The sequence below is a fragment of the Humulus lupulus genome, chromosome X (genome assembly GCF_963169125.1).
Source record: "Humulus lupulus chromosome X, drHumLupu1.1, whole genome shotgun sequence".
Taxonomy (NCBI): Eukaryota; Viridiplantae; Streptophyta; class Magnoliopsida; order Rosales; family Cannabaceae; genus Humulus; species Humulus lupulus.
The window spans coordinates 172,779,417-172,851,505 of record NC_084802.1 but is presented as its reverse complement, the minus strand read 5'-3'; positions in this window follow the sequence as shown (position 1 = coordinate 172,851,505).

The following is a 72,089-nucleotide window of genomic DNA, read 5'->3' as shown; positions in this document are numbered from 1 at the left end:
GCTTGCCATCACCAAAGAAGCTGAGACCTTGAGCGTAGTGCCAGTGGAGTTCTTGGAGAGTTCAAGCGTGACAGAAGAAATGGTAGAGATAGAGATGATCGACACAAGACCGACCTGGATGACTCCCATAATGGAATACCTCACAACAAGGAAGCTACATGAGGATAGAATGCAAGAAAAATACTATATCAAGCTCTGAGGTATGTGATAGTGGATGGGACATTATACCGATGTGATCATTCATTGCCTCTCCTATGGTGTGTTCTGCCCGAGGAAGCTAAAATCATATTGCAAGAAGTGCACGAAGTGCACGAAGGCTTTTGTGGAGATCATGCTGGGGGCAGAACCTAGCACTAAAAATAATGAGGATGGGCTATTTTTGGCCCACTTTAAGAAAAGACTCGATCTCCTATGTTCATAAATGCGACAAATGCCAGCATTTTTCCATAGTTTCCAGAGCTGCTCCAGTTAAGCTAACGAAGATCTTGTCCCCGTGGCCATTTGCGGTATGGGGAATCGACCTAATAGGGTTCCTACCTATGGGAAAGGTAGGAGTTCGTTACGCGGTGGTGTCGATCGACTATTTCACGAAGTGGGTAGAAGCCGAACCTCTGGCAACCATCACTTCAAAGAGAGTCCTAGACTTTGTGGTGAAAAGTATTATATGTCAGTTTGGGCTTCCTAAAAAGACTGTGTCAGACAATGGGACACAGTTCAACAGTGATCTTTTCACTAACTTCTATGAAAAATACAGCATTATTAAGAGTTTCTCCTCAGTAGCGTATCCACAAGCCAATGGATAGGCTGAGGCTGTGAAAAAAACCCTAAAGGCGAGCCTTAAGAAGAGGTTAGACGAGGCAAAAGGATTATGGCCCAAACAACTCTCGCAAGTACTTTGGGCATACCGGACTTCTCACAGAACCTCCACGGGACATACCCCTTTTTCCCTAAATTTTGGAAGCGAGGTCGTCCTTCCAATCGAAGCCATGGTAGCCACTCATAGGCAAAGGACATTCAGCCAGGAATGAAATGATGAACTACTTAACGCATCTCTCGACCTGATTGAAGAGAAATGAGAGGAATCGCAGTTACAGCTCGCCCATTATCAAAAAAAATCATTCGTTACTTTAATTCTAAAGTTAAGACGTGAAGATTTGGATTGGGCGACCTAGTTCTCCGAAGGGTGTTTCTTGCAAATAAAGATCCCAAGGATGGTGTGTTAGGCCTGAATTGGGAGGGACCATATTAGGTCATTGAGGTTTTTTCAGAATGAACTTTCAAGATAGCTCGGTTGAATGGGGAAGTGGTCCCACTGACCTGGAATGCCTTACATTTGAAAAAGTATTATTAGTAGTACCATCATCCATGTAAGGCTTATTTATAAAAGCCATTTTATTAAATAATCGATGGATTATTAAATAATTTCTTGTTAAGGTTGTATTAGCTCATGTATTAATGTTTGTAAAAGCAACCAAGAAAGTTTCTACATTCTGGTTACTTTGGGGGCATATAACCCGAGGTTGGCCAGATTAAGATCGCTTGATAAGTTTAATCATCTAAAATCCTGGATACAATTAGGTCCAAAAGATCGCTTGATAAGTTTAATCATTTAAAATTCTGGATACAACCAGATCCGAAATTTAGAAGCTTGGAAAATTGATTATTTGATGACTTTTTTAAGAGCTCGAGTTGTCAATAAACCTAGCACAAACTAAGTTTAATCATTTAAAACCCTGGATACAACCAGGTCTGAAACTTAGAAGCTTGGAAAATTGATTATTCGATGACTTTTTTAAGAGCTCGAGTTGTCAATAAACCTAGCACGAACTAAGTTTAATCATTTAAAATCGTGGATACAACCAGGTCCAAAACTTAGAAGCTTGGAAAATTGATTATTTGATGACTTTTTTAAGAGCTCAGGTTGTCAATAAACCTAGCACGAACTAAGTTTAATCATTGAAAACCCTGGATATGACTAGGTCAAAAACTAGGAAAGTTGGGAAAATTGTTTAATATCAAGGGCTTTTTTAAAAGCTCGAGTTATTAATAAACCTAACACAAACTAAATTTAAATTACTTGGAAAGTTGGGAAAATTGTTTATTATTAATGGCTTTTTTAAAGCTCGAAGTTATCAATAAACCTAACAAGAGCTAAGTTAAATTATTAAAAACCCCAGATAAAACTGGTTCAAGACCTGATTCTTAACAGGTATGATACAAATTAACACGCAAAACTTGGATATAACTGAGCTCAAACTATCTATCCCGACCTAAAAATCGATTCCTAAAATCTCGAATGTACAAGTCTAAGGAGTCATAAACATGAGAGATAGTAAGGGAATGATAAACAGATAAAAAGTTATATATATATCGAAAAAAATATTCCCGAGGAGAAAAACCTCAAACTGAGCCCGAAGGCAATTGTTCAATAAAAAAATTGTTAAATAATTACAAATAGATAAAAAAAAAAAAAAGGGTGTCACTGAGCTCCACCAGGTCGCTCCAAAGATGTAACCTCCTCGCCATCCCCCTCGGCTGCTACGAAAGCATCCCCAACCTCTGATGGTTCTTGCAAAAGCCGAGCCTTAAATTTTGCAAGGAGCGGATCCCATAGCCCAGTTTCCATGAAAGAGAAGTTCCCATCCTAGTTAAAGGCCCAGCACTAGTATAGCATCTCTTCCATGGATGACAGTGAGGCTGCCTTTTCTTCTTTGACTACAGCCTCAGCCTCAAGCAATTTTTCTTTGGCTTCATCAACCTCAGTCTGGAGTTGTGCAAGTTGAGCCCGGAGGGCAGTCAGTGCAGTCTTCACAGCTTGCTCGCTTTCCTGGGACGAGGTGAGAATTGCCTTGGCATCATGCTCACTCTTTTGAGCAGCCACCAAGGCAGCTTTGGCAGCCTGCTCGCCTTCTTGAGCAGTTGTCAGGGCAGTGTTGGCAGCATTTAATTCGGCCCGGAGCTCATCATTTCTAGCCCTAGCCCGGGCTATGCTGCGATACTGGGCCAGGACAGACTGCAAAATAACAAAACAAGTCAGAGATATACGCTTGATCATAATAATAAGGATTTTTTCACCAAGGAAAGATAACTTACAGTGAGGTTCATCCCCATAGCTGACTCCAAGACATTCTCTGGGCTGCGCTCCTCGATGGTCCTTAGATCCCTCGAGCTGGCCTTATAGGCGTGCCCCACCATATGGCTTGTTGTATCATAAATGATGCCCCAAAAAGCTTCAGGGATCTTTTCCAGATCATGGGGATCTACTGGTATTCGAATGGTGGGGGCTGGAGGATCAGCTTGTATTACTTGGGCCTGAGGAGGCACGAATTGAGGTAGAGGAGGAGGAGGAGGAACCCTAGTGGTAACAGTACTCACTGGAAATGATTCCCGAGTTAAGCTCGTGCTTTCCCCTTGGAAGGGGATCTGGAGGTGTGCCCGCAGCAGGGGGTTTTCTTTGAGATCCCGAGCCTCTTTACGGCGGGGCCCAAGCCAGTTTTCTTTGTCTGAAAGGCAGTTTGGAGGTCAGGAGCTCCGGGTTGTTCCATCTCTTTGCCTGAAAAGAAAAAAAAGGAATTAGTTCGCAAATAAGGTTGTTAGAAATATACATAAAGAAAGAAAATAAACCAAGATCCTTCCCTCCAAGCTGGGGGAGGAGTCTATTATCACGACCTCCGGCCTTGGAGTTAATGGAGGAGAGGGGGAGTCTAATATTTTTGGGATCTTAAGGGGTTCAGGCTCAGGTCCTTCCTCAGGGCTGGATTCATCTACATATTGTCTAAATCCAGGGGCAAATGCGCCCTGGAGGAGAGAAGACCAGGTCCTACGGTTGGTTCCATACTCCTAAAAAATGGCAGATCTAAAGTTTAAAGTGTTGTCAACAACTACTGTGCCCTTAGGGTACATACGGTCATGGCGTACCACTAGGTGGTCTACGCATTGGAGCAGGGTTATATTACGATCTGGGTTATGAGGATGACGATGGACGAGCTGATTTGGGTTAAATCGAACTAACCTAAAATCAGCAACAACCCTATCTAATTCCCTATAGGGGTATGGGTTACCTTGGCCGGAGGGGCCGGCTACTGCCCCTGACGCAACTCATTCTAAGTCAGGTTCCCGGGCAGCCTCTGGAGCTTGCCTTTTCCTCACAAGAGGCACCTCTTCCTCCTCGCCTTCGACGGCTGGTAAGGCCTCCTGGCCAACGTTTGACCTTCGGCAATCAACTTACACGCCAGCATTGTGATGTTATTCATGACTTGGCGGTAGTCCTTCGCGCTGGGTGGAAGCCCAAAAAATTTCTAGCCTCATCCCCATCGCGTGATACCATGCGATTCCCTAAGTTACACGCCTCAGTTTCCTAACAGACCCTTGATATTTAGGGATCTGTGTGTCAGACTGCCAGACCACTACTTTCCTTGGGAGGCGGTTTAGTACAAAACCACCCAAGAAACGTAACCTCTAAGCTATCTAGTTTGAAACCTAAAAACCCTTCATCTCCTTTATCTCGAATGGATATTATTTAAATTAATTCACATTGAAATTACCCAGATTTACCCAAAAATTTCCCAGTTTTATGAATGTCTTATTTCTAGAGCTTTTTTGGACTCACCCATTGTACCTAAGTCGAAACCTATTCCCTAAAAACATTCTGTTGACGCGGTTCTTCGCCAACAGGAAATTAAGAGAAGAAGATAAAGGGATTAGTGCTGAAAATAGAACCGTAATAGATATAAGATCTTAGAGAATGAAATAGGTGACTCAAGACACTTTTTTAAGTGGTTCGAAGGTTAAAATCCTTCTACTCCACTAGTCAATATTATTGATATGTTCTGGGTATTTGGTTACAAAGTATATATCTCTCCAGAGACTAGTTTTTCCAACCCCTATCAACTCCCAGGGTCTCCATATTTATAGGAGAAGGCACCTGGAAGTTGGTAAGGAGGCCATCCCGTGACCTTCTTATTTGTCATTTCAACTCTATGACATTAATGATTAATTCCTAAACCTGACACATAAGTATGGTCAAATCGATAGGTAAGGAGATAATGGGCCGCACGGCCCAACCCAGCCATGGGTGTCTGAACACGCACGTTCCTGCAGCGTGTCTGAGAAGCCAGGGAGATATCGGACACGTGATGTCAGATATATGCACGTTTATCTTGCGTGTGTTGACTTTACAAGGGGTCATAGCCTCCATATCTAGCTCGTACCACGAGCTGTGCATCTGACCCGACCTTCGGCCTTCCGATTCCTTACTCCAGTCTTGGGAGTCTTAGCGAGTCCTTGAGGATTCCTCGAGCTAAGGGGGGTACGACCTCAAGACAGGAGCTCCGACCTGGGGGATGTTTATGGACTAACCATGATTAGTCCGAAGCTCGGCCTGCTAATCAGCCAGTGGGAAAATCAGGGCGTACATCTGCCCCCCAAGCTCCTGCTCGTGGTATATGACGTCGTATATAAGACCATAGTAGGGGCTTTTAGACTTCCCCACAAACTCTTCGCATTCCACTCTTTATGCAGGCGCCTGATACGTGGCACATCGTGGGTGGTGACGGTACGTCTTACGAGAACTGCATTTAATGGCCTAGCCTATGCCCAGCCGTCGTTTCGTATTTCGAGTGGAAGGCCTCGGATCCCTCATCAGGGCCATCCAAGAGCCTTCTACACGTGATCCTTCACGCATATAAAAAGGGGGTGGCCACCCTACGCACGGGCCACCCCTTCATTCGAAATTTTCCAAATCTCTTTTCCTCTTTCCTCTCCATATTCCAGAAGAACGAAACCCTTTTCCTCATTCGAAACTGTTGCTGCCATTTTCATCGTTCAAGAAGCTTAGGCGCACAGATTTCTCCGAAGCTTTGGAAGCTACTACACCGACGAAGCTCCTACCATCGCAACACTCTCGTCTACCTCCCAGTCATACACAGTAAGTTTCCTGACCCTGTGTACTTTGAAAACATGCTACTGTAGCTTAGGTAAAAAAATTCACTGTAGCCGCATGCAAGGGTTTTCTGGGTTTTGTGGATATGGAGGGTGACAGCCCTTTTTAGGTTGGGGTATATTTGTTGTGGGAAATCGCTTTAGAGTATGGGTTTCAGGATACTTTTTCTGGGGAAAATTTCTGGGTAGGAGTTTTGGGAATTTTGGGTGCAAAACCGGGTAGCTTAGGGAACACGCCTCATAAGCGGTTTTGTAATTTTCTGCCTATTGAAACTTTCCCCCCAAGGAAAATTCTATTCTGAACCCCCTGACACACGAATTCCGAGTAATCTGGGATCTGTTGGGAGTATACGCGCGTGTTCACTGAACCGCGTGGTTCCACTCTCCACGAGCTGGGCTTACCTCAGCTCGTGCAAATAATAATTGCTTCTTCCTCCTGCTTGGGTTGCCTTTTCTAAAGTGTTTTCTTTTGTTCGTTAGGCGACCAGATGGCTCCAAAAAGGAATCTCCCTCAGAAGAACGTTGGAAGCTCGGCCTCCCAGCAGGAGAAAGGGAAAGCGGCGATGCCCAGCTCCCCGATCCCCCGTTTCGGGCCGGCAGTGGAGAAGGAGGTCGAGGTGGCCCCTGACGCATTCTTTGAGGCGGAGAGAATCGTCTCAAAGATAACCGATCAGACGAAGATTAAAAAACTCTTCCTCACTCACAACATCGCGCTGGGGAAAGCCTCCGTCATTGCCCGACCTGCTGCGGAGGGCGAGCGGAGCTGCTCGCCGCTCGACGAGTCGTTCGCGGCCTGGAGCGGTGAACACTTTAAGGCAGGGGCCTTCCTTCCCCTGGATCAGTACTTTGCTGATTTCTTGAACTTCGTGGGGTTGGCCCCATTTCAGCTCCCCCCCAACTCCTACCGTCTTCTGGCAGGGTTGAGGTACTTATTCCAGAAGCATGAGTGGGAGGTCCCCACTCCTGCGGATATTTTATATTTCTTTTGCATCAAAGCCAGCCCGGACCAGCGGGGGTGAGGCGACGGGTTTTACTATTTAACCTGTAACGCCCTACTGCCTTAGAGCCGTTACTGAGTGAGTTTTATAAGACAAAGCAGTGTGCAAAGAACTCGCTAACCGAGGTTTTGAAACAAAAGTGTGACTAATTAAAAGTTAAGGCTGTAATCTTAGAAAATGCGTCGTTTCATTAAAACTTCTATTATTAAACATTTGGGATCCCAAAATAAGGTTTGAAAACTAATCACGTCTTGAAATAAGGTTACATTTTGAGAAATCATAAAATCATAGATTATTACAGCCATTTATGAATAAACCCCCAACCAAAGCAGTCGGGCAGGCCAAACATGTACGCGTCGCTTCACGCTCTCCGTACTCATGGTTGGTTGACTCAGTCATTGCCCTTACCTGCAACACAGAGCACCCGTGAGCCGAAGCCCAGCAAGAAAACTCATGCAGAACATAAGATATGCAATTATACAATTTATCATAACAGATAATCCACATATAAACGAGTCAACCATTAGACTAAGCAAACACGGCCATGCCGCCCCAGAGGCCTTACCAAAGCCCTGGGGTATCGGTTCTCACCGCGAGGATAACTCATGTATCCCTTGGGTCCCACCCTGAATATAGCATAATACATGTATCCACCGGGCCCCGCCCTGACTATAGCATCCCATGTGCTAGGTGTTACTTTCGGCCCACGGCCGCCCCGGCTTACGCCGTACTCGGCCCTTGCCGCTCATTACATCATAATCACACATATAGTACATTCGAAATAATCATTCACACACATCATGATTCATTTAAGGTTTAAACATTTGCACATAATACAATCTGTGGCCATGCCCCAACCTCGGGTGTTATAGTTTTCTTACCTTTCCAATCAATAGCTTAGATCACCTGACTCCTTGAGCACGATCCCACCCGAGCCTTAGCGCACACCTAGGCACAAACATAGGTCAAAGTCAACACCGAACCCCAAGTCCGAATACCTAGCCTCGGGACCAATCTCGAGCCCCCGGGAAGTCCCAAATCCCCAAAACAAAGTGGCGGAAACAAGCCCTGAACCCTAGGTCAAAATCCATCATCAAAACTCAAAAATTCCCCTCTGTGAACAGTGCAGCGCTACAGCGCTCTAAAGAGGGCGCTGTAGCGCTACAAGCAAAACACCCCTCCAAAAACAGGGACTAGCGCTACAGCGCCCACTGACTAGCGCTGTAGCGCTAGTTGCAGCCCAGAAATCCCAATATCGCATTTCTGCGATTTCTTTCACCCAATCTCAAACCAAACTTCCCCAAATCTTTACCAAACTCAAAATCAAGCTTATGAACACTCTCCATTCTTCCCAAGCATCCCAAATCCTCAAATCCCAAGATTATTTATCCCAAATCTCAAAATCTACCATGAACAACCCTAAACCAGAAATTCAAGCAAACCACAAAGTTAAAGTCTTAGAAATCATACCATTGCTGCAAATTTCGACCATGATTCAACCCTAGGCCTCCTTAGCTTGCTCTCCCTCAAAGCTTGCCCAGAAATCCCCCGAGATTCCCATCAATCCAGCTCAAAACACAGCTCAAACCATCCAAACCCTTAAAACCGAAAATCTCTAAAACTTACCTCAACCATTGATGTGTTCTTGCCAAATCTTCAAGTCTAACCCAAGATCCTTGATGCTCAGCCTATCCTTGATCTCCCTCAAAGCTTTTCCCCAAGAAAAACGGAGAGGAACGGTGCAAGAACGCACAAACCGTTCCTTGAGAAAACCCCCCCTGTTTTCTCTCTTTTCTTTCTTTCCTTCTTCTTTCTTTTCTTTTTCTTTCAGCATTCCCTCTCTCTATAAAGCCTTATAAAATCCTATCTCCAAAAACCAAATGACCAAAACTCCCTCCCTATAAATTCTAAATCCTTTTGTTCAAGTAGGGCCATTTTAGTCATTCACCCAATTCCCGCTAATCGTTAAGTGTCTCTAATATTTTCCCGTTGCTTCCCAATACCTGATAAATCACCAAATAATTATCCCCCATCATCAAAATAAATCTCAATCTATTTCTCTGAATTCCTGTTCGTACCCCCAGGCTCGCCCCGAGCCGGGTGTAAATTCCTGTCATCACTTTCCGCTAGCCTGCCCACTGGGATCGCCTCGAGTCACAAAGCACAGATACATCCACATACCACTGTGGCCTCAACAATCAACACATATCAATGCAGTTATGCCCACATGGCCAAAATTACAATTATGCCCTTCTAACACGATCCGGGCCTACATGCACACTAACTTACATAGTCATGCATCTCAGATAAACAAATAGTCATATAACATGCTTTAAATCATAACCATGCATTTAAATAATTAGAATCACACATAAATCCCATCATGCCCTCCTGGCACGCTAATCAAGGCCCTTAAGCCTTATTAGCGAATTTGGGTCGTTACAACTATCCCCTTCTTATAAAAATTTCGTCCTCGAAATTTACCCAAACACATCAGTCGGCAACCCGCATCCTGACCATAATCTCCAAGGTCCATCGCCATACTTTAGTTCCTACCAATGCTCTTTCAGGAGAACAATCTTGCCCCGCAAGGTCTCGTCTAATAGCCATGTCTTGATAGCTCCTTGTTAACCTTGCACCCTGCCGAAGCCCAGGGTCTGCCTAGATTACAATGACCCATTCATTGTCTTATTCCTGATTCCATAGATACTCAAACGTCGTCACCTCTACTAGGTGGGATCAGCTTGTAGGCCCCGCTGGCCCAACACTTAGTACAACTTCGAAATTTTATGTTGAATCAAGAGTCCGAACTCTCCCTCCTTTCTCTGAACACCTTACAGATCCTCGTCTGTTATTACGCAGAGATGCAACTCTTTCCTTCCCGGAACTTTATTTCCTCATAACTTAGCACTTTACCAGCTCTTTATTCTTTCAAATAGGCAAACACTCCTGCCTTAAGAAGTTTCAACGACCTTCTTGGCTTCCCCTCTGAACTAAAGCCAAACTGTAGTATTCATTATCTTTCACCTCTACCATGTCCTATGTCGCGTTTCTTTAACCAGACACCAGCAACTGCTACCACGACTAACTCATCAGGGATTACGCTTCCCTTAATACCTCAAGTATTCGCCTACTCAGCGTTCAATCCCTTAAGATATCTGATAAACTTTCAGACTGGCATTTCACTTGCACTCAATTGATAATTCCAGGTTCCCACTCTGTTCCTTTCGTTCTCTAAATCCATTCCAAAATTTAAAACACTATAGGGTCTCAATTCTGTATCACCAACGTTTTACCCTGCTACTAGTTCACCTGAACCAACTACATTAACTCAAACCACCGAGTTAAAACTTTTCATGTCCCAACACCTTACTTAAGGTCTATAGTGGTCTATTCCTATGATACAATACCACATTACTTAACCCCTCAGGGTCCAAAGGAAAACACTAGATTCTGTCACCCGCTCGACCCTCCTGGTACGACGTACCCAAGGAGGTGGAATGATGTCCATTCAGAACCCTCATTCAAAACCAAATCCTAACTGGATCCCTCACTCGATCCTGGTATCCTACTTGTACCACCATGACAGGGTCCTTCCCTGTTGCAACTCAAGCCAACACCTTGAATTCCATAGCTCAGTGACACCCACCAGCTAACCATTACCTACTAACATCATGCCGATCTCAGTCGTTGCCTTGTCCACTCCATTACAGCCTATAACGTTATTCCTTGACTGATACATGCCTCCCAGCTAGGAGCTCCGCCTCCAATTATATCTCCCTTCTTTCAATCAAGGATTCAAACACTGATCATCTGTCTGTTACTTTTCACCTCACTGGGCCTCAACGATAACCTTTCTTACTAATACCCAAGACTTAAGTGCCTTATGCCATACACCACAGTCGACTTAACGTTCTAAGAGTATCAACCATGATCCATTCAGTCGCCTCCCGCAAGGTTCAATCCAACCTCGCGCCAGATGCGCCTGGGCGTGCATAATCCGTAATGCACCCCCACAAATCCATGTCCTCAACATAGATAAAGTCCTTTGTGCCATCCCTCTTTACTTAATCAAAACACACGCAAATCCCATCATCGTCCGTAACCAATCAAACCTTACCTTGCCTTCTGAATTTCTTTCCGATTTGACACCACTCAGTCTGTCAAACTTCGAGTTTTACTGTTCTCCTCGTCTCTGATGTAGTTGTCCCTGAAGATGCTTGTGCACTAGATGACGCGCTTACCAGTCTTGTTATGCCTTCAGTTCTTCAGATACTCAATAGCTTCTTTGCGGCTTCAGATCAATTCTTCTCTTACCTGTCCTTTCACTTCGTAGCTCTAATCTGAGTATTCCTAACGACGCTCAAACTAACAATCCGTAGAACCTTACCTGAGACTCCGCCTTTTGGGTACAAACTTCTTTCGCATAGTCACTTGCTCACCATTTCCGTCTGGGAGTAATCCACATGTACTGCTCGTGAGCTTGAAGGGGACTTGTCCATACCGTTCTTGTATTCTCTGTCTAAAGAACTTACCTGTGCTACTGTGGCTTGAACCATTCCAGAACCTTTGTTACCAACTCCTCACACTCTAGCCGGCGCAAACTAGACAATCCGCGAAATGTCTCTATCCTTGGTTTCCAACTGGCAATAACCAGGTCGTAGATCAACTCTTGGGGACATCGTCCCATCTTGTATCCATCATTGTACTTTTCGTCCTAACCCGACGATACTAGCAATCCTTGCAGTATAACACACTAGCTACACCAGGCTCAGATTCCTTCGATTGCTCCAATAGACTTTCTGTCGGCCAAAACCGTCTTCTACAACATCCCTTATACCAATCCTATCTGTAGTCTGACCTTGAAGTATTCCCTAAATCTTTCTTTGCATACCCACATAACTTTCCCACTGGTCAGCTCTGTCTCCTTTACGTACTCCAGATGATATCCTCAACAATCCATCTGCCAGAGTTTCTAATTCCTTCTCAATAAGTATTACTGTCCTCGGCCTCTCAAATGGCACCTTTGAGGTAACCTTTCTATGTCCATCTCCCTCTCGGGACATTCTCAACACCGAGCCCTTCCAGTTCGTTACTTGCCCAAAGCATAAGCTCGTCAGTCAAATACTCCTCCTTGAGGACTCAGCCTCGAACTTTGAATGTAGCAATGCATTCCAGTTCTCCGTTTCCCCACCATGGGAAATCCATTCTAACATCTCGAGTCATTCTATGTAGAAGCCCTCACCTGACCTCCTCTCAGGTGGCATCCTCTCACTCATGTGCATACCAACTAATCTCCCTGGTTCCTGTCGCCAACTCGACAACCACCTTAGCAATCAAGCTTCTTTCAAATCTCAAATTAGGTGCCTAAGCACTGTCTGGGGTCCTTCGACCTCAACAATTGAGAGTCCAACCTTACTGCGTTCTATCAAATAAAAGTACCATCTTATCACTCAGACTTTTTCCCCCCAATCTCGGCAATTCCAGAAGCCACAACACTATCCGGGGCTCTTATAACTTGACTATCACGAATCTATCTTTACCATTTCCATCCAAGGAAGCACTGCCCTTGCGGCTCTAGCACTCGTGCTCTAAACATCAACCGTCAGTTCCTCGAACCACATGGCCCTCTCCGCCATCCACATGTGGACGATAATTCCTTATATCAGAGCAGCCCAAATGCCTTAGACTATTCCAGATCTCATATCCTTAAATGGGTCACCATCAATTCCAGATACATCCGTCAGTATAACTTCCTGAAATGGATTACCCGCTTTACCAAACCCATTGATTTACACTGTTGTTACTCCCAACAGCCCAAACCAAACTTATAAGCCCACCAGTCTCCACGGTTCTAATCATGTCTTTAAATCTCTTCTAACCATTCATCATCTAGGTTCTTTCCAACTCATCAAGCCAGTACCTCAGCCCGAGTTCCAAACCCGGGCATCTCTCTGCCTCAACATTTAACACAACCCTCAAATCAAGATCTCTCATCCTCTTAACAAAGGGTGGAATTAACTCTGCTCGTCTATTGATAAGTCCCTTGCCAACTCGAGCTTTCCTCAAAACCCGAGGGTAACACCCCTTAAACCTGTCATATAATACCTTTATCTGTCCATACCTCACAGTAAACCAACACTGGTCACCTTACTGTTAAAACATCGAAATTATCTATTTCCCCAGAGAAATCTGCTGTTCTTCTATCCCATCTCAACTAACAAACTCCACAGCCTACTCACACACTAGTGACTCACTGCTGCTGCTTCCAGGGATAACTAGAGATCTCAACTCCAACTTATATCTAGGATCCCTCCTTTCAACACAATATCAGGTCCACAAATCCTTCTAGGAACCAACAACTCGAGTTCATCTGTCAAAACTGACCAACTCCTGAACTCTGAGGTTCATACCCTGAACCAACCCACAACTAGGTCCAAATATCCACAGGTATAATGCACACACAAGCATATACTAGGTCAAATCCACAATGATATACATTTAGCTACCAGATTCAATCATCACTAAGTATATCCATACTCATCATGCTTCATACAATCCAATATACAGACATAACATATGAATTTAACTCATAAAATTAACCACATACGCTTAATATGTGAACCATTATGCCAATATTCATCCACATGCATAATAATGTTGTTCAGCACGCATTAATCTCAACATGCAACAGTCAAGGGCCAGGCCCTATCAGTATCTCATGCATATGTCATCTCATCTATCATGCTCCATATAAGTAAACAGGCAAATAGGGCATTCAAACATATGTTCAGCATATCGATCAATCATACCAACCAACCCTGAGTCGAGCTTGTCACTGACAGCGAGCGTACATGTTCGGTCGATCTCCAGAACCAATAAACCTTGGCTCGCTCTGATACCAAGTTGTAACGCCCTACTGCCTTAGAGCCGTTACTGAGTGAGTTTTATAAGACAAAGCAGTGTGCAAAGAACTCGCTAACCGAGGTTTTGAAACAAAAGTGTGACTAATTAAAAGTTAAGGCTGTAATCTTAGAAAATGCGTCGTTTCATTAAAACTTCTATTATTAAACATTTGGGATCCCAAAATAAGGTTTGAAAACTAATCACGTCTTGAAATAAGGTTACATTTTGAGAAATCATAAAATCATAGATTATTACAGCCATTTATGAATAAACCCCCAACCAAAGCAGTCGGGCAGGCCAAACATGTACGCGTTGCTTCACGCTCTCCGTACTCATGGTTGGTTGACTCAGTCATTGCCCTTACCTGCAACACAGAGCACCCGTGAGCCGAAGCCCAGCAAGAAAACTCATGCAGAACATAAGATATGCAATTATACAATTTATCATAACAGATAATCCACATATAAACGAGTCAACCATTAGACTAAGCAAACACGGCCATGCCGCCCCAGAGGCCTTATCAAAGCCCTGGGGTATCGGTTCTCACCGCGAGGATAACTCATGTATCCCTTGGGTCCCACCCTAAATATAGCATAATACATGTATCCACCGGGCCCCGCCCTGACTATAGCATCCCATGTGCTAGGTGTTACTTTCGGCCCACGACCGCCCCGGCTTACGCCGTACTCGGCCCACGGCCGCCCCGGCTTACGCCGTACTCGGCCCTTGCCGCTCATTACATCATAATCACACATATAGTACATTCGAAATAATCATTCACACACATCATGATTCATTTAAGGTTTAAACATTTGCACATAATACAATCTGTGGCCATGCCCTAACCTCGGGTGTTATAGTTTTCTTACCTTTCCAATCAATAGCTTAGATCACCTGACTCCTTGAGCACGATCCCACCCGAGCCTTAGCGCACACCTAGGCACAAACATAGGTCAAAGTCAACACCGAACCCCAAGTCCGAATACCTAGCCTCGGGACCAATCCCGAGCCCCCGGGAAGTCCCAAATCCCCAAAACAAAGTGGCGGAAACAAGCCCTGAACCCTAGGTCAAAATCCATCATCAAAACTCAAAAATTCCCCTCTGTGAACAGTGCAGCGCTACAGCGCTCTAAAGAGGGCGCTGTAGCGCTACAAGCAGAACACCCCTCCAAAAACAGGGTCTAGCGCTACAGCGCCCACTGACTAGCGCTGTAGCGCTAGTTGCAGCCCAGAAATCCCAATATCGCATTTCTGCGATTTCTTTCACCCAATCTCAAACCAAACTTCCCCAAATCTTTACCAAACTCAAAATCAAGCTTATGAACACTCTCCATTCTTCCCAAGCATCCCAAATCCTCAAATCCCAAGATTATTTATCCCAAATCTCAAAATCTACCATGAACAACCCTAAACCAGAAATTCAAGCAAACCACAAAGTTAAAGTCTTAGAAATCATACCATTGCTGCAAATTTCGACCATGATTCAACCCTAGGCCTCCTTAGCTTGCTCTCCCTCAAAGCTTGCCCAGAAATCCCCCGAGATTCCCATCAATCCAGCTCAAAACACAGCTCAAACCATCCAAACCCTTAAAACCGAAAATCTCTAAAACTTACCTCAAACATTGATGTGTTCTTGCCAAATCTTCAAGTCTAACCCAAGATCCTTGATGCTCAGCCTATCCTTGATCTCCCTCAAAGCTTTTCCTCAAGAAAAACGGAGAGGAACGGTGCAAGAACGCACAAACCGTTCCTTGAGAAAACCCCCCCTGTTTTCTCTCTTTTCTTTCTTTCCTTCTTCTTTCTTTTCTTTTTCTTTCAGCATTCCCTCTCTCTATAAAGCCTTATAAAAACCTATCTCCAAAAACCAAATGACCAAAATGCCCTCCCTATAAATTCTAAATCCTTTTGTTCAAGTAGGGCCATTTTAGTCATTCACCCAATTCCCGCTAATCGTTAAGTGTCTCTAATATTTTCCCGTTGCTTTCCAATACCTGATAAATCACCAAATAATTATCCCCCATCATCAAAATAAATCTCAATCTATTTCTCTGAATTCCTGTTCGTACCCCCAGGCTCGCCCCGAGCCGGGTGTAAATTCCTGTCATCACTTTCCGCTAGCCTGCCCACTGGGATCGCCTCGAGTCACAAAGCACAGATACATCCACATACCACTGTGGCCTCAACAATCAACACATATCAATGCAGTTATGCCCACATGGCCAAAATTACAATTATGCCCTTCTAACACGATCCGGGCCTACATGCACACTAACTTACATAGTCATGCATCTCAGATAAACAAATAGTCATATAACATGCTTTAAATCATAACCATGCATTTAAATAATTAGAATCACACATAAATCCCATCATGCCCTCCTGGCACGCTAATCAAGGCCCTTAAGCCTTATTTCAAGGACCAGTTCTTCATGTCGAATGGTTTCCGGAACTGCGAGCACAACTATTTCAATCGTCCTCGTAAGTTGCTCCCGTCCTTAGCTCGCCTTTTAAGCGTTATTTTAGCTCCTCCCATACTCCATTCTGACTCAAACTAATCTTGCAGCCATCTTCGCGAGGACCGAAAAGTCTGTGACCCTCGGGGGCCAATATGACATGCTGGCGGGCTTGCCCCCTAGCGAGAAGGATTATCGCGCGCTCGTGACGGACGAGACGATGGTGTTCTGCAAGCTGATTTTTCTAAATCAGACCTTGAACCTAAAGAGGCCCCGGGGGCCGCCCCCAGCTCGGGACACCAGACCTGTCATCGTGGAGGAGGTCGCGGGTGAGGAAGACGAGGAGGACGAGGCGGCCGAAGTTCTGCTCGTGAGGAACAGGAAGAGGACCTTGGACGTCGCCCAGAGGATGGGCGAGGAGAGGATCCAATCCGGAGCAGCCGCGGGTCCTTCTGGCCAAGGTAACCCTTATTTGTTTAGGAGTCTAGATAGGGCCGCTGCAGACCCCCGGCTAGCTAGGTTCAATCCTAGGCAGCTCGTCCATCGTCACAGGAGCGATCCGGTCCTGAACACACTTCTGCTCCATTGTGTCGACCGGCTCGTGCTGGATCACCAAGAGAGCCGGCCTAGGGGTACCGTAGTAGTAGATAATACCCTAGCCTTTAGGTCGATCCTATTTGAGGAGTATGGGACCAACCTACGCACATGGCCATCACTCCAGAGGGGTATCTATGCTCCGAGGCTTAGGCAGTATGTAGAAGAATCTAGCCTTGAGTCAGAACCGGACCCAGAACTTGCGCCAGTTCGGGAAATAATCATCTTAGGTTCTTCCAGCTTGGGGGGTAGGGTTCCCTTAGTATTCGTACACTTTTTTAGCTCTAACCTTTTGTCTTTATCTTTGTATGATTGCTAACTTGTAATAACCATGTTTTTTGTTTGACAGAGGAGATGTCTCAGCCCGAGGATAGCTTGCGGGGCGTAGTCTTCGGGGGGAACCCCTCAGCCGAGCCAAGACAGAAAAGGCTCCGGGGTTCCAAGAGCACTGCTGGGGTCTCCACCAAATCTCCGGCAAAGGAGAAGGAGAAAACCCCGTCAGCCCAGGTCGCGGGGGTGATCCTTCCTGCTGCCGGAGCAGGACAAATGCCTCCACCGCCTCAGCGAGCTCCGTCTGCCACCCAGGACGTAGGAACGGAGATCGGGACTCTGTTTCTGGTGGCCTCCGATGTACGCATCCCGGTCAATCTCCAGGACCTGGATAAGATCCCAGAGGCCTTCCGGGGAACGGTGTACGAATCGGCGAACTACGCCGTTAGCCATATCTATAAGTTCACCGAGAAGGAACTCCGGACTATTGAGACAATGAGCCCAGTTGACGTTATGGACTCTTCAATGAGCATGACCCTAATGGTAGGCTGCCCTATTCTTTTAAAGCTTTTACCATTACACTCTGCCTTATTTTTCCTCTGAGCCAATTTATCTTTCATTCCTCGCAGGGTGTCGTCGCCCTTCACCGGAGCATCATCAGGGCCAGAACTCAGCTCGATGACATGAGGACCGAGCACCAGGCCACCCTTCAGGAGGTTAAGGCGACTAAGGATGCCTTGGCGACCTCGAAGGTCGAGTTGGAAAAGACCCAGGTCGACTTGGAGAAGACCCGCTTGAAGGTCCAAGAGCTCGAGACCTCCCTTGCCACCTCGCAGGCAAACCTCGAGGCAGCGAGGACTGAGATCCAGGTCACCCTGGAGGCCGAACGGACCACCTCGGAGCAGTCCATGCAGGATCTGTTCTATCACTGTTGGGTCTACAATCCGGAGGCTGACTTCTCTTTCATGCCACCGAGTCTCTGGGCGCGCTTGCTGGTGAAGTTCCAAGCTCGCCTCGACAAAGAGGCGCCACCTTCGGAGACTGGGGAAGCCTCTGGTGCGGCGGAGCAGGGTGAAATAGCGACCTCCAAAGGGCCGACTGACGAAGCTTAGGGCGCTTTTTCTCTTCTTTTTTTTTTTTTTTTTCTTGCCTTTGAATATTTTGAAGTATTTTATGTAACCTTTGCATGAGGTGTTTTCACCTCGAGACAATTTTCCTTACACCTTCAACTTATATTTTTTCATGCTTTTGGCTACAATATATATATCTTTTTGATAAACTTAGTTCGTGTTAACCGCTATTTATATCTCGAGCTCTTTGAAAAGAACAGCGATAAATAGATTTACATCAACTTCTAAGTTTTATGACCCAGTTAAAACCAGGAACTTATTTAGAAAACTTAGTTCGTGTTAACTTTTATCCGTATCTCGAGCTCTTTAAGAAGAACAACGAAACATGGATTTACATTAACTTCTAAGTTTCGTGACCCGGTTATAACCAGGAACTTATTTAGAAAACTTAGTTCGTGTTAACTTCTATCCGTATCTCGAGTTCTTTAAGAAGAACAACGAAACATGGATTTACATTAACTTCTAAGTTTTGTGACCCGGTTAAAACCAGGAACTTATTTAGAAAACTTAGTTCGTGTTAAGTTTTATCCGTATCTCGAGCTCTTTAAGAAGAACAACGAAACATGGATTTACATTAACTTCTAAGTTTTGTGGCCCGGTTAAAACCAGGATAGGACTTAGTTAACGTTAGCCCTTATCCGTATCTCGAGCTCTTTAAGTAGAGCAACGATCCATAGATAAGGATCAACATCTAAGTCGTTAAGGAGACCTGGTTATATCCAGGTACCATATGCCCCCCAAGTAACTAGGAATGGGTCTTTCGTGGTTACTTTTAAGATTACATTTGCAAAAATTCGTAAAAAGCTAATTTTTATTAATACATAAAAAGTGGCCTTCTAGGCCTTACAAGTGGATCATTGATAATATCTCTTTAAGTGGATGGCGTTCCAAGTCCGCGGGACCGCCCCTCCATCAAGTCGAGCTAGCTTATAAGTTCCCTCCTTGATGACTTCGATGACCTGGTATGGTCCTTCCCAGTTCGGGCCCAAAACTCCTTCTTTGGGATCTTTCCCGACCAGGAAAACTCTCCTTAGGACCAAGTCACCAACGCTAAAGGCACGTTTTCTGACTTTGTTGTTGAAGTAGCAGGCGATTTTCTGCTGATAGTGGGCGAGCTGGAGTTGCGAATCCTCCCTCTTTTCCTCAACCAGATTGAGGGAATGGCATAAGAGCTTGAGGTTTCGATCTTGGTCATAAGATTGGACTCTATGCGAAAGAACCTTTATCTCCACGGGGAGGACTGCCTCACTCCCAAAAGTTAAAGAAAAGGGAGTATGACCCATAGGAGTCCGATGCGAAGTCCGGTATGCCCATAGGACCTGGGGGAGCTGTTCTGGCCAGACCCCCTTTGCTTCGTCTAATCTTTTCTTGAGGCTCACCTTTAAGGTCTTGTTGACAGCTTCGACCTGGCCATTAGCCTGAGCATAGGCCACGGAGGAGAAGCTTTTCACAATCCCATGCCTGTCACAGAACTCGGTGAACAGGTCGTTGTCGAACTGAGTGCCGTTATTGGAGACGATCTTCTTGGGCAGGCCGAAGCGACAGATGATGCTTTTAATCACAAAGTCAAGCACCTTTTTAGACGTGATCGTTGCCAACGGCTCGGCCTCGGCCCACTTAGTGAAGTAGTCGATGGCTACCACAGCGTAACGGACCCTGCCCTTTCCGGTAGGCAGGGCGCCTACTTAGTCTATCCCCCAAACGGCGAACAGCCAAGGGGCCGAGATCATTTTCAGCTCGACTGGAGGAGCTCGGGCAACTGCAGCGAATCGCTGGCATTTGTCGCACTTTTTCACATATGAGATCGAGTCTTTGGATAGAGTCGTCCAGTAATAACCTTGCCTGAGAACCTTTAAGGCCAAGCTTTGCCCTCCAGTGTGGTCTCCACAGAATCCTTCGTGAATTTCCTGCAGGATGGCCTTCGCTTCACTTGGAAGAACGCACCGGAGGAGAGGTAAGGAGTGCCCACGTCGGTACAACACTCCACCGACTATCGTATATCTCGGAGCTTGATATAGGACTCGCCGCGCGTCGTTACGTCCTTCAACCAGCCTGCCCTTGACGAGATATTCAAGAATGAGGGTCACCCAGGTTGGCCTAGCGTCGACCATCTCGACCTCTGCCCGATGTCCTTCTATACTTGGTCTTTCCAAGAATTATGTTGGCACCAACCCCAGGGTCTCTGCCTCTCCCGAGGTGTCGAGCTTAGCAAGAGCATCTGCATTGGCGTTCTGTTTTCGAGGTATCTGTTCGATCGATCCTCGCTCAAATACAGACAGCTCGGCTTTTACCTTCGCCAAATAGGAGGCCATTTTGGGTCCCTGCGCCTGATATTCGCCCAGAACCTGGTTTACCACGAGCTGGGAGTCACTAAAGCACTGGACGGAGCTCTCTTTTAACTCATTGGCTATCCTCTGCCCAGCCAACAAAGCCTCGTACTCTACCTCGTTGTTAGACGCCTTGAACCCGAATCTTAGAGCCGAGTGGAATCTATGTCCCTCGGGGGATATCAGAATGATTCCGGCCCCGGAGCCGTTCTCGTTGGATGAGCCATCCACAAAGATCCTCCATAACGGATGGGGCGAGGCAATCTGGGGAGAGCCTTCTGACGGATCCTCCTAGAATCCCGTGCATTCTTCCACAAAGTCGGCCAAGGCCTGACTTTTTATAGCAGTTCGTGGAGTGTAGAAAATCTCGAACTGACTGAGTTCGACCGCCCACTTTAACAAACGTCCCGATGCTTCAGGTTTTTGCAAAACCTGCCTTAGAGGTTGATCGGTCATGACGTGTACCGAGTGGGATTGGAAGTACGGCCTGAGCTTCCGCGAGGCCGTGATCAGGCAGAACGCCAATTTTTCCATCAGTGGGTATCGTGATTCTGCCCCGAGGAGCCTCTTGCTGATGTAGTAGACTGGCTTCTGAGCTTGGTCCTCTTCTTGTACCAGCACGACGCTAGCTGCATCCTGAGTGACGGCTAGGTAGAGAAAAAGAGGCTCTCCTGCCTTGGGCTTGGATAGCACAGGCGGTTCAGCCAGATGCGCCTTCAGGTCGAGGAATGCGCTTTCGCACTCTGCTGTCCAGTCAAACTTCTTGTTCCCTCGGAGTAGGTTGTAGAATGGCAAACACTTGTCAGTTGACTTGGAAATGAACCGGTTGAGTGCTGCCACTCTTCCTGTGAGGCCTTGGACATCCTTCCGCGACTTGGGGGAAGGAAGTTCGAGCAGTGACCTGATCTTGTCGGGGTTTGCTTCGATTCCTCGGGTATTGACTATGAACCCTAGGAATTTCCCGGATGCGACACCAAAAGTGCATTTCTGGGGATTGAGCCTCATGCCATATTCTCGTAGTACTTTAAAACATTCTTCCAGGTCGGAAACATGGTTGTCGGCAGTCTTTGACTTGACAAGCATGTCGTCAACGTACACTTCCATGTTTTTTCCGATCTGGTCCGCGAACATTCTATTTACTAGCCTTTGGTAGGTAGCTCCAGCGTTCTTCAGACCGAACGGCATGACCTTGTAGCAATAGACATTAGTCGGGGTCATGAAGCTAGTGTGTTCCTGGTCCGCCGGATTCATTGCGATCTGATTGTAGCCTGAGTACGCGTCCATAAAGGACATGAGCTCGTGCCCCGCCGTGGCATCCACCAGCTGATCGATCCTTGGCAATGGAAAACAATCCTTGGGGCAGGCCTTATTCAGGTCGGAGAAGTCAATGTAGGTCCGCCATTTCCCGTTGGGCTTTGGAACTAGCACGGGATTGGCGACCCAAATTGGAAATTTGGCTTCACGGATAATGCCACATTTTTTGAGCCGGGCCACTTCTTCTTCAAGGGCTTCAGCTCGGGTTGTTCCTAAACGTCTTTGCTTTTGAGACTTGGCAGGAATGCTTTTATCCAGATGGAGCGTGAGCATGATGACACTCAGGCTGATCCCTACCATGTCCTCGTGCGACCATGCGAATACATCTAAATTAGCCCAGAGAAACGTAATCAGCTCCGTCTTCCTCTTGCTACAGAGGTTTTTCCCGAGCTTGACCATCCGTGATGGATTTTGTGGATCAATGTTCACTTCCTCGAGCTCCTCAATAGCCTGGAGCTCGGACCTGTCTTCGCCTATTCGGGGGTCAATGTCCTCACTAAAGGCGACACTTTCCCCTTTGGCGTTTTGAGGTTTTTCAATCTCAAGAGCCGCCAAGTGTTCCTGGGATTCCTCTTCACTCAGAATGGCCATAGCCAGCTGCCAGGTTTAGATTTTCCCTTCATGGAAATGTTGTAGCATTCCCTGGCAGCGAGCTGATCGCCCTTGATGGTGCATATTCCTGTTGAAGCAGGGAATTTCATGGCGAGGTGTCGAATGGAAGTGATAGCCTCGAAAGCTATGAGTGTAGGTCGGCCCAAAATGGCGTTGTAGGCAGCGGAGCAGTCAATGACCACGAACTCGAGTAGTTTAGAGACTGTCCAAGACTCTTCTCCTAGGGTGATCACCAGCTCGATCGTCCCTATTGCTGCCGATCCTTCTCCCGAAAAGCCATACAGCATCATGGAGGTCGCCTTTAGCTCGGCGACGGTCAATCCCATCTTTTCTCAGGTGGATCGGAATAGGAGGTTCACCGAGCTTCCGTTGTCTACCAACACTCTCCTTACCTTCCGGTTGGCGAGCTGGACTGCTACAACCAAGGGATCATTATGGGGGAACTGGACATGGACTGCGTCTTCCTCCGTAAAAGTGATCGGTTGCTTCTCTAATCGTTGCTGTTTTGACTGACGCTGCTCCGGGACGAACTCCACTCTGTTGTGAGCCTTTAGTTCATTCATGTATCTCTTCTGGGCGCCTCTGCTCGTGCCAGCCATGTGCGGACCTCCAGAGATGGTGGATATCTCTCCTCCGACCACGGGAGGAGGGACGTCCTGATCTATCTGAGTCCCGGGCTGACTGGCTGGGGCGTCTGGAGCAGGCCGACTCGCTGGGACCCTGTTTCGTGAGTATTGAGCCAAGGGGCCTGCTCGGATGAGAGTCTCTATCTCATCTTTGAGATGCATGCAATCATCGGTATTGTGGCCGACGTCATTATGAAAACGGCAGAATTTGGAAGTGTCTCTCTTTCCCTTGTGGTGTTTCAATGGTTCCGGCCTCTTCCAGGGGACCCGAGCAGAGTTGGCCAGGAAGATACTTTCCCTGGACTGGGTGAGTTCGGTATATGTCATGAACACGGGCTTGAACTTGTCTACAGACTTATTCTTCTTTTGGCCGTGTTGATTGTTTTCGCCATTTCCCTTTCTTTTGCCTCCACCGGGCTGGTTGTTCTGTGTGATGTCTGGGGTTGCTACCATGACCTCCGTCCCCACTCCAGCGGGATGCTCGGGAACCTGGCTGGTTCCCGCGGCTGAGGCTTTGGCTTCTTCCAAATTTATCCATTCTTGGGCTCTATTAAGGAATTCGTTGTCTGAACTGACTCCCTTCTTTTGTATATCCTTCCAGAGATCTCCTCCAACAAGGATTCCGGTTCTCATGGCCATGAGCTTGGAGCTTTCATCCGCGTCCCTAGATCGGGCAGCGAAGTTCGCGAATCTGCTCATGTAGGCCTTCAACGTCTCGCCGTGTTGTTGTCTCACATTGGCCAGGGAGTCGGCCTGAACACAGGCGGCCTGGGAGGCGCGGAATGCCCTTTTGAAGTCAGCTGAGAAGGTCATCCAGGAGCTGATTGACTGTTTCTTACTTTGCTTGAACCACTGTCTGGCAGGTCCGGTCAGTGTGGAGGGGAAGATCAAGCATCTCAGCTCTGGGCCAATATTATGGGCCATCATTAGGGTGTTGAACATCCCTAAATGGTCTGAGGGGTCTCCGTCCCCGTTGAACTTTGACAAGTGAGGCATACGGAAGCCAGATGGGTATGCCGTCGCTGCTATGTTGGGGGCGAAGAGTTCCATCTCGTCCCCTGAATCATATTCGTCTTTTTCCTTTTCTGATAGAAGTTTCCTCATCTGCTCCTCCATCTGGGTCAGGCGCTCGAGGGTTTGGTCCTGATGTCCTTGGTTATTCCAGGGCTGTTCAACAGCTCCGGATCCATTATACGCATTTGGTGGGTTATTAACCCTCCATTCTTGAGATAGGTTATTTGGGACACTCCCTCCGTTGCGTATTTCGGACAGGACCCCCCCTGAACGAGCCTGACTACCATCTCTAGCTCGATCCTCTATGTGAGAGTTGAGGCGATCTCGAAGGTCGCTTCCCTGGGTGGTCTGGTGACTTTGTGCCGAACTTAGTCGCTAACGCAGGTCTCCTCCAGAGAGATCACTCCGGCGACTGCCGGTCCAATGACTCCTGCTGGATAGGCTTGGAGTCCGTCTTTGGTGGTGAGGACCTGAGCTTTCTCCCAGCGCCCTGCTATGCCGGGAAGGTCCCACTGATGGTGGGTTTCTCCTACTACTCCCGTAAGCTGGGATGTCTCGGACGGGCCGAGGAGGAGACGGATATCTGATCGGAGATGGAGGATGCCTGACTGGAGAAGCGATCCTGGTTCCGTCTGGACGGATCAAATTTGGTGGGGGCCTTTCGGCCCTCCCAACTTGTTGGTCCCGCGCCGGGCGATCTGGACGAGGCCCAGGACGGTCTTCGGGGACGGGCTAACGTCGCGGGCCCTCCCCGGATCTCCTTCGGGAATTTCCTCGAGCTCTCCTGGGCGTCCTCGAGGATGGTTGAGAGCTAGGAGTTGACATCCTAACCGAACGGTTGTACTGTTGTTGTCCGGGTCCAGGCATTTCCCCAAAGTTTGCTTCTCGATGGTGCGATGAAGGGGTGGAGTTGGCTGCTGGAAGTCTATCCGAACGGCTGTGTCTGGACCGATTACCCCGGCGAGACTTAGGAGCCTCACCTTGCCTCTCTCCAACGTTAACGTTGGTTGTGAGAGGGGGTAGTCGGGCCAGGATATCCTGGATTTGCTGACCAGCTGCTGCTAACTGGCTCCTCAGCTGAGCGTTTTCCATCTCCACCGCAGTATAAGAACACGGGTTCGGATTAGGTGGCCGGGGCGCCGAACTACCAGTATCATCTTGGCCCGCCAGCTGTTTTCCTGGCCGCTGCTGGATTTCAGGAATTTGTTCGTCAGGGATGGCAGTATGATGAGCCTCCTGCCCATCCTGTTGTTATGTTTCGTTGCCATGCCTGGATCGAGTAGTCACCATATTTGGATGTTTGCAGCAGCACTAATCAAACTTGCTCTCAATGAAAGCACCAAACTGTTGACGCGATTCTTCGCCAACAGGAAATTAAGAGAAGAAGAGAAAGGGATTAGTGCTGAAAATAGAACCGTAACAGATATAAGATCTTAGAGAATGAAATAGGTGACTCAAGACACGTTTTTAAGTGGTTCAAAGGTTAAAATCCTTCTACTCCACTAGTCAATATTATTGATATGTTCTGGGTATTTGGTTACAAAGTATATATCTCTCCAGAGACTAGTTTTTCCAACCCCTATCAACTCCCAGGGTCTCCATATTTATAGGAGAAGGCACCTGGAAGTTGGTAAGGAGGCCATCCCGTGACCTTCTTATTTGTCATATCAACTCTGTGACATTAATGATTAATTCCTAAACCTGACACATAAGTATGGTCAAATCGATAGGTAAGGAGATAATGGGTCGCACGACCCAACCCAGCCGTGGATGTCTGAACACGCACGTTCCTGCAGCGTGTCCGAGAAGTCAGGGAGATATCGGACACGTGATGTCAGATATATGCACGTTTATCTTGCGTGTGTTGACTTTACAAGGGGTCATAGCCTCCATATCTAGCTCGTACCACGAGCTGTGCATCTGACCCGACCTTCGGCCTTCTGATTCCTTGCTCCAGTTTTGGGAGTCTTGGCGAGTCCCTGAGGATTCCTCGAGCTAAGGGGGGTACGACCTCAAGACAGGAGCTCCGACCTGGGGGATGTTTATGGACTAACCATGATTAGTTCGAAGCTCGGCCTGCTAATCAGCCCGTGGGAAAATCAGGGCGTACACATTCGGAAATAGCCTAATAGCGACTACAGTGAATAGTGTGGATGAACATGGTGAAGAACAAAAGTCTAGTAAAAAAACAAAAAGAAAAAAAAAATTCAAACTGAAAAAGAGAGATACTTACAGTATGTTCTTCTACGGTAAGACGTAGACTTTGCAAATGGAAGTTCCTAGAAAACTTCTGAGTAACTGGGTACAATGAATGAGTTTTGGGGATTTCAAGGAAAGAAGGGAGTTTTGGAAGTGTAGAAAAGGAAATTTTTTAAATGAAAGGTGGTGAAGTCTAAAACTTGGCCATCCCTTTTATACATAAGTTGTGTAAATTAATCTGGGACATCCGTTTGGGTTAGTTCAAGATCCAAGGGCCAAGGTTAAATAGACAAAACGGCGGCAAAAAGGTGACAAGACAATTATTGCAATCCTTGAAACCTGAACAGACGCCAATTATAGTACACCACGTGTCCAGTACTCGAGTAGTGGGTAGGCATGGTGTTATTCAACAGAAGTTTAAAAGTCCCTACTGTGTAAGTCAGAAAGTGACAACATGAAACACAAGCAGGGACTTGGGGGGAAAATGTTGTACCCTGATTTCAGCACGAGTTCTTTCACTCAGCTCGGATACAACTAGCAAATAAATAAACGGAAAGAGAACCAAGGAAGATGTCTATTTGTTATCCACGTAAGCAGCTGGACTTGCAAAGTGGTCATACGAGCTCAGAATATTCAAACAGTTGTCGAAGTACGAGCTTGGAGGGTATATCCAGCTCGTGGTGATCCTGGTATATTGCATACTCAAGGATCCCTGAAGACTCAGAATCTCATTATGCGGTTATTTATGACCAGGCTGTCATATTTATTGTCCGAGATAATTGGCACCTGTTTATTCTATTATCAATTCGTATCCCAATATAAATGGGAATTGTTTGTATTAAATGTAATAAATATGTATATGCGTGATTGACTCACGAGGTTACCCAAACCTATCCATGGAATTTCTCTATAAATACTGGGGATATTGGATAGGAAAAAACACGATGATTTTGTAATACTGAAACTCTGCCAAAATAGAGAGTGAAACAGCAATAATATAGACTCGTGGACTATGTGGATTTTAACCACTGAACCACGTAAAAGATCTGTGTTCTTGTGAATTCATTTCATTTTTCATTACGGTTTATTTCTAAGCGCTAATCTACCTTATAATTTCTTAATACATTGTTGGCAAAAAATCGCGTCAACAAATACCCAACAAGTTATTGAGGCCCAATTGGAGTTTGGACTCACCATAATTAATTCAAAAAATTATAATTAAAACACTTTTAATATATCGGGCACAAAATGACCCAAATGGATAATTACACATCCATTCTGGTTTGCTTGACACAAACCCTAATGGGTGTGTCATGGTGGGTGACGGTTGACAGGCCCGTGAGCGGAGGCTGGCATGGGCGCGACACGGCGTGGGACGCGCTGGCACAGTGTGGGCACATGTGCGCAGGCTCGGCGTGGGGCGCATGGGCACAGGGCAAGCATGGCGCGGGGGTGCACGCTCGGTAAGAACTTTTCCTAACCCAAAAACACCATGAAAATCAACTCTTAAGAACATAAACATCCTTCCATTCATATATTACACATAATATAAAAAAATGCATATGATACCCAAATAGTAATTAACATACGCATGGATTAAAGATGGCTCTGGTACCAATTGTTAAGAATCGTTCCTAGTGTGTAGTAGAAATTGCAATAATGGTAGCACAATTTTTTTTTCTTCATATAAACAACTTTATATGTGGATCCTTTAATATGCAATATTTTAATCAACAAAATATGTATATGAAAAATAATACAAAATGATTTACCTCTTGTAGCCTATCAAGAATCCTTGCATCTTTTCGTATATATTTCGATCTTCCTATCATCGCTAGAGTACTCACACCAAGATCTTCCAAGACATTCTCTACACCTCAAGATGTGGGTAGGAACATAGAGAACAGGAATCAAATTTGTGAATCAAAAGTATTCTCAACACATGAGACTCTTGATTATAGTCTAAAGAGAAAGGTTAATCTTTTGTGAGAAAAAGATGATCAGTTTTTCTGATTTCTCTTGTAAAAACTGTTATGTTCCTATTTTCTATCATATAGAATATATAGATATTATTATCATAATAATAATAATCAAATAAAATTTCTCATCTTAATAATAATAAATAAATTATAATTAAATACAAAGTCTTACATTCCATTTTAAAAACTATTTTTAAAATGTTTTATAAATTAATTAAATATTATAAAAAAACCAATAACTGATCACAATCAGTAGTGGTACACGCATAGGGCAGTCCAGAAAGCCCTATGCGTGTAACACTTACCTAAAATAAGGGGATTTGATTTTTGATGAATTTTTATGTTAATTAATTAATAATTATAAATTCAAATAAGGTATCATCTTTGTAAGGGAAAGATAATAACTTAAATTTTAAAATTCAAAATTTAAAATTTGAATTTCCATTATTATCTTATTATTAATTAAATACATATAATAATCAAAACCAATTCTGACTATCCATATTTATCTTTTCACACTTAAATAAAATAATTGAATAAAATCAACTTCTTTTATTTCTACACAATTTCAAAAATTGCATTAATGCAATAATAAATTGTGCAACTTCAATTATCACATAATTGCACATTTATTCTTAAATATAAATATTTTCTCAAATAGCTCATTCACAGTTGGCCCTTGTTTCAACTTTTACCTTGAATAGTGTTGATAGAGCCGTCCGGGGGATCTATGGACTAATAATTCCAAGCTCCAATAAATAAAATACTATTAACCAAAACTCTTCGATTCAATAATCATATTTATTAATCTCGTGATTATTCCACTATAAATATGAGACTGCACTCTTGAGAATTAAAGACATATATTTACTGAGTACTTTATTGTAACCATAAAGTGTCCATTGATATAATCATTACATACAAATTAATCCTCTATTGATGATTCATAATTAAGTGGGAATAAAATTATCATTGTACCCTTTTAATTATATCGTAATTCCTAGTGTACCATTGACTTTACTAGTGAAGGTTAATTCATAATCTGATTATGAATTTGACATCAATAACCTTTTCAGTTCCAAAAGCCAGCTCAATAGGGGACCATCATTCAATATATAAGATTTCATATCTGTTTAGTTATGCCCCCAGCCATATACATCATTGGGTCCCCAAAACAATAGTTCTTAGCTTGATCATTCTAATAAACCATAACACATGAATCAAAGGATCAAATTACATATATAGGAGTTTATAGTAACTTCAGGATTAAGATCAGTTTGTATATGATCATCATTTGATGTATTTTATAATACTATGAAATAGTATTCAATCAAGTATTATTAAATCACATCTAGTCAAGTTCTACATACTCGCATTATGCAAAGTACCTCCACTAAAGTGTCCTACTACACTAGTAACCCAGATCTATGTCACATGTATTCATAATACTAGTGGACCGTACTAGAAATAATTATTCTAAAGATTCCATAACTTTATTTTACTGGAAACTATTTAAGTCCATTATCTCAATCTCGATCCTCTCATACCAATATGAGATTCAGACCACATAGATGAACTTGGGAATTTTCTGATATTTACTTAATATTATTAACAATTATATAGTACATAAGATACATATATACAATAATTCAATTCATTCATATATTTCATTAAAACCATTGTCTACTGCAATTGCTTTAAGGGCACAATTCCCAACATGTTCGTCTTGCATTGGCATAATCACCTCGCATGCATGGACGTCACCTCGTCCAGTCTTGGAGCTCCTTGGATGGTGGAGGAAACTGTCAATCATGTCTCGATAGTCTGGGAACTCCTCCTCAGTCCAATGACATCCCAAGATCTGTCAGTACTCTAGGAGTGATGGTGATATCCACACATGTTCAGGACTAACTCCCCCTCCTACATGCTTATCATGATACATGATTATGGGGGATTTTCCTTGGTCTGTAGATGAGGATTATATCCCCGTGTGAAGCTCCTCCTTTAGCTCTTGGTCCTCCTGGGTCTCAGCAGTGACCTGAACTGCAAGCACTGTATCCACGTGCTCCTTCCACATTTGTTGAGTAAACCGGAGAAGGGGCCTTCTAAAACACGTACTCCGTGTGGAGTCGGGCCTTCTCTAGGGACTTCTTGGAGTTTCTGAAGGGGGAGAGGTCCACGGAGCCCAGGTGCTAGTTTGAACAAAGGAGATCGTACTGCCACAATTTCTCCTCTGTCACGAGGCAACTAAGATTTATCTCCTCATGGGGAAGGGCCTTCATCCTCCGAAGTCGTTCATCATAGGCCACGATGAACAGAGTACGAATGTAAGGACCTTCAAAAGGAATTTCTTAAGAACCAACTACAAGTGGAGAACAACCAAACGAAATGTTTGAGAACACTTCTTAACCATGGCGAACTCCAGGGGTTGAATAGGGTTGGTCCACATGGGAAAGCCACTAGTCTAGAAGAAGTGGTCTTTGTAATCTCGCGTGTGGCTCTCGTTCAGGCACGAAGCCTTGTAAGACATTCCTAGGTACGTATACTTCATTAAAGTATAGAACCCACCGAGCTTCCCCCTCTTAAGGGCCCGAAAGCTGTAGACATACAAGAATTTGACCGGAGAGGGGACGGGGCTATTCTGCCTCCAGTACAGAACGTATAGCCCGGCTAGTACCCAATACCCCTTCGGGGATAGCTGGAAGAGGGCTATGCCGAATAAATTTAGGAAGTCGGCATAGTATTGGTGTAGGGGCAGGGCCGCTCCCACTTGGAGGTGAGATGCACTCCAAGCTCCAAGGTCATGAATGCTCTCATGCACCTTTTCGTTCTCTCAGGACAAGTGCGTCAAGATGTCCCAATCCTCTACTCCGTAGAGGGCGAGTATTCTATTGAAAGCTCCGCGATGTTTTAGCTTGCTAAGGAGCTGCTCAGCTTTGAAGCCATCTGTCGTATATCTATTGGTCCCATACGTGGAACCCTTGTTCACCTCTTCCTCTAAGGCGCCAATCGGCCAAGGCCTCTCCGCCCTCGTTGGTTCTTCCCTCACCACAAGGGCCCTGCTCTACCACGATGCCTCCCGCCTCCTCTCCTTGGGTAGTCTTCCCGCATCCCGATCCATCTCTAGTATCTCCTGGTCGAAGTAATAGAATCCTTGCTAGTGGAGATGGTGTAACTCTTCAGACATCTGAAACAATAAGACCAAGCAGTTAGCGCATTAACCAGAAGAAAGATAGGACAAAATTAGAATCCCTAAGACAACTTCTCGAGGAATGGAGGAGAATCACTTCTAAGGGACTAGGGTGTCCTAAGAACAAAAGATTTGGTGCCGGACGACACCACCGGAGTTCATGGACCTTGCCAGAATTCAGGAAATTTCCAGATTCTGGTTGAAGGTCCAGAAATGCGAAAAAACATAAAAAAGGCCTAAGGCGATCCAATTGGATCGTTTTAATGTCAAAATGGACCCAAAAAGACTAAAAGAAGGTCAAAATGACCTCTGAGTACTCAGAATCATGAGCGCCTAACACATGGAACTAACCTCAACCCAAAACCTCAAAACAGAAAAAGAAATAGCACACTTACTCGAGACGTAACGCTTGTAAGTGTTGTACTGCGTGCGGACACGAAAATATTTCATCTCGTTCACCAAGAAGTACGAAGATTCTCTCCAGTCGTCCAAGTCGTTGGAGGTCAGAAATCAGTGAAGATTGGGGTTGTGAGTAATTGAGGGGTTTAAGAGAGTTTGGAAAGCTCTAGTAACTCTAAAAATTTCAAATGGCAAAAGTGAACAAGAGAGAGGTAGCTCTCCCGTTTTATACACGAAGGACTTGGAGGGGAAGAAACTCCACCGTGACCATTGATCACCTACGGGTAGGCACTCGAGCGTGATCCAATGGTCACGATTATCAAGACATGGATCGTGATCATTTGCATGGGTAAATGAAGCTTCGGGTATAGGGTAAAAGGACACTTCAAGTACGGATCGGACGTCTTGGGCGTGGAACAAACTCCTCATTAATTGAACTAATTGATGGGCCCAGCAATGGGGAGTCAGCACATGGCTTTACCCTTTTCAAGTATGAAGGCATGAAGAGCCCAAGCGTCACCTCCTGAAGACCTTTGAAACTACTCCCCTTAGACTAAGTCTCCACTGTCCGAGGACAAGTGATGACTTGGGGGGAAAATTTTGACTGTGATTTTATCATTGGACACGTGGCAGTCATTACATAAGTGATTAGGCTCCTCAGGAGCTAATAAAGTCTTGTAGAGCTCACCTAGAGCTCCTCGGAGCGTAGACTCCTCCCGACGCGTTATTATAAATTTCCAGACGTGAATGTTTTCAAGTTAGGCCACGTGTCAAGGACATCTGTTATGGTCCTCCCGCCTTCTTGATTAGTTAGTCCTCTAGTCCTAGGTGTTTGTACTTGGGGCCTGGAGGGAACTATAGATGTTAGTCGCAACAGCTTTGTATCGCAAGCGGCCATCTGACATCTTTTTGTGCCTTGATTAATTGTGTCGAGCCCGTACACTCGACAATTGACATGTCCTAATGCATTGCCTGACATGGGAAATGTGCAACTAGGTTATGGAAATGTCAGGGGGCATGTCTCTTGTAGGGTAGTGGGCTGTAATCACGAATTGGGCCCTATGCGATACGCCTGGACCCACCACCTTAATTAGGGCATTCGAAGTTGTTAATTAGTATTAAACTACCAAATGATTGTGAATGTTTGTAATAAATCTCCATTAACGGAATTAATCGCCCCTAGCATCTACAAATAGGGCGAGGACGTCCATTGTAAATGACTTTTGGATTTTGGACTTTTGATCCCACTTTTGTACTCAAAGCAATATATATGCTGCCTAAAAAAACCTCCATTGAAGCTTGCCATCTCAAGCTTCAAGAACACTATTACTAAAGTCTCGTAGACCATGTAAAATCTATGTCTGCCACATGCATTTCTTTAAGTTCTTCTTTCATTAGTTGATAGCGAAAAAGGCAGTCAACAAACACTTTTGTGAATTAACCTTCATCTTGTACCGACATAGTATGTCGAAGGCTTCTTCGAGATCTGGGACATGCCCCGAGCCTTATTAGATTTTACCAACATATTGTCAATATAGACCTCCATATTTTTTCTAATTTAATCATTGAACATTTTATTGACTAGTCACTGATTGATGGCTCCCGTGTTCTTTAGGCCGAATGACATGACTTTGTAGCAATATAGATCCATGTTTGTCATAAATGACATATGTGCTTGGTTTGGAAGGTGCATCACTATTTGAGTGGATCCTGAGTAAGCATCCATGAGTGACAAAAGGTCATGCCCAATGTTGCATCCACTAGTTGATCAATTCGATGGAAGGAAAGCAATCTTTCAGACATGCTTTGTTGAAATCAGTAAAATCGATACATACTCGCCAAGTCCTATTTGACTTACGGATGGGCACTAGCTTCGCTATCCATGAGGGATAGAAGGTTCTATGAATGAAACCATTTTCTTCTAAATTTTTCACCTTCGCTTTCAGCACCTTGTACCTTTTTCTGTCAAGTGATGTCACTTTTGTCGGACCAGGGGTGCCTTTAGATCTATATTCACGGGATGGCTTATAACTGACGAGCTAATGCCCACCATGTCACTATGGGACCATGCAAAGATATCTTGATTATTTCTTAAGAATTCATTTAGCTCGGCTTTGACATTTCCATTCAAGTTCTTGTCGATCTTCACTTTCTTAGTAGGTCTGCCTTCTTTTAACTTCATTTCATCAAGTTCTTTGACTAGTCCGACCAACTTTTCTTCATCCCCAAAGCGAGGATCTAATTCTTCCTTGCTTTGAATCACATTTCATAAGAGGTTAGGGTGCAAATTGCTATTGGCGGTATCGCCATTAACAACGTCACCAAGGGTGGCCTCACCGATCATGGCCTCGCCACTCGGGATCCTCTATGTCATCACAATGACTTCCTCATTAAACAAGTTTTTGATGCCTTCAGTAACTTTGTCATCAAAAATCATATAGATATAACACCTTTCTTTGCCTTGTTTATGGAGGCATTGTAGCATTCTATTGCCTCTCATTGGTTTCCTCTTACACAGTCAATACCTTCACTAGTGGGAATTGTATGGTCAGGTTCAAAATCGATGTGATGGCTCGCAAGTCAATGAATACTAGTTGTCCCAATACGCCATTGTATGTCGATGGGCAATCAATGACAAAGAACGTCGTCATGCAAGTTGCCCTTCGAGGAGGGTCGCCGAGTGTGGCTAGCAATCTGATGGATCCCATGGGGGCTAGGCTCTCGCCATTGAACCAATAGATTGTTGTAGCACATGGTGCAAGATCTCAGATGAATAAGTTCATCTTGTCCAAGCATGACTTGTACAGAATATTGACAGAGTTTCCATTGTCGACTAGCACTCTTAACACACTTAGATTTATAATTTGAGCTGCTATGACCATGGGGTCATTGTGTGGGTAGTGAACATGTTTTGAGTCTTCGATATTGAAGGTGATGTCCTGGTCTTCCATGCGCAGAACTTTTTTCATTCTCTCCTCATTGTTCATCACATTGTCTAGCTTGTGACGTAACTCATGTGCGTATTTTCCTGACACTCACTGCTCTCCCCAACAAAGTGTGGTCTTCTATAGATTTTGATCACAATTTCTATTACACCTAGTACCTTACCAACATAGGCTAGCGATAGTGGTCGATTTCGCGTCGATCGCTATCTTTGCCTCCCATCATTTTGAGCATTTTTTTGGTTCTGGCCTTGGCGACGATCAATATACCGAGCCATGTGACTTTTTCTAATAAAAAAATTCTATTTTGCCCTTTAGTTGACAACATTCATTAGTCTCATGGCCATGGTCCTTGTGGTAGCGATAATACTTGGTTTGGTCACACTTTCTTGGATCTTTCTTTATTGGGGGTGGTTGTTGTTATTAAATGTGAAAACTATAGTGTGCAGAGGAATGTGTATTGCAAAACTTTTCTTTTTAATACCATAACCCAAGATCAACATATGTATGTAAATATTAAATCAAACACAACAAAACATAGATCCAGATCTAATACCTATTATAGCCTATCAAGTGTCCTCGATATATTTTAGTATAAAATAACAAACATCCAATCCATAAGATTACACCAAGATCCACACCACGATCTTCCAAGTCAATCCTCAACACACTAGAACGTGTGTGGGCACGTAGGGTGATATTGACAATATAGATTTTGTTGATGTACTCAAGACATGGGATCAAGAGAGCTTGGACAAGGAGAAAGGCTAAGAGAGTGTATTGTTCTTTTTCTGGTTTTCTCTATAATCTGAAAAAATGCGTCTGAAAAATCATGATACATTGGATATTTATAAACCTAAAATATCTATCAATATAGACTAAGTCAATAAGTGATTAATTTTATATTTAATTATTTAATCAATATTTTAATCAAATCAAAATATCTCTTTTAAATAATAATTTAATAAATAACATAATTCAAATTATAACATTTAAAATTTGAACGAATCAAATTTAGGTTTGACTCTAGGCCACACTCTAGTCACTGTGCAAGCACATTGGTTTTTCTGTAGCACTGTTGTGCTTCCCCAAATTTTCTTATTTATTTATTTAATTAATATGATAAAATATCTATGCATTAAAATAATGTATTATTTCAAAAATGCATAAATATGAGTTAATTCAAAATTAATTTTATCTTATAAAATCTAAATAATTTATGATCATATAATAAATTAATATCATACTATCTGAATATTAATTCCAAATTCAATTAATATTATTCTCAACTAATATAAAGTTTTCAAATAAAACATATTAGTTAAATTAATTAATTAGTTACTTATAATTATCACACAATTATACCTTTTTCGTAAAAAATTAATTCCTTGCAATTTAGTCATTTCTCAATTATTTTGTCAATACCACCCACACCCTAAACAATGTAGTATAGAGGTGATTTGGGAACCATGGACTTGCAATAACCGGGCTATTAATTTAACTCTTTAATTAAATAATCTTATTTATTAATTCCATTATTACTCCACTATAAATATGGAATTGAACTCTTAGTTATTATAGAATTATATTTCTAGAATTATTTCATGCAATCCATTGATATAATTGCTTCATGTAGTTTTGTCCTCCAATTTATTGATTCATTAATTAGAGCTAGTCAAAATTACCGTTTTTCCCTTCTAATTATCTTTTGTTCCTTAAGTACCATTAATTCACTAGTGAATAGTTAATTTATAATCATATTATAAATTTGAGCTCAATAACTATTCAATTCCAGAATTAACCCTTAAAGGAACCAAAATTCAATCTTTTTAGGAAAGCTTGAGTTCATGACTACTCAGGATTTAGACTGATCTACATATGATCATCATTTTGATACAAATTAAATCTTTATAGTAAACAACATGTTTATAAAGAAATCAATTCACATTCGTCCAGTCATATATAATCTAATCAGCGATCCGATGTCTATAAAGTACATTCACTAAGATGTCTATCGACATCAGCGATCTGGATCGATATCACATTTATTATCAAAGTACTTAGCAAATCGTACTAGCAACCATTCATTAAAGATTCCTTACTTTAATATGTTGCTGCCTATTTTTATTCATTATATATGATCATAATCATCTCGTAACCATACAAGATCATACTCTTATTAATGAATATGATTTTTTTTTATATTTATGATAATTATTTAGTAATAATTCAAACATTCAATTATAAGAAAAATGTACTTTTATTTAATTCCAAAATAAAATGTCTTTACACATGCTTTTAGGGCATCAACCTTAATAGTGGCTTCATGTATGGTACTTGGTTCTCAGTCGCTATGAAAATTTCTTCGCGTGTCTAAACCAAAGCAGTATAATTGGTCAATCGCGGCTCGTATTTGAGTTTCTTTTCTTCTTGCTTAGGCTTCTTATCGTTACCTTGCCCTTGATGGTCCAACACTTGATTATTACTCGCCCTTTTTCCATTCCCGGTGTTGTCATGGCCCTTGAAGTCTTCACCACCCTTTATGTTGTGGTTGCTAGCACCAGCCTCATCTGCGTTCTTGGTTGCTTCGTCGAGTTTGATAAACTTGTCGGTCTGATCTAAAAATTCTTGCATTGAATTTGCCAATTTCTTGTGCAGGCTATTCCAAAAAGGACTCTTAACTCTGATTCCCGCCATCAGTTGCCCTTCATCGCCAACAATCTTTGCACGAGCGATGTCCTCTTGGAATCTCACAACGTAGTCTTTGAGAGTTTCATTCTCACATTGTTTCAGATTGGCGAGGTGGTTGGCCTCTTCAGGGTGGACACAAGCACCTTAAATTGTTGGTAGAAATTCCTAGTGAGCTGCTCCCAAGAAGTGATAGATCTTGGAGGGTACTTCCAAAATTATTGTTTAGTAGCCCCGACGAGGGTCACTGGGAACACTTTGCATTGCACATTATGAGAGACTTTGTGTATTTCCATATGGATCTCAAAGTTATTGATGTGTTCCAAGGGGTTCCCTCTGCCGTCGTATGTCGCCATTAGCAGCATCCTAAAGTTGTCGGGAAATTGAGCATTAGAAATCACATGGGAGAAGGGCTCTCCTTTCTTGGATTTAGGCCGAGCTCATTTTTTCCATTGTCTATCTCTCTAATTGCTCTCCTTAGCTCTTCAAGGGTGGCTAGAACCAGATCATTAACAACCTGGTCTTCGCCTCTATGTCGATTTACGACAGGGGGTTGCCAAGGAGGGTTTCCTCTTTGAGTGTTCAAGCGATCATGAAGGTCTTCTCTTCTTATATCATTGTGATTATAGGAGTTCCCTCACCAATTTTTAGGTGTTTGTACAAGTCAGGGTCATTCCCTGGTCATACCTTCTCCCTAGGTGGGTAAAGACACTTCCCATGCTGACGCTATCAGCTTCGTCATTTTCCTGGGTTGGATTGTTGCGAACTGAGCGAATGATTGATCTTTTGCTTCTCTAAGGGCCCGGAGGCACTCGGTGTCCCTCTGGGTTTTGTAGTGGAGGAGGGCGTTCTATCAGGCTTCAAGGTCGCGGTGAATTTGCTAGACTCGGAATATCAGCATTCTGGTGTCGATAGCACTCTTCGCGTATCAGTGATGCACTCCTTGAGTTTGCTCTCGAACGCATTTGGAAAGATGCCAAGCTTTGTATCCCGTCGCCACCCATTGGTCGAGGTAAAGCAAAAAAAGGTTGGTGACCACTCGCAGCTTTGTGAAGGGCTGTTTTAATGACGAGGGCTCCTCTCTTTGATGTTGCTCCATGTCCCATCATTGGGCAATCATCTCAGCGATTGAAGCAGCGTTTTTGGTACGTAGTCATTCCATTTATTTCTCCGTTTTTGGTACGTAGTCGTTCCATTTCCTCTCGAGAGAAACGATGACCTCTTGAGAATTTTTATGCTCATGTGGGATGTGGTCTCCATCGCCCTCTTCTAGGTTCACATGAGGCTCTTCTTCGATGTTTCCAAGAGTATATGGATTTGGTGGGGCTGCATGGCAATTGCCTTTGGTTGAAGCTCTCCTAGGTTGAATGACTATCAAGGGTACAAGTAAATTTGGATGATAGGTGAGAATATTCCACTTAGAAACTCACACTCTCAATGAAAGCACCAAAATGTTGACTAGTTTTTTTGTCAACTACAGAGAGTAATAAATGAAGAGTTTTTTTGTGAGTAACTTCCTATGGGGAATATTTGGGTTGAGTAAATGACCAAAGACGGAGAAATAAATACAGTAATAAATGCTAGAAATAAAGATTTATAGTGGCTCGACCATTAATGAGACTTATTTCCACTATAGTCAATTATATTAATGATAAACTTTGAACGAGCAAGAACAGTTACACTTAGATCATATTTTGTTCTTAAGGAAGTTGGGAATACAATAATAAGGAGTAAATGATCTCCAAGGGTGGATGGTCTCTAACCCTTTTCAAAGTTTTTATTTAAGTATTTATAGCGACGGAAATGGGTGGAGTTGATGGTGGCATGCGATTTCCCGATTCGGCTAATTCACCTGAGTTATGGGGAGGATTTAGGCTCTTGTGTCCCTCGGAAATAGTAGTCTAGCGTGTCATTAGCTCGAAGCAATTGGTCACATATTTTTGCTAAGGGAAGCTCGAGTGGTGAGGGCCACCAGTGATTGGCAATGGTCCCTTGGTAATGGCGATAAGCTACTAGTGAATGGTGATGGCCATTGCCAATGGGCTTTGTGACAAAGGGCAACTGACTACGTCGTGGTGCAATCAGCAATGGGCTAGGGCCATTGGCGACGAGAGACTGGTGATATGCGATGGCCATTAGCGATGGGATAACTCGTGGTACAATCGAAGACTGATGAGCTTTTCTTTTGCATAAGTGTTTAACATTTGGTGCGGACCATAGGTTTGGTGAGTCGAGGGCGGTAATAGCGTGCTGAACACCGGCCGATGTGGTTAAGCCAATCAGGAAGCATGATATACGCTTTAACGGACCTAAGGCCGCCTAAAATAATAAGCGTCGGGTACGCTTAGTCAGCTCTAAGGCTGGTTATATGAAGAATTGGGCAATAGTTCCTGGTGTGGCTTTATAGTCACCTATCTAGATTGATCGCATGCATGACTAGGGTTATTACTGCTAGGCATGCTAATCATGATTCTGTGATCTGATTATTTACTTCTTATAAGCATGAATATGTTTTTTTGTTGAACCTCAGCTCACGTGTGCTAAATGGTGTAGGAAAAGGAAAGGAAAAGTTGGACCAGCCATGAATTGGAGAGCTTCAAGGGGATAGTGTACATATGCGGCCAGCTCGTCCGCCACGGCCGATGATATCAATTGGAACTAGGGTTGGACTTTGATTTTGCTGCCTAGATTGGATTTTGTATAAATTTTGAGCTTGTAACAGATTTAAACTCTGTTGGGATCCCATGTATTGAAATCAAACTCTTTTAATGAAATGGTTGACTTTTGACCAAAAATTTTAGTACCTAAACTTGTTGTTAGTTTCAATTACACATTTTAAGTCCAAATGACTCGTTTAGCGAGTTAAGCACTATTTAATTGCACAATGTAATCCTCCTAGATTAGGAGGACATTACAACTTGGCATCAGAGTGATTTAGGTTTAAAGTTTCCTAAATATTGGCTGGGCATGTACACTCGCCGCTGAGGACAAGCTCGACTCAGGGTTCGGTAACTATTGATATTAATTTGTGTTTACCTGCCTAGTTTATATATGAATGTCTTATTTGCATGCTTGATTAGGAAGCATAGGTTATACTGATAGGGCCTGGCCCTTGTCAGTTATGTGAATGTTAAAGGACGTGCTTATTAGCACTATTACTGCTATGAATATTTAAGAAATGCTTATTAGATTTGTTATATGCTTATAAATACTAAGAATGTGCTTATTAGCACCCTAATTGAGCATGAATATGAACTGACTTGCTTTTTAGCATGATTCTTATATGTGGAAGCTATTGAAATGCTTATTAGCACTGTTATTGCATGTGTATGCTTAAGTGTTGGGTCTTGGATCGTGGGGTGGTGCTGGGCACCTTTATTGTTTCCTGATGTGCTGAGTCATTGATTTCATATAGACTTGGAAGTATGCTTCCAGGGCAATCAAATGAACCAAACGACGCTGGAAGTCAGATTAGAGACAACGATCAGGGTCAGAACCCTCCACCAACTCTTGAGAACTGGCAACAGGTGCTTGCTGATATGCAAGCTAGGTTAGAGAGGTAGGAAGAAAAGATATGCCTATGAAGACAGCAGTAGGTTCCAGCAGGGAACTCTGCACCAGTTGTGCCACCTGATGTGGCACCAGTATTACAACAACAACCAGGGGCTTAGAACAGGTGGGAGCCTCTTTACGAGTACTTCAGAAAGTAGCACCCTCCTGATGGATATGACCACCTCCATCCTAGATTTTATGGGGGTGGCAGGTAATAACAGATTGGCCTGTGCCACATTTATGTTTCGGGATGATGCCTGAATCTAGTGAGAAGTGGTATCCCATACCAGAGATGTAAAGACTCTGAGCTGGGAAGAGTTCAGAGAATTGTTCAATGAGAAATACTATAATGATGCATTTAGAGCTGCAAAGGCATATGAGATCGGCAATCTGGTGCAGGGCACCATGACTCTTATAGAGTACGCTTTGAAATTCGACAAGTTGGCCAAGTTCGCTTCAAACTTGGTGCAAACAGATGTGATAAGAAAGGAAAGATTTGTTCGAGGACTAAATGTTATGATAGCCCGAGATGTTAAAATTACTTCAGTATTTGGAGTGACGACTTATGCTCAGATAGTGAAGAAGGCCCTTACTGCCGAAGGCGCTGAAATCAAAATTTGGCATAAGAATGCGGCCATAAGAGACACTAGGAGGGTGGGACCTCCCTTTACTAGTTCTAGTAGAGGTGGAGGCCCTAGTGACCAGAAGAGGATGACCCCAAACACTATCACAGTCCCAGGCCCAAACAGGAGGCCACGTGGTATACAGGTTGGCTACCAGGGAAGCAATGGGAGCTAGAGGACTTATCCAGAATGTGCCAGATGCAGGAAGTGTCATGTGGGAGATCGTTGGGCGAAGGCTTGCTTTTTATGTTGTACAGTTGGGCACCTTAAGAAAGATTTCCCAAGGGTGAAGAAGGAAGAATCAAAGAAGGCGGACAGCTTGGCTCCAGCTCGAGTGTTTGCATTGACACAGTCAGAAGCTGAGGCTCCACTATAATGCCCTGGATAGCCAAGACCGCTACACTGTGTGTTTATAAAGGTGTGAGACTTGCTAACCAAGTCATTTATTCAAAATGTGTCATTAGCTAAAGTATTCTAGGGCTAAAAGACAGTTTGGCCGCAAAAGAAACATTTTATACACTATAAACAATTTACAGAAGGGATCCCCAAAAGTACAATGTTTAAAAGTTGGTTTACAAAATTCAACAGTTAAGAGTAAACATTAGCCATACTAAGGCAAAATACTAGGTTCTGGTCCTCTCGTCCTTGTAATCTCCTCAACCGTGGCAGTTGAGCGGCCTGACATGTACATTCACCCTGCAGAGCTCTCCAATCAAGGTTGATCAATCCTGCCCTTGCCTTTACCTGCACCACGCAGCACCCGTGAGGCCCAGCAAGAAAACAACATACACAGCATATACAATGTTATCAAACAAATATTCTAATAAGCATGTTCAAGTATTCAATCCACAGCATATAAGTATACTTCAAGGTACAAATAACCTCATCTATACTTAGAATATTTAACAATCTTACTAACCACAGTCATGGCCAAATATAACAATCAACTAACACAAATACTAGGGCCGACACCTTAGGTCGCACCCTCTGTTTAACCCACTGACTCCGGCCTGCTTAAACCGAGCTCAGCGCATAATAAGCTGTCCTCGGATACCAGTGTCCGAGCCGTGCCAATTGCACAAGTTAACCATGGCACACTTCGGCCATTGGTTTACAATTTACATGGCATAATACCATTCTTTCAATCATATATATCAGGGAGCCCTTAGTCCCGTTCAAATATTCAACCGGGTGTAGTTTTCTTACCTTTGGCTTCTAGATGAATTAGTTATGGGCGATACTCCTTGAGCGCGATCCGATCCCCGAGCCCTAGCTTAGCACCTAGTCACAACCATGATGAAGGATACCATTAAAAATATTTATTGAGTTTCTAAACCAAGTTCTAGTCCTCGGAACATTGAACTTCACCAAATATGGTAAAAGATTCAATCCCGAGCACCCTAGGTTAAATTCCCAAGCCTAAAATCTCAAAATCCCTTAAGCGCCCCGGCATAGGCCATCCATGCCGCGTCATGGCCCCAAACAGAGCCCTCCTAAGGCACAAAAACAGGTAAGGGCCACGGCATTACTTAGACCATGCCGCGGCCCGCCCTCCTTCCTCAGCATGCACCAGCTTCGAAGGGCCGCGGCTCACCAAGAACCATGCCGCGGCCCGACCCTTCGAACCCAGAAAAATCCACCATTTTTAGTTTCTAAACCTCACCTTAAGCCATCCCAAAGCCCCCAACTCAAAACCAATTAATAACAACAACATTATAATGATTTAAACAACACAATTCCACCAAAAATCCAGCCTAACACTCACCAAAATCCCAATTCCAATTTCTAAAATTTCAAACCTAAAAACTCAAAACCAGCCATGGAAACTCTAAAATTCAACCATCAAACTTTGAATTGAACCTTACCTCAGCTGTAGAATTGTTCCTCCAAGAATCCCCTGACCTAACTTCAAAGTTTCAAGCCTCAAACTCCACCTTGAATATCAAAATCACAACTATTAAAAACTCAGCCATTTTTCTTAAAGTTCCTAACCACAGAACAAAAACCAATGCTTACCTTGGCTCTAATTCAATCCTTTATTGGTTCCTTGAGCTAATCCTCTGGTTCAGCCCTTCAATTACCCCAAGTTCCAGTTAATCCCCCTTGAAAATCAGGGTTTTCCTTTGCTAAGAGAGAGAAGGAGAGAAAGGTCGATTTAAACTTGTGTCTACTATTTTCTAACATATTCCTTAAGTCTATCCTTAAGTTATCAGACTAATCCCAAAGCTCGGGGTGCCGGAAACATCCTCGAGGGCAAAACGGTATAATCCCCCAATAATCCCGCCTAGACATCCTAACCTCAAATATATCTCCAATTATTTATTTTCATAACCCGATAGTCTAAATCACTACCCGATACCTAAGATATCCTTGACTTGTCCAAAGTCAATTATAATGCCCCATTGTGACTTTTCCCGCTATCTAGCCCTAGGATCGCCTCGAGCCGCCAGCTACAGAGTTATCCACATAATAATGTGGTTCTCACATATACAACATATCTATTTCATATTATCACAAAATATCATCAATTATCATATAATATCATTTAAGCATTATCAATCACATAATATCTCAATCAAATAAATACTATTCACTCTAATCCCATTTATGCCCTCCCTGCACACTAATCAAGGCCCTTAAGCCTTATTAGCGAATTTGGGTCGTTACATCCACCCTCAATAGTGACAGGTCAGCTTTCTAGTGCTGACACTTCTTATTCTGTATTGATGGATTCTGTGGCTACACATTCCTTTGTATCTAGTAGAGTGATTGATAGGCTATGTAGACCATGTGAGTACTATGTAGTGGGATTTGGGGCTTTATTGCCTATGAGGGATCTGGTAGTCTCTTGGAGATGGGTTAGATCATTACTAGTGGAGGTGGATAGTAGAGAGCTATCAGTAGATCTGATTGAGCTGGTCATGGAAGACTTTGACATGATTCTGGGTATGGATTGGATAGCTAAGTATGAGACAATCATAGACTGTAAGAAAAAGATGGTAACCTTTGAACCTAGGGCAAGGACCCGTTTGTATTTGTGGGAACTATGCACGGACCTCGTATTCCTATGATATCGGCATTGAGAACTAGATACCTATTGCGAGGCGGTTGCATAGGGTTCCTAGCAAGTGTGGTAGATACCCCTAGGGTTGTGCCAGTTGGACCCAAGGAGACCAGGTTAGTTTGTGAGTTTCTGAATGTATTCCCTGAACAGTTACCAGGGTTACCACCCCATAGACAGATAGAATTTTTTATTGAATTGGCACCGGGGACAGAGTCAGTATCTAGAGCACCATACACGATGGCTCCAGCAAAGTTGAAGGAATGAAGGTTCAGTTATAGGAGTTACTAGACTTGAGTTTTATTAGGCCCAGTTTTTTGCCATGGGGTGCACCAATTTTATTTGTAAAGAAGAAGGATGGCTCTCTGAGGATGTGTATTGATTATAGAGAGCTAAACAAGCTGACTATCTAGGACATGAATTCATTGCCAAGGCTCGATGACTTGTTTGATCAACTTCAAGGCAAGACTGTATTGTCAAAGATTGATCTTTGATCTAGTTATCACTAGCTAATAATCAACGATGAGGACATTTCAAAGACGACCTTTCGTACCAGGTATGGACATTATGAGTTCTTAGTCATGTCATTTGGATTGACTAATGCCCCACCAGCCTTTATGGCTCTGATGAATAGGGTGTTCGAGGATTACTTGGACAGGTTTGTGACAGTCTTCATCGTCGATATCCTAGTTTATTCCCAGTCAGAGGTAGAGCATGAGCAACATCTCAAATTAGTATTACAGAGGTTGAGGGAGAACAGATTATATGCAAAGTTCTAAAAGTGTGAGTTCTGGTTATCTCAAGTGACGTTCCTCAGTCACATAGTTAGTAGAGATGGAATTATGGTGGATCCAGCCAAGATTGAGGCAGTCAGTGATTGGCCAAGGCCAATCAGTGCTTTAGAGATTAGAAGTTTCCTTGGATTGGCAGGGTATTATCGACATTTTGTGGAAGGGTTCTCAAAGATTGCAACACCACTGACAGATTTGACATGCAAGAACTTGAAGTTTGTGTTGTCAAATAGGTGTGAGAACAGCTTCCGGGAGTTGAAGCGACGATTGCTCACTGCTCTGAAATCGAGTCTTCCTTCTGATCAGGATAAGTTTGTAGTCTACTATGATGCATCAAAGCAAGGGTTAGGTTGTGTCCTTATGCAGGCTGGAAAGGTGATAGCCTATGCATCACGAAATTAAAGGATTATGAACAGCAGTACCCTATACATGATTTGGAGTTAGCAGCGGTGGTTTTTGCTTTGAAGGTATGGCGACACTACCTTTATGGGTAGAAATTTGAGATATACACTGACCATAAGAGCTTGAAGTATTTCTTTACTTAGAGAGATCTTAATATGAGACAGAGGCATTGGCTAGAGTTGGTGAAAGATTACGATTGTGAGATTCTTTACCACCTAGGGAAAGCCAACGTGGTGGCAGATGTCTTGAGTGAGAGAGGTCCGGGACAACTGTTTAGCTTGAAACAAATATCAAAGGAGTTGGCAGAAGAAATGACTAGAGCAAGTATAGAGTTGGTGGTGGGCCAGTTAGCTAACATCACCTTGCAGTCTACTCTCTTGGAGAGGATTAGAGAAGAGCAAATGAATGATCCTCAGTTGATGAGGCATATAGAGGACGTCCTAATTGATGTGGCTAGGGATTTCACTGTCTTAGAGATAGGTTTACTGAGATACATGGAGCGGATTTTTGTTCTGATGGACTCTACTATCAGATGAGAGATTCTGGCTGAATCTTATACCACGCCATACTCACTCCATCCACGCACCACGAAGATGTATCAGGATTTGATATCGCTATACTGGTGGCCTGGAATGTTGAAAGATGTAGTTGAATATGTGGCTAAGTGCATAACGTGTCAGCAGGTGAAAGTTGAACACAATAGACCAGTAGGGCTATTACAACCTTTGGGTATCCCTGAGTGGAAATGGGATGACATTACTATGGACTTCATAGTGGGATTACCCAGGATCATGGGTCAGCATGACTCAGCATGGGTGATTGTGGGTTGGTATACCAAATCAGCCCATTTCTTGCCAATGAGGACAAACTTTATAGTAGATCAGTACGATGATCTTTATGTGAAAGAGATAGCATGCCTTCATGAGACTCCTAGGTCCATTGTGTCAGATCGGGATCCCATTTTTACTTCCAAGTTTTTGGGAAGTCTACAGAAGGCTGTGGGTACATTACGGAAGTTCAGTACCGTCTATCATCCTCAGACAAATGGACAATCTGAGAGAAAGATAAAAATATTAGAGGACATGTTGCGAGCATGTGTGTTGGACTTTGAAGGGTCCTTGATTAAATATTTGCCATTAATTGAGTTTTCCTACAATAATAGCTACCAGTCGACTATTGGTGTGGCTCATTATGAGATGATGTATAGTAGGAAATGCAGATCGCCCATCCATTGGGATAAAATGGGTGGGAGGAAATATCTGGGTCTTGAGCTGGTTCAGAGAACCAATGAGGCCATTGAGAAGATTAGAGCTCGGATGCTTGCTTCTCATAGTAGACAAAAGATCTACGTTGATCCTAAGCGTAGAGATATAGAGTTACGAGCTAGGGATTATGTTTTCCTCCATGTTTCACCATTGAGAGGGGTGAAGCGGTTTGGGGAGAAGGCCAAGTTGAGCCCTAGGTTCGTGGGACCTTTTAAGATCCTGGAAAGGATTAGGCAGGTGACCTATAGGTTGGCTTTACCCCTATCGCTATCAGGGGTTCATAACGTATTCCATATTTCGATGCTTCAGAAATATGTGTCAGATGTAACTCATGTATTGAGTTATGAGGATCTGAAGTTACAGACAGATTTGTCCTATGAGGAGACCAGTTCAGCTCTTGGATCAAAAGGACAAAGTATTGAGGAACAAAACCATGCCTTTGGTTAAGATATTATGGAGGAACAGCAAGGTTGAAGAAGCAACCTGGGAATTAGAGTCAGACATCCGAGATCAATATCTCAAGCGATTCAAGTAAATTTTGAGGGCAAAATTTCTATAAGGGGGGGATAGTTGTAACGTCCTAAAATTCCTAATATGGCCTAAGGAGGGGGCAAAATTTCCTGGCCTTACCTTAGTTCTCTAATGCCCCCAAGGGCAATATTGGAATGTTATGTGCTTATATATGAAATAATTGGATTAATTATGTATTTATGTGAGTTATATTACGATATGACTATGTTTGAATGTTTAAGTGTATTAAGTATGCATGTGGGCTCGTTTCTTATTAGAAGGGCATTTTCATAATTTTGACCTATTGAGGGTATAATTATAAATATATGTGTTTTAGGATTAAGACTACATTATTATGTGGATATATTAGAGTTAGTCGGCACGAGGCGATCCTAGTGAGCCAGATAGCAGTTTAGTCACAACAATGTCAAATACTCGGCTCGGGTTAAGCCTAGGAGTATTTTGGTAATTAAGTACATTACCAGGATTTATCGGGTAATGGGATGTTAATTGGTGATTGGATTGGAAATTATGAGGTCTTAATTGAGACTGGCAAGAAGTGGTGAGGAAAGACAATTTTTCCCCTGGGGGCATTAGAGAACTAAGGTAAGGCCAGGGGCAATTTGTTCTCTTCCCTAGCCTTGGGTAGACTTAGCTAGTAGAAGCTATCAGAAGGGAATCGGTTAAATACTCAGCTCTCTCTCTCTCTCTCTCTCTCTCTCTCTCTCTCTCTCTCTCTCTCTCTCTCTCTCTCTCTCTCTCTCTCTCTCTCTCTCTCTCTCTCTCTCTCTCTCTCCTTATTGAGGTTCATTTGAACTTTGAAGAAAAGCATTGATACCTTGAGTTTTGGGGCAAGGCTTGTTGGGGAATTGAAGCTTAGTTGGGGCTGGAGGCTATCAAACTGTAGGAAACAACTAGGAAATGAATTAACAGAGGTAAATTCAAACTTGAATTTTGATTTTTTTTCTATGTTTTGAGTTTCTAAAGCTACTACTCAATTTTTGAGTGTGGTTGATATTTTATTAAGTTGAGGGTTGTGCTTTGATGTTTCTAAGCTGTTGAGACCACTTCTGTGGTCGAATTGTATTAAAATCGTGTTTTGGGATGATTTTTGGGGAGTTTAGAAATCTGGAAAATGTTGGAAAATTAAGTTCGCAAGGTTGCGATGCGGCGCTGTTCTTGGAGCATTGCGGCTTGCATGAACCCAGGGGCTAGGACGGTTCTCTGAATCGCCTTGGCGCCGCAGCGTGTGTCTAGGGAAAATAGGTTGGGGACTCTCTGACTTGAGGTGCGCCGCGACCCTTTGGGGGTTCGCCACGGTGCTAGTTGGAAAGTTAGCCAAATGGGATTTCTGAGCATGAGAACTCAGTCCTAGGGCTCAGAAAGGGTTCTACTACCCGGTTTAGTAGAATTCGAGGTCCCAGAGGCTAGGACTCAGTTTGGAAGCCTTTATTCACTCGATATTGATGGATATCTTTTATTATGGTTGTGACTAGGGTACAACTAAGGCTCGAAAAGGGATCGTGCACAAGGGTCGTTTCTATTTTTCTAGTGATTGGACTAAAGGTAAGAAAACTGTACCCAGTCTGTGTTTAGGGCTTGGCCCGATTATAGTACATGGTTATCATTATGATGAGAATGTTATATTAAACATGTTAATTGCGTTGTGTTTACCTGTGTTAAGTAATAACTGTTTATCTCTTTATTTGATTGAAAAGCTTGACTTATAAGTCGAGAATTATCTATTTTGTCTGATTGGAAGGCTCGGCTTATAAGTTGATAGCTTATCAACTATACTCGATTGAAAAGCTCGACTTATAAGTCGAGGCTCTATCTATTGCATCTAACTAAAAGCTGGGCTTATAAGTCGAGGATCCATCTATGATATCTGACGAAAAGCTTGGCTAACTAGTCAAAGAAATATCTGGTTAAAAGACGTGGCTTATAAGTCGAAGGATTATAAGGCTCAGCTTATAAGTCAAAGGTTTATAAGGCTCGGCTTATAAGTCGGGGTTTGAAGGCTCGGCTTATGATTCAAGGGCAGCAACAACGTTCTGAACAACGGCCGATGTGGTTAACCCAATGAGGAAGCGTGATATACGCTTGAACGGCCTTAAGGCCGCCTGAAATAATAAGCACCAGTTACGCTTGGCCAGCTCTAAGGCTGGTTATATGAGGAATTGGGCAATAGGTCCTGGCGTGGCTTTATAGTCACCTATCTTGATTGATTGCATGCATGAGTAGGGTTATTACTGCTAGGCATGCTAATTATGATTTTGTGATCTGATGATTTACTACTTATGAGCATGATTATGTTTTCTTGTTGAGCCATGACTCACAGTGCTAAATGGTGTAGGCAAAGGAAAGAAAAAGCTGGACCATCCATGAGTTGGAGAGCTTCAGGGGCAGAGTGTACATATGCGGCCTGCTCGCCGGCCACGGCCGAGGTTATCAGTTGGAACTAGGGTTGGACCCTAATTTTACCACCTAGGTATGCATTTGTATACATTTTGAGTTTGTAACAGTTTTAAACTATGTTGGGATCCTATGTATTGAAATCAAACTCTTTTAATGAAATGGTTGACTTTTGGCTGAAAGTTTTAGTACCTAAATGTGTGGTTAGTTTCAATTACATGTTTTAAGTCCAAATGTCGCGTTTAGCGAGTTAAGGACTATTTAATTACACAATGTAATGGTCCTTGATTAGGAGGACGTTACAACTTATCCTTTAATTTTTTTAAATAATATATCTATTCATTATTTCATATTTGAAATTAGTAAAAATATTATAAAATAATTTTTAAATTATGTAAAGAAATAATAAAGAAGTTGATGTATAGTATTTGTAAAAGTTGGATATGAAATAATAATAATAAAAAAGGGTTTGGTGATATATTCTAAAAGATAGGATAAATAAGTCATTTGTAGTGTTCTCCTAATTTAGGGTTATTTTTTTCCTTTTTAAAATAAAGAAAAAACTAAAATGAGAAAACAAGAGCTACAAACAAAATAAAAAAGTTTCATTCCTTAATAGAAATAAAGATCTAAGTGGAATAAGAAATAACAAAACAACATTTTATAAATATACTAGTAACGTGCAATGCACATTTGCTTAGTCCTATTTAGAAAATATATTAATTTATTTCTATTAATTTTTTTAATTGTTATTTGAATAATAAATAAGTAAACAATGTCATATATTATAAAAGAATGACATAAATATATTATAAAAAATTAAGCTAAAACATTGTTTATAGCTTAAAAAATATGATATTTTTACATTTAAAAATATGGTGCATTCTAGTTTTAAAGAAATTATTTGATATTGTTTATTAGTTTGAAATTTAGTGTTCATAATAATTTAAATTTTTGTATTTTTTATGTTTTGATTTATATATAATATAAGGTAATTCTAGTTTTAAAATTAAATATTTTTTTTTCTAATTTTCTTTTAGAAAAAATATTCAAAAACTCTAAATTAAAACTACGAATCTAAAAATTTTATTGAGTAAACCCAGTATCAAAATCGAGTTTGAATCCAGTAAAATCACTTTGACTAAATTGGGCACTTTTGTGGGAAATGGTTACTCATGTGATGAGATGATCAAACTTTGTACACTTGTTAATGACAATAATAATATGGCATCTAGTTTATGTGATGTAATTAATTCTAATTCTATAACTTTGTGGCATAATAGACTTGCTCATATAGATTATAGCACAATTAAAAGAGTTGTTAATTGTGATGTGAATGAGCATGATAGATGTAAACTTTGTGTTAAATATAAAATGGTTAAGAAACTTTTTCCTTGTTTTGATAGATGCTCAAACTTGTTGGATTTAATACATAGTGATTTATGTGAATTAAATGACATGTTGACTAGATGAAAAATAGATACTTCATAACTTTTATAGACGATTGCTCTAGGTATACTTTTGTGTATTTTCTTAAGAGTATCAATGAGACATTTAATGCATTTAGAATCTATAAAGCTGAAGTTGAAAATCAATTTGAAAGGAAAATTAAGACTCTTAGAAATGATAGAGGTGGTGATACTTTTCAAATGATTTTAATGTGATTTGTGAACAACATGGTATTATTCATGAATGCACTGCACCATACACTCTACAACAAAATAGGATAGCTGAAAGAAAGAATAGGACATGTCTTGAGATGATTAATTCTATGCTTTTACACGCTAAATTGTGTTATAATTTGTGGGGTGGAGCTTTGCTTTTTGTGTGTCATATATTAAATTGAATTCCTATGAAGAAGAATAATATGTGTCCATATGAGTTATGGAGTGGAAAGAAGCCTAACTTAGGCTATCTAAAGTGTGTGGGTGCCGCCTCTCATAATAGTTTGAGTTTCTCCCTAGAAAGTTCATGAATTGGTTGAGCACATGACCATAATAAGTGCTAAGCGAGAAAAGTGGGAAAATGAGTAATCAAGTTTAGGTGTGTGAAGTATTATCGGTCTTATCACTAGGAATAATTGGTTCAATCATTTAAGACACCAAGTATTTCGATAAGACTTTGTAGTACTTTCACTAAGGTAAAGTTCAAACCAAAAGACACTTGACTTATGCACCAATACTGTTTAAGTTAGAAAATAGAGTATTATATTTAACCAAGTGGGGGAATATTGAGATTGGTTAAATATAATGGTTATGTTGTCTTACACAAAGTGGTGTAAAATACTTAACGATTTCACTTAAGTTGAAATGAAATTATGAGTATTTTTTGTAGGCATCTATAATTGACTTTTTTGGGTGTAAAGTGATACAATGAGGTATCTACGCATGCCCAAAAAGTTTGGGAACATTTGGAGGTGTTTTAGGTCACTTTTGGAAAAGCTGACCAACCCTGAAGGCGACGCATGGCTTGGCAACTGGCGATGCATTGCGCATGGTTTTTAGGCTGAAGGAAACATAGTAAGCGAGTCACCTACTATGGGGCGACACATCACCTGCCAGGCGCTGTGTTGCCTACCTGTTCCGTACATGTGCTTTTCTAGGCTCCAAATGATGTGTAAAAGCTCTAATCCTATTAGTTAGACTTAATAATGGTGCCCACACTATAAAAAGGATCTTTTAGAGTTGTGAAGCCTTGATCATACTTTTGAACTCTCTTTGTAGCTTTTCTCTCTCTCTCTCTCTCTCTCTCTAGCTTTCTAAGAATACTTATTTTCTCAAAGAAACTCACCAAGAATTGCTTGACTTGTGTGAGTTTTAAAGGCTTGTTAAACCTCATATCTCATTCCATTTTGGTGAAGCTTCAAGCAATTTAAGCCTTTTGATATTCTCCCAAGTTTGAAGACTCAATTGTTAAATTCGAAGGTTGTATCTCTCTAAAACCCCAACTCTTTGAGATATACTATTTTGATTTCATTTTTGAGTTTGCCATTATATTTTGTGAATTTATCTTTGATAATTCTATAATATATTATGTGAGGATTCCATTTATCTAGGAGGTGCAATTTCACTCACCATTTTACATCATTTTCCAGGTTTTGCTTTAATCTTGGAATTTTCAAGAGTTTCCTTCATACTATACATGTGATTCTTGATTAGTCTTTAGGACTTGTATTATTGAGTTTATTCATATTATTCATTATTGATTTATAGTGTGTACGCTATAAATTCCATAGCAACTCCACCTGTCAAGGTGCAAGATGATCTCCTATAGCCTCACATGCCACTAGTCTTAGCATGAGCGGACATCACTCACAAACAAAAATCATCCAAAGATCAAATAGATGATGAACTAGGTCAAAACAAGCTATACGTGATATTTGTCCTGCTAATTCTTGAAGGTCTAATGTTACACACAAATCTAATGCTCCCAACACCCCCAAGGGCTAAAATGCCCCTCCCATTTTCACTTCTACTTCCTCCTTCTTCCTCCCTATTCTAACTCCATTCTCCTTCTACCCATGGTAGAAAACCACTACACACACCACAACCCATCATATAAAAAAAACCCACAGCTGCTATGAACCTCGACGAACCCACAAAAATCACCATAGACACATGCATCCTTTTTTTTTTATAAAAAAATGTCTTAATGATTCAAATCCAGTCCAAAACTTAAACCCAAGCAAATATTTACTTATAACACAAATTTATATATTTTTAAAACATTTGTGCAAGATTTATTCGTTTTGCTCACATTTCTTTTTTCTAGATCTAAAAATATGTAGAATTTGGAATAAAAATGATGGTCTACAATGGTCCCATAAAATCTTAATTTTTTATGCTAAAATGATTATCTGCGATGGTCCCATGAAAACTTCATTTTTGAAGTGAAAAGTGATGATTTGTGATGGTGTTGCAATGGTCCAATCAAAATATGATTTTAGAGAAAACAAATTATGCAAAAAAAAATGGCCGATGATGGTCATGAAATGGTCCCATGAAAACTTAATTTTAGACTTTAAAATCAATACAAAACGATGTCATTTTGATGGTGATGTGATAGTCCAATGAAAACTTGATTCTAATGGCCAAAAACGATGCAAAATGATGTCATTATGATGGTGATGAAATGGTCTCATGAAAACTTAATTTTAGAGGCAAAAAACATTGCAAAATGATGCCATTTTTCTGGTTCAATGATTGTCCCATAAAAGCTTGATTTAGAGGCCATAATCGATGCTAAAATGAGGCAATTTTGATGGTTCCATCAAAAATTGATTTTGGAAGTGAAAATCAATGTGTTGTACCGAAAAACATGAGCTCAGTCGTCTTGTTCACGGTACAACTAGAAGGAAGTTAATAAAGACTATTCGACTCTTAGAGTTTTATATGAGTTCTATGGCGAGTAGCTCGAGTAAATCCCAGCCGAGATCAAACATCGAGGAGATTGCTAGTTCAATTCAATTGAGTATGATGGAGGACTACTGGCAGCCCTTAGTTCGCCTAAGTCATATCCTGAGCGTCACTGTGGTTAGGTCGCCATATCCTATAAATTTCCAGCTCGAGGAATGCATTTAAGTTGTTGTAAACATTTAGAATGCACAAGCTGGAATTCCTAAAGACTCAGAGATGTTACACGAATATATAGCATGATGTAACTGTTGTAACCTTTGCTTGATAAACGTATAATATCAGGAAGTTAATGCTTTTATTACATTTATTTGTACGTTTTGGGAATTGCACAAGCTTGAACATTACTCAGATGTAAACGGACATGAATTATATCCATTGATTCCTATGAATAGAGGAGAAACAGACAGAAAAAGGGACTAAATTTTGTATGCAAAAGCTCTGCCAAAAATTGTCTTAAACAATTTTCCAGAGATCCTAAAGAGAATAGCATAGACTCGTGGACTGGGTGAATTTTAATCACTGAGCCACGTAAAATTTCTTGTGTAATATTTATTTACGGTTTCCTACAGAGCTTAATCATCTATTTCAGACTTCTTAGTCCACTGTTGGTGAAAAACCGCGTCAACAGATTGGTGCTTTCATTGAGAGATCAATTAGGCTTATTAATATCTTCTGCAAATTTTTCTCTCAATAAAAATGGTGGTAACATGATCGATGCACGACAATGAGTCGGAGAGGTCTGGAGCTCATGGAGAAATCTGTGCAATCAGTCCTGCTGGAGAAGGCACTTCTTTGCCCCATCACCCATGAAAACAACCGCAAAACAAGGGCAGAGATCATCATGACACAGGCAGTTCATCGTCGCACCACTGCCATACCAACCCAGGTTATGCAGAGCTTTCAAGCTGGAGAATGCTCAATTGAGAAGCCATCCCGCCCATGCCAACATATTGATGAGATAATGTCTTGATTACCCCCTCCCACATGCATAATTGCACTAATGTTAGTTGATTTGTCTGAACCTCAACTCTGAGCTCCGTGCCGTCAGAACGGACCTCCAAGAATGACCAACCCATGCACAATCACAAGAATGAGCAAGCAACTTATGTTGCCAGAGCTTAGCCTAACCAAATTGGGCAAGCAAGGACTACTTCCAGATGAACACGAGTCCCCTCAAATCCTCCAGCACCAGTCCAACTGAGTGGTTAAGTACAAAGAAATGAGGTAGCTTTACCACCACTTTGAGACATTGGGGTGGATGAAGGGCAACCTAGATTGGTGCGCCTTGATGGAAGTCGGGTGGCCTTGCCAATAAGGCACCACAATCTCCACGAGTGCAAGGAAACACACAAGCTAGCATAAATAACTAGAGAGACTTTGCCAACAAAGAGGTTACGTATGTTTCACGGTCTCGAAATACCAGAATCTGAGTTCGTGGAACAACCAAGCTTAGCGACCTCACTAGCAGATGGTGAGCTTTCCTGAAGGTAGCTATTGGATAGGGAGTCATCATGAGAGAAGGTCAGAAAGTGTTCATAGTACGCACCCTCAAAGGCAGGAGACCGACCTAATAAATCATCTAAACTCAGCTCAAAGTTTCCACTCTAACCATCAGTCTGACATTCATGATCATTTAAATGACCAACAAAGACAACAAGCTCGCAACAACGATCTGAGTTATACTCATATTGGGGAAAACCCTTCAATGATGCGTGATGATGGGAATGTCCCATTAATCGAGCTCAAGCTTGGAGGGATGATAACCTGAATAACACGCAACCCGGGATGGGAGCTAGTAATCAACTCCCAAATAACCATGTAGTGATGGATCCAACCCTTGAGCAGCTTTCCATGATGGAGTAACAAATGAGGCATCTTTTGTTCGGGAAAAACCAGGACGATCACAATTCTGACGAGGAGCTCGAGCCTTTCGCTCCTCATATCCAATAGGTTTTAAGATGCCACATATGGCTACCTACGATGAACTATCGACTCGTCAAACCACATTGGGACTTTCAATGCCCTGATGATATCCCATAATGTTAGTGTGAACCTGCGTTGCATTCGTTTCCCAGCCACTTTGACAGGAGCAGCCAAGTTGTGGTTTGACAAATTCAAAAGACATTCAATCACCTCCTAGCAACAATTGTCGTCAGAGTTCAAAAAGTAGTTCCAAGCTGCCGAGGAATTATGGGTGGAGGCCAATTCCTTGGCCAATATAAAACAACAACCGGGTGAGTCTCTCAAGGCTTACATAAACCGATTCACCAACATAGCAGCTTGAGCTAGAGACGCTAGTGACAGTGCAAAGTTCATGGCAATGCGATCAGGGATCACCGTAGAAGGTTAATTATGGTAGGAACTCCAAAGGAAAGGAGTGAAAACTACAGATGAGTTTCTGGATCGAGCTCAAGAATGGATAAACCTCAAGGAGGTCGAGTCCGCAATGGCTGGAATTAGTCAAATTCCCACTCAACCCGCTGAAATGGTAGCAAATATCGCAGCTACAGCTGATCCCACTACCCATAATAACAAGGCGGGAAATAGTAACAAGAGAAAGGGAAGTAATGAAGGTTGTTGACGGTGAGAACTCGTCAACCAAGTTAAATTAGCAAAACAAAAATGTACAGCTTATCAAAAGAAAAGCTCTAGAAATCTAAGTAGAAACTCCAAGAATAATTGCAGAAGAAAAATGGTGAACTCAGTTTGTATTGATTATGGTGCAATGCTACAGTAATTTTTCCAACCCCTTTCCAAGTGGAAGTGGAGTTCCTTTTATAGTGGGCTCTAATGGCCTCTGATACAATGTGGTCCAGGGGACCAGGCAGTACGCAAGTGCACTATCATGAGAGTGGTTTCAAAGGTAGTGGTGTTGGTACTAGTACATGGCCAGATACCATGAGGATGTCTCCACTACTCGACCGTACGAATGTCAGAGGAGTGTTGCAGGTGGTAGTGGTGTCGACTCTGACATCTACCCATAGAAACATATGCCATGCCCCCTCTCCTGGTGTTCCCACTACTTGTCTGGTAGGGGTACCATATTCGTACTCTGACTCCTTTAGGTTTGCAGGTACATTCCATATTCATGCGTGTACCCTACAACTAGCAGGTATTCTCACCTCCTGGAGGTGTGCCTGTCGACCTAGCCCCTTTATGTCTATCTAAGAATCAGATTGTTTATTGACGAGAAAATGATACGTATGAGAGTTAAAATTTGCTGGCTGGGCTAAGGGGGCTAGGTGTGAGAGGTCCCGCGGGGTGTCCAGGCACGTAGCCAAAGTGAGGCCATCTCACGCGAGACCCCTAAGGGCATCACTGGCATGCACGGGTGCTCCTGGTGGTGTGGCATGGCATGTGCGAGGCGGGGCCTCGTGTGACCCCTCGGGTGCGCAGGGTCGAGACGAGGCGAGGCGCTGCCTCGCGTGGCCCCTCGGGTGCGCAGGAGCGAGGCGAGGCGAGGCCTCTGTGGCCCCTCGAGTGCGCGCGATCGAGGCGGAGGCGGAGGCGGGGCCTCGCGTGGGGCACTCAGGTGCGCGGGGTCGAGGCAAGGCAAGGCCTCGGGTGGCCCCTCAGGTGCGCAGGAGCGAGGCGAGGCGAGGCCTCCGTAGCCCCTCAGGTGCGCGCGGACGAGGCGAGTCGGGGCCTCGCGTGGCCCCTCGGGTGAGCGGGGTCGAGGCGAGGCCTCGCGTGGCCCCTTGAGTGCGTAGGAGCGAGGCGATGCGAGGCCTCCGTGACCCCTCGAGTGCCCGCAGACGAGGCGAGGTGGGGCCTCGCGTGCAAGGTTGGGGTGCACAGCCAAGTTTCTATACGGACGTGGGTCACGGACGGTTGCGTATAGTGAGGCCCTTGTGGCCTTGGCAGGTACTCGTGCATGTCGGGTACCCTCGCATGGCAAGGCTCTCGGGTCTCTCGGGGCATCTTCATTATGGCCTCCTATGAGACATGGGTTATGGGGAAAAATATTGGGTTGCTTGGATTGCCTGAGGCTAATGAGGGTAAACCTCCATATTTTCCCTTGGTGGAATTTGAGCATCCACAAAGGCGATCAGGCTGGGTCCAAGAAGAACAAAGTTGGGAACAAGCACGCCTCGATATTCACCATGTATACCGACTTGATGGATACATGGGAGAATATATATCTAACAAATTCTGCTCACCTTCCATGAAAAAAGCCAGAGCCCATGAGGAATCATCCGGCGAAAAGAGATCCAGCCAAGTTTTGTCATTACCATAACGACATTGGCCCCAATACTGACAACTTCCATCAGTTGAAAGATGAGATTGAAACTCTCATTCAGGCTGGACCGTTAGCAGTGTATGCCCGAAATCGGGAAATTCCTAACCAACTGGTCGTGCAAAATGCACAACCTGCTCAGGGAAATCCTGCGAACCCACCAACAATTCTTCTAGCTTTGGAGAATCCGCTCATCCTTCCTTATGTTGAAAGAGGGGACATAGCCAAAATTGCAGGAGGACCTCACTTGGTCGACATGAGTAATGGGACCCAGAATAGGTATATTCAGGAGCTGAAGACCCATGATGGTGCAGTATTCAATCCCGAGTAGTGCTTATTGAAGCGAAAAAAAATGGAAACATAACCCATCATTTTTACGGAAGAAGACACAAGCCATGTCCAATTCCCGCACAATGATCTGTTAGTCATAACCATTCAGTTCGCAAATAGGAGAGTTCAGAGAATCCTGATTGACAATGGGAGCTACGTGAACGTGCTATTCAGGTCCACTCTAGAGAAGATGGGACTATCAGTGATGAATTTGAAGGCTTCCTCCATAACTCTATACGGGTTTCTTAGGGGAAGGAATGGCAGCCATTAGGATGATCGAACTCGTTGTACCATTGGTGATGACACACGTGCTATGAAAAATGTGCTCGAATTCATTGTCGTAGATTGTTCGACTGCCTACAACGCCATACTAGAGTGACCAGCCTTGATAGTGTTCGAGGTCATAACTTCGATAAACGCTGGGATATGCACGGGAAAAGGGGACCAGCTCGCTGCCAGAGAATGCTATAGCATTTCTATGAAGGAAAGATCACAACTCGAGCAACACACCATGGTGATAATTGAGGAAACTGAGGATCCCCAGGCAATTTTAGTCGTCGAGGGGGCGGAAGAACCTCCTGTGGTAGAAGTCAAGGTTGCCTAGCAAGAATAAATCAACCTGCGAATAGGCAAAGATCGATCTGAGCTCCAAGCCCAGGAGGAGCTAGAAGAGGTAATTCTCGATCAAGAAACAACCTCAAAAGTAGTAAAGATTGGGAAGTACCTCAGTGTTGAACAGAAAAGAAATCTGATTGAGCTTTTGATAGACAATGTCGATGTCTTTGCTTGGTCACATGTCGATATGGTGGGAATTAGTCCTAGTGTTATCATGCATACACTGAATCTAGACAGAAACATACCTACCAAGCAAAAAAAAAAGAAGGTTGTTGGGAAAAGAAAGGGGAGAAGCTCGGGAGGAAGAAGTAGCTTGCCTCTTAAAGTGTGGATTCATCAGGGAGGCAAAATATCCAATATGGATAGCCAATCCTGTTCTGGTTCCAAAACCCAACGGAACATGGAGGACATGCATCGACTTCTCCGATCTCAACAAGGCTAGCCCAAAGGATTGTTTTCCTTTGCCATGGATTGATCCGCTCATAGATGCTATGGATGGTCACAAGCCCATGTCTTTCATGGATGCGTATTCTGGATATAACCATATCGCGATGAACCCTGCAGACCAAGTGTAACATCTCAAATTCCCTAATAAGGCTTAGTGTCTTGATTAGGGGGCCAGGAGGGCAATAATTGGATTAATTATGTGTTTATGTGTTATGTGTATATTATAATGTGAATTATGTGAGTTATATTATGATATGACTATGTTTGCATGTTTAACGTCTCAATTTCCCTAATAAGGCGTAGTGCCTAGATTAGGGGGCCAGGAGGGCAATAATTGATTTAACTGAATTATTATGTGATTATTTGCATGATTATATGAATTATGTGAGTTATATTATAATATGACTATATTGTCATGTTTAGGTGTATTAAGCATGCATGTGGGCCCATTTCTTATTAGAAGGGCATTTCCATAATTTGGCCCATTTAGGGCATATTCGTATACATATATATATAAATGTGCATATTGATTGAGACGATATTATTATGTGGATATATTTGGGTTATTCGACACGAGACGATCCTAGGGAGCAAGTTAGTGGTTTAGTCACAGTGGGGAGAAATACTCGACTCAGGGCGAGCCAAGAGGTATTTTGGGTGATCTGGAGAGTCACCGAGACTCATTGTAGCGTGAGTCAGATTTTGGGAGAAATAGCAATATTTCAGGTTTAGCATAATTATTTCGCCGATAGTGGGTAAATAAATATTGAATGGTGATTATAAAATGAAAATGACATTTTTGCCCTTATGGGGTGTTGAGGGAGAGGCGAGTTGAGTGGGGACATTTCAGTCATTTGGGACCATTCGAGTATAAGGTTAAGGCTGAGTTCATTAACTCAGAAAAAACACAAAATCTCTCTCTCATTCTCTCTCCCATTCTCTCTCACCTAGCGTGTTAGCATTTTCGAAGGAAACTCGAGTATTAGAGCTCGGATTCAAGTGAGATTAGAATCATAGTGATTCTAGGGAAGATTAGAAGATTTATAGTCTGGGGATTTAGCTGGAAAATGAATTTATCAGAGGAAATTTGAACTTTCAATTTTCTGAGTTTTGTCTTTTTAAGTTCCTTAAGCTTTGATAGAATTTTATGATTTTGGTGAGTGTTTGATTCGATTTTGAGTTGGGTTTTGCTGCTTGTGATGTACTGATGATGTTTTGGGACTCAATTATGCGTTTGGTACCATTTTGGGGTGAGTTTTGGAGGAATTGGATAGGAGCAAATGTTTGAAAACTGGCTTCACAGGGTCGTGTCGCGGCCCTCACGAACCCAGAAGCCAGGGCGGTTCCCTGAATAGCCATCGCGCCACGTCCCGTGTCCAGAGAAAAAAGAGGGTTAGGCTCTCTGACTTGAGGAGATCCGTGGCACCTATGAGGGGCGCCGCAGCGCAAATTGGAAATTTTTTCCAAGTTAGGTTTTAAGTGGTGGGAACTTAAACCTAAGGGCTCAAGAAGGATTCTACTAGCCGGTTTAGTAGAATTCGAGGTCCCAGAGACTAGGAATCGGTCCGGAAGTCTTTATTTACTCGATACTGATAGATATCATTTATTATGATTGTGACTAGGATATCGCTAGTTCTTGGGACGGGATCGTGCTAGGGGTCGTTGTTAACTAACTTGTTCTTGGACCATAGGTAAGAAAACTGCACTCAATACGTGAAATATGTGATTATGGCTTGGCCCGGTAGTTAAATATAATTTGATTAGGGCTTGGGCCCCTGTGAATGAGCATGGTTATGATTATGTCTGTGATTGCTTGATTAAGCATGCGTGAATACTCTGTATGTGGATAATTGTTCAATGATGTATGCTTGTTTGCATTATCTGCTCATACCCCCTTAATTGTCTCGATGCATAGGCGATCACTTTTCCAGCTTGCATCAGGACACACCCTAAATCCTGTCTGGAAGCATCACAGTAAACCACAAACTTCTCATTATCTGTCGGCAAACTCAACACTGGTGCGGTGATCAGTCGTCGTTTTAACTCTTTGAAACTGTTCTCACATCTGTTTATCCAAACATACTTTGTCTTCTTCTTTGTTAATTCCGTCAATGATGTAGCTATCCTGGAGAACCCCTCAACAAACCGCTGATAATACCCTGCCAATCCCAGAAAACTCCTAACTTCCGGAACGTTGCTCGGTCTAGGCCAATCTCTCACTGCCTCAATCTTACTTGGGTCAACCAGAATCCCCTCCTTACTGACAATATGGCCCAAAAACGTAACTTGCGATAACCAAAACTCGCACTTGCTGAACTTAGCATATAACCTATGCTCCCTCAACCGCTGCAATACCAAACGCAGATGCTGCTCATGCTCTGTCTCCAACTGAGAATACACCAGAATGTCATCGATGAACACAATCACAAACTTGTCTAAGTAGTCCATGAAAACCATGTTCATCATATCCATAAAAGTTGATGGGGCATTGGTTAATCCAAAGGACATAACCAGGAATTCATAGTGTCCATACCTCGTGCGGAAAGAGGTCTTTGGTATGTCCTCCTCTTTAATCCTTAACTGATGGTAACCTGATCGGAGATCAATCTTGGAAAACACTATTCTTCCCTGTAGCTGGTCAAATAAATCGTCGATCCTAGGCAGGGGATACTTGTTCTTAATGGTCAACTTGTTCAGCTCTCTGTAGTCAATACACATCCTAAGAGATCCATCCTTCTTCTTGACGAACAACACTGGAGCACCCCATGGCGAAAAACTCGGTCTGATGAACCCTAAATCCAATAACTCCTGCAACTGAATCTTCAACTCTTTCAACTCTGCCGGAGCCATTCTGTAAGGAGACCTAGATACTGGCTCCGCTCCTGGCACCAACTCAATGACAAACTCAATCTCTCGCTGCGGCGGCAACCCTGGCAGGTCTGCTGGAAATAAATCTGGAAACTCACATACCAATCTGGTCGCACCCGGTCCAACCGTCACAACCCTAGAGGTATCCACAATGTTCGCTAGGAATCCTACGCAACCTTCCTGCATCAGGTCTTTAGCCTTCAGTGCTGAAATCATAGGTACCCGCGGTCCACTAACTGTTCCACAAATACAAAGGGTACCTCCCCTTCTGGTTCAAAAGTCACCATCCTGCGCTTGCAGTCAATCGTCACCCCATACTTCGATAACCAATCCATCCCTAGGATCATATCGAAGTCATCCATCGCAAGCTCAACCAGATCAACAGACAACTCCCTACCATCTATCTCTAAGTTGGCAACAAAGTCTGAAAACCCCTAGCATACAAATCACTAGGTCTACACAGTTGATCTATCACTATAGCAGACATAAATGAATGGGTAGCTCCCGAATTAATCAACGCAGTAAAAGATGAACCAGCACTAGAAATCTAACCTGTCACAATCGAGGGGCTAGCCTCCGCCTCAGTCTGAGTCAAAGTAAACACTCTGGCAGGAGCGAGACTGTCGCCCTGCTTCAGCTCTTCTTTCCTGGCTTGTGGGCAATCCTTCTTCAGATGATTGGCATTCCCACAGACAAAACAAGCCCTGATCCTGCACTCACCCTGATGTTGTCGTCTGCACCGGGGACACACTGGAAAACTCCTCCAGTTGTCACTTCCACCCTGACGGCCACTAGAAGCACCCCGTGCCCTCCTATCTGAACTGGGAGGAACAAAAGAATCTGGGGCCTTCCTCTTCTGCTCACCGGAGCCACTACCCCGACTTAATCCAATAAAAGGAGGCACCGTCCTCCTAGCATCGCGCCTAACAGCGCTCTCTCTCCAAATCTGATCATCGGCCCCCTCAGCTGTAAGGGTTTTGTCCACAACCTGAGCATAGGTAGTAGTCTCTGGATCTAAGGTGATCTTTACATCACGGGCGATCATAACATTCAACCCCCATACAAATCTGTCTCTCCTTGCCACATTATTCGGCACCAAATCTGGTGCGAACTTCGACAACCGGTCAAATTTCAGAGCATAGTCAGTAACAATCAACCGGTTCTGAGTTAGGTTGATGAACTCGTCAACCTTCGCAGCTCAGACTACAACACTATGATACTTCTCATTGAAGATGTTCAAGAATTCTTCCCAAGTCATAACTGCCACATTCCTTCTCTGAACCACTACATCCCACCAGATGCGAGCATCTTCTCTGAACATGTAGCTGGCACAAGCTACCCTCTCGTTCCCTTCAACCCTCATTAAATCCAGGTTGGAGGAAACCATAATCATCCACTACTTTGCCCGCAGTGGGTCTGGTCCACCCTCAAAGGTGGGAGGATGTTGCTTCCTAAACCTCTCATATAAAGGTTCCTACCTATTCTCCATCACAGGCTCAACCGGCACTAGCACCACAACCTACTGAACTGGCAACCCAGTGACCTGTGGAGGGGTCGGCTGCCTCAATTGTCGAAGTTCTTCCTCTGTTCGTTGCAATCTTGCTTCCATTTTTGGCAAACATCTCTTGCCAGTTCTATGGGGCAGGTGGAGGGTCTTGACCCTGATTGTCATCCTCGCCCGACTGTGGCAGAGTCTAGATGATTTTCGAGGCATCTCAACAATATGCCTGCAATCAACGACGCTGCTTATCAGGCATGATCACAACATCCAAAACCACCTCCCAATTTACATCAGCCAACCATAACCAGCAGTCCACATAACACAAATAGCATATAGCACTCAACGGGCCATGCCTTGGCATCATGCATATGTTAACTCATTCATCATGCTCTATATGAATTAAGCAGGCAAACAGGGCATGTAAGCACATATTCAAGCATGTAAATCAATTATTACTAACCAACCCTGAGTCGAGCTTGTCACTGACAGCGAGCGTACATGTTCGGCCAATCTCTAGGAACCATAAACCTTGGCTCGCTCTGATGCCAAGTTGTAACGCCCTACTAACTTAGAGTCGTTACTAAGTGAGTTTAAAATGTGCATTTAACTTGCTAATCAAGCATTTAGCTCAAAAGTGTAACTAAACTGTATTAAAGTCACATAATTTGAAAATGTAATCATTCATTGAAAATTATAAGTGCTTTACATTAGGGATCCCCAAAATACTATTTATAAATGTTTACAACTCAAAATATGTTTAAAGTCGACTACACGACAAAACAGGATTCTGTACAAAGCTTCTCCCAAAAAATACCCCTGGCCGTGACAGCCAGGTAGACCAGACATGTACACGTCGCCTCACGCTCTCCATACTCATGGTTGGTCGGTCTTCCCCTTTCCCTTACCTGCACCATAGAGCCCTCGTGAGCCAAAGCCCAGCAAGAAAACTCTACACAAATAGATAACATGTGTATATCAATCACTCAGCACAAAACAAATCTGCCAACAGGCTAAACACATACAGCCGTGCCATCCCAGGCGCTTTACCTGGCCCTAGGTTCGCGGTCTACACCGTAAGGATATACTAGGTATCCTTTAGGGTCCTACCCTGGCAGCTCGCACTCCGCGTGCTAAACACTGCTCCCAGCCCCCTTGCCGTTCTCGGCCTTCGTCGTTCCCGGCCCTTGCCGTTCATTCACATACATGCATACCTAGCATAATTAATCGAACACTTAAACACATATTAACATAATCAATGGGCTATGCCCTGTACATAATCATATAGGGTCGTTCCCTGCAACACAACTATGGGGCCTCGCCCTGCTCTATGGATACAACAGTTTTCTTACCTGTGTCCCGAGCTTCCTGAGCACCAAAATCTCGAGCACGGTCCCCTAACTCGAGCCTCATTGAAAACCTAGTCACAACACATACATAGCACTCTCATTACTAACCAATTCATAATCATCTCCCAAAACCAATCCCGTGCTCTCGGGACCCCCCGTTTCCCCACCCAAGGTAGCGGAAGCGTCCCCTGAGCCCCCTGAGCCAAAACCCTAAAAACACATTTTCCCCTGCCCTGAAATTGGCCTAGCGTCGCGGTACAACCCTATGGGGGCCACGGCGCCCAGAGTAGTGCCCTCCTCCTAATTTAGCCTAGCATCGCAGTGAAAGAACAGGGGCGCGACGCTCATACGCGAACCCAGAAAACTAGGTTTTTCCCCAATATTTTCCCGAGCCAAAACTCTTCCAAATCAACCCCAAGGTACTCCCAAGTCCCAAATCAACTTAAAACTCCAAATAGGCAGTATGGCAACTCAGAAACAACAACAATCAAGCTCAAATACCCTATCAAACCCATAAATCACCTTGTGGTTTAAAACTTTATCATACTTAAATCACAAACCAGAAAACTTAAACCATTTCAGAATATAAACCTCAGAAATGCATGAAGTTCTTTCCTTAAACAAGAATTCGACCTTGAGCTTCCTCCAAATCCAACTCCAAGCTAAACCCCTTTGATTCCTAAGCTGAATTCTCATAAACAACAAGCCACAAATCCAGCTTTCAACTTTCATTCTCAAACTCTCAAGAACAAACTTGGAAACTTAAAGAAAATCAGGGATGAATTCCTTACCTCTGTGTTAAACACACCCTTGAGTTAATTCCCCTAGCCACAACAAGCAAAATCCTTCAATTCCTTAGTCTAAAATCCTTAAGACTCTTCAAGCTCTCAACTATCAAGGAGAGAGAAAGAGGGAACCGAATGTGAGAGAGAGAGAGAGCTGAGAAATTCTATTCTTTTCCTTTCCTCTGCCTTTGCCAAAATGTTCTAGTATTTCCCAGCCCTTAGCTAAATATAACCAACTGCCAAAATGACCTAATTGCCCCTTAAGCTAACCTAAATCCTCATATAACACCAATGGCGATTTAGTCTTTTAACGCATCCCACTAAGTCCTCGAGTATGCCTAAAAATCCCCGTTTAATCCCGACACGTCTAAACCATTACTGAATTACTAATCGCTACTCAATAATTCCCGAACACATTATAACATTCCCAAAATACCCCTAAGCTTCTCTCGAGCCGGGTATTTGACCCCGTTGTGACTTTCTAGCTAAACAGCTCTCCAAGACCGTCTCTGATCGTGCACCACAATTATATCACCACTCACACATGGTATCAATCACAATACACATAAATACAACATTTATGCCCTCAACGGGCTAAAATTACAAATATGCTCCTAACAGGCAAATGGGGCCCACATGCATATTTAATCACCTAAACATGCGCTTCTAATCACATATTCATTAAATTCACTTATTAATACAATATATCAATTATTGCCCTCCAGACACGCTAATCAAGACCCCAAGCCTTATTAGCAAATTTGGGTCGCTACACGACGTAACTATTTTTCCAATCCGTTCACAAGGACCGTCTCGAGCCATATACTGCGAATATATCCACATAATAATGTGGTCTCAACAATTAATCTCATATAATCACATTTATGCCCTCCATGGGCCAAAATTACAAATATGCCTTTATAAGCTAAACAGGGCCCACATGCATATTTAATACTCATAAACATGCATTTCACATATCCACATAGTCATGTAATCATGCATTTAATCATTAAATCACACATAAACCAATTATGCCATCCTGACACGCTAATCAAGGCCCTTAAGCCTTATTAGTGATTTTGGGTCGTTACAACTATCCCCTCCTACTGAGAATTTCGTCCTCAAAATTTGCCTGAATAACTCGGGATATTGATCCCGCATTACTGATTCAAGCTCCCAGGTCGCTTCCTCGACCTTGCTATTCCTCCATAACACTTTAACTAAAGGAATCGTCTTGTTCCGTAGAACCTTATCCTTCCTGTCTAAGACCTGAACCGATCGATTGCACTTCTTCCCAAACCGATCTCAAAAGGTCCAATGAATCTAGGACTTAACTTGCCCTTCTTCCCAAACCTTCTCACTCCACGCAGTGGTGAAACTCGCAGAAACACGTGGTCCCCAACCTGGAACTCCATGTCCCTACGCTTGGGATCAGCGTAGCTTTTCTGTCTGCTATGCGAAGCAAGCATTCGAGCTTAAATCTTCTCGATAGCCTCATTAGTCTTCTAAACTGTAACGCCCTAAACTCCAGGGATCACAAATCGAGTCATTTGATCATAATTGTGTAACTAAATATGATTAGCGGTTTAGGGTTAAAATTTTCGGTTAAGATATAACGTTTCACTAAAACGTTTATCATATCCTTTGGGATCCCAAAAATATAATTTAAAGGTTCATTACAAGAAAATATTTACAACTAGCCGACCTAAGCGGCAAAATAGGGTCTAACCCTTGTTCCTCTTTCAACCCTCGGTCGTGGCGGACGAGAAGTTGCATATGTACACATTGTCACCTAAACTCTCCAACTCAAGGATGGTCCAGCTTTCTTTTGCCTTTACCTACACCACACAGCACCTGTGAGTCGAAGCCCAGCAAGAAAACTCAATTTTCTCATGAACAATAATACCATGTCACAAAATCATATCTGGGGAATCTAGGATAAGAAATCCTGCCCTCCTGATTGGATGACTATCAAGTCAATCCTAATCAGATGAGGGATTTAACACTATTGATTTCGTTAACCATAATGAGTGACTGACAAGCAAGTCACCACGGGGCTCAGCACCCACAGCCATGCGAATGATGATCATTATAATCATACAAAGCTAATAGCCTTGAACAGATGAGTGAATATCACTTTTGAGGTTCTGTTTAACCATAATGAGTGACTGACGAGCAAGTCACTACAGGGCTCAGTACCCATAGCCATGTGACAAAGCAGTCACCTGGGCTTTCTGGCCATGGCTCTAATCAGATGAGTGACTGACGAACGAGTCACTACGGGGCTCGACACCCACAGTCATGTGACGAAGTAGTCACCTAGGCTCAGCACCCATAGCCATGTGATGAAACAGTCACTTGGACCTTCTGGCCCTGGCTACAATCAAATGAGTGACTGCTGGGTAAGTCACTCAGGCTCAACACCCATAGCCATGTGACTAAACAGTCACCTGGGCTCTCTGGCCCTGGCTCTAAGTGACTAGCCTTAAGCTAGACAAGCGCTTTTAGTTTTCATCAAACTTGAGGTCGATCCGGCATTAATGCTCATTTGAGTCATTCAATGCAGATGTCGATTAGATCTAATCTTTATCGGCTTGCGTTAAACATGCTAAGACCGTTCTTGACTTTTTAGTCAATGCCATGTGACCAGTGCTCAGTATTACTGCCGAACTTGACAAGTAGGTCATAGTTTGACAGTTAATACTGACACCATTGCCAATTCTGACAAGTTAGTCAGTGCCACGCACAAGTAAGCAATGCTACCAGGCATATATCATATGTCAAATATCCAAATGTAGGGCATTCAACATGCTTACTTAACAATTGCTAGCATAATTAGGATCATGCACAAACACAGAGACTCAAGCTCTGATCAATCTCATATTCAACATTCATGGCATGCCCTAATCACATGTTTCTCGTGCATCACATGCATCACATACTGGGTGCAGTTTTCTTACCTCTGGTTCAAGCGAGAAATAATAATTGAACGACCTTTGAGAACGATCAATCCGTTGATCCCTTAGCAATCACCTAGTCATAACCAAATATGGGATTCCTTCAATAAAATCAATAATAAAGGTTCCTGGACAGAAACCTAGCCTCCGGGACATCAAATCCCACTAAACCGGGTAGTAGGAACGATCCCGAGGCCTAAGGTTTGAGTTCCCATGATGAAAACACTTCCTTGGCCAAAAATTCCACTAAGAGCCGCAGCCCTACATACACCATGCCGCGGCCCGCCTCCCCAAACAGAGGCGGCCAACCTTCAAACCCCAACACGGGCCGCGGCCCAACGACCTTCTTGCACCCACTTGTTTCTTCATCGAGCTTGGGCCGCGGTGCTCTAGAACAAAGTCGCGGCCCCACCTAAAACCCAACCAAAAACCATGTTTTTCCTCTTCAAACCCAATTGAAAACCTCACCAAAACATCTCCAACAACACAAATCAAAGTTCCCAACTATTACCGCAACTTGTCCAACATATAACCAACAAAACCCAAGCCTTAAACCATCAAAAACCACACCAATTACTCAATTCTATAATCAAAAGTTCTAACTCAAAACTAACTCCAAAAATAGAGTAAGAAACCATAAAATTGAACTAAAACCTTACCTTGAACCCGAATTGAATCCTCCTCTATGGTTGAACACAAGCCCAAACCCTCAAGCCTTGACTCCCACACTAGAATCCTCAAACTTGAGCTTCAAAATTCAAAGAGAAGGAAGAGGAAATGATGAACGGTTTGAAGGAAGAGGAGGTGCTTTGTTTTTCTGCTGCCTAAAGCTTCTTAAGGTGATATATATCCTTTAGGTCAAAAGACCAAAATGCCCCTAGGCTTTATCTTCTTTCCTTAGCAGCCTCCAAGGGTAAAATTGTCCTTTCCCATCTAATCCCGTTAATCATAATTAACGTCCTCCAATTACTATTATTCTCAAATGCTAATAAATCACACCCCATTACCCTTTTAATTCCCGGTAATGAACTAATCCTCAAATCACCCCGAAACTCACCCCGAGCCCCGAAATTAACTCCGTTATGACCAGACCAATAACTTACATTCTGAGATCGTCTCATATTGAATGGCTCGAACAAATCCACATATAGTGGTATTAATCATAATTCACCCACATGCATGAAAATACACAATTATGCCCTCAACGGGCTAAATTACCAAAATGCCCTTATAATTAAAAATGGACCCATATGCATGCATTTATCATCATATTATAATATAATTCACATAAACATGCATATAATCATTTAATAATATAATAAATCAATTATGGCCCTCCCGGCCTCCTAATCAAGGTCCTAAACCTTATTAGGGATTTTGGGGCATTACATGAACCATGTCCGATCCAAAATACCTCCTCTCACCCATCTCATCCCAATGAATGAGTGCTCTACATCTCCTCCCATATAACATCTCATATGGAGCTACTCCAATCATTGATTGATAACTGTTGTTGTATGAAAACTCGATCAACGAGAGATACTTACTCCAAGTCCCCTCAAAGTCTATCACGTACGCTCTGAGCATATCCTCCAATACCTGAATCATCCTCTCAGAGTGTCCATCAGACTGAAGATGAAAGGTCATGCTAAACTTCAACTGAGTCCCCATAGCCTTCTGCAATCCACCCTAAAACTTGGAGGTAAAGATAGGATCCCGGTCTAACACTATAGATTTGGGAACCCCATGGAGACGTACAATCTCCCTCACATACTGATCCACAGTATAAGTCTTCTTCACTGGCAGAAAGTGAGCTGACTTGGTGTATCTATCTACTATTACCCACACCGAGTCATGCAGCCCCACTATCCTGGGTAAACCTCCTAAAAAAATCCATTGTAATATCCTCCCATTTCCACTCGGGAATACTTAAAGGTTGTAGCAACCCCACTGGTCACTGATGCTCAGCCTTCACCTGTTGACAAGTCAAACATTTGGCCACGTATTCCACCACATCCTTCTTCATCCCAAGCTACCAATACAACGTCCGTAAATCCTGATACATCTTCGTGGTGCCTGGATGGAGTGAGTACAGCATAGTATGGGATTCACCCAATATCTCACGTCTAATCCCCATATCAGTCGAAACACAGATCTGACCCTGATCTCGTAGCAAACCAACCTCAGAGATGGAATAGTCCTTAGCCACTCCCGTTAAGACGTTCCCTCTAACTTCCTACAACAGTGCATCCACTAACTGACCCTCCTTAATCTGCTTCAGTAGGGTTGACTGCAAAGTAATATTGGCTAACCGGCCCACCACCAACTCTATCCTCACTCTGGACATTTCTTCTGCTACCTCTCTCGATATCTGGGTAGAGCTAAACA